Here is a 70,088-nt window from a genome sequence, read left to right on the forward strand (position 1 = left end):
AAAGATTTGGAGAGCATGGATTGATGTCTAGTCCCTCTTAGTCCCAAGAGTGAACAACCCCCAAAACAAAGAGTACAAACAAAAGTCTTTCCCCTCACCCCCAGATTTGTCCCCTTACTGGTCCTTTGGGTCAGGTGTCAGCCAGGTTACCTGAGCTTCTTAACCCTTTACAAGTAAAAGGATTTTGGTGTCTCTGGCCAGGAGGGATTTTATAGTATTGTACACAGGAGGGCTGTTTCCTTCCCTTTATAGTTATGACAGCTTTGCTCAGCGGATGGGGGAGCGTGCCAGTTTGGGGGTGTCTGGAAAGGAGTTTCATTTGGGAGCGAGGTTCCCTATGCGACGGCAGTTTGGCAATCAGTGTGGAAAGAGCTGGAGGACAGGCGCGCTGTCCTGCCAGATGTCGCAGCCAAATCACTTTTGTCTTCAGAGGCTGGAGGAGGTGGTGCGGCTCTGAGTGCTGCTATCATGCACAGACTAAATATGAATGAATTCATCTCCCCACTCTGAAGGGGAACCAGAGCCCAGCTCTGGCCAATTCCTCCCTCCCCCCCAGTCAAAGAGTGCCCTGCCCTGAAGGCAGTTATTGAGCGTGGTGTGAAACCTGCAGAAGCTAGCCTGGAATCCTCTCAGTAAGGCGCAGGGGTAGATCCTCTGCTGGCGTCCATCACCAGAGCTCTGCTGAAATGAATGGAGCCTCCAGCTGAGGAGCTGGCTCCTTCCAGGGCAGGGCTGGAGTGAATCCTTCAGCTCAGACTTGCGTACAAAAGCTTCCAGGTTCACGCCGCATGAGGGTCCTGAGCAAAAGTTGTTTGAGCTGGAAATGCCTTTAACGTGTGAATGGACAGGGCCAGTCCCCAGAAGGCAGAATCTGGGGCCGAGGTTTGATGCTGATTGTTCAGTGTCATTTCGCCCAAGAGAAGATCTGCTCCCAGTTTAAAGCCAGTTCTGCAGCTTAGAATTTGTGTCTGTGTTGGGGTCACCAACGCATTGCCCCGAGAGAGAGGAGGAGGGGCAGGGGAACAGACCACGGGCAGCTCAGCTAGTGGAGACGGGAGGGGAAGGCCTCCTTATTGGGTGCTCAGCTTTCTGAGCTAACGCTGGATGCATCAGGGTGGGCCTCGTGCTGGTGGGTGCTCGTGGCTGCACGTGGTGCCGTCGCCACCAGGGGGAGTTGCTCCCAGGAGTGACATCCACGTGGGTTTCGAGGTTCAGCAGAACCTCAGAGTTCCGGACACCTTGGGAATGGAGGTTGTTCGTAACTCTGAACAAGATGCTGTGGACTTCAGCCATGGGTGCTTTGGGGCTGCAAGGGGGGGTCAGGTCTTCTGACCCTCGGGGTTGGGTGGGAGGCTCAGGGCTCTCCATGGCTCTGGTCCTGGTTTCAGCTGGGGGGGAGGGGGAGCGCAGCTAGTCTCAGGACTTTAGCTGCGGAGGAAGTGTTGGCACTGAAACTGGTGCTCCCCCCCCATAGCTAAAGCCCCGAGCCCCCACGAGGCTGAAGTCCTGAGCACTCCCTCCCTCCACAGCTAAAGCCCTGAGCTCCACGGCCCTGAGGCCAGTGGTTTCCCCAGGAATTGAAATTAGGAAGGGTGTTCGAATTTACAGAGGCAAGTGTCAGGACTAATGAGATATATAAAAGAGATATGCATAAAGTAAATGTTTTGTTAGGATAATACAAATTTAACATAAGGATAATGCAAGTTACAACAAAACACATAACAGGTGTAGATTTCTAAAAAAAAATATAAAGTTTTTAAAAAAATATATTTTAATTAAAATTGACTTTTGAAAAGTAAGCCATCATGGGATAAGAGGGGAGTCCTCTCATGGATCAAGAACTGGTTAAAAGATGGGAAACAAAGGGTAGGAATAAATGGTCAGTTTTCAGAATGGAGAGAGATCAGTAGTGGTATCCCTGAGGGATTGGTATTGGGACCATTACTGTTTAACATACTCATAAATGATCTGGAAAAAATGGGTAAACAGTGAGGTGGCAAAATTTGCAGATGATACAAAACTACTCAAGACAATTAAGTCCCAGGCGGACTGCAAAGTGTTACAAAGGGAGCTCACAAAACTTGGGTGACTGGACAACAGAAATGGCAGATGAAATTCAGTGTTGGTAAATGCAGAGTAATGCACATTGGGCAACAATCTCAACTATATATACAAAATGAAGGAGTCTGAATTAGCTGTTAACACTCAAGAAAGATCTTGGCATCATTGTGGATAGTTCTCTGAAAACATCCACTCAATGTGCAGCGGCAGTCAATGATTCCCAACGTTCTGTTTGCTTTTTTTTAAAGAACAGGAGTACTTGTGGCACCTTAGAGACAAACACATTTATTTGGACCAGTGACTGGTTAAGCTTTTGTGGCCTCCAGCCCACTTCATCGGATGTAGCCCATGAAAGCTTATGCTGAAATAAATTTGTTAATCTCTAAGGTGCTACACGTACTCCTGTTCTTTTTGCAGACTAACATGACTACTACTCTGAAACCTTTGTTTCTTAAAGAAAGGGATAGATAATAAAACAGAAAATATCATATTGCCTCTGTATAAATCCATGGTACTTGTACACCTTGAATACTGTGTGCAGATCTGGTCACCCCATCCCAAAAAAGATATATTGGACATGAAAAAGGTACAGAGATGGGCAACTAAAATGATTAGGGGTATGAAACAGGAGGAGAAATTAAAATGACTGGGAATTTCCAGCTTAGAAAAGAGACGACTAAGGGGGGATATGATAGAGGTCTATAAAATCTTGATTGGTGTGAAGAAAGTGAATAAGGAAATGTTATTTAATCCTTCACATAACACAAGAACTAACAGTCACCCAATGAAATTAATAGGCAGCAGATTTTAAAAAAACAAAAGGAAGTACTTCTTCACACAACATAAAGTCAAGCCGTGGAACTCTTTGCCTGGGGATGCTGTGAAGACCAAAACTATAACAGGATTAAAAAAAGAGGTAGATAAATTCCTGGAGAATAGGTCCATCAGTGGCTATTAGCCAGGATGGGGAGGGATGCAACACCATGCTCTGAGTGTTCCTAGCCTCTGTTTGCCAGAAGCTGGGAATGGGCAAGAGGGGATGGATCACTTGATGATTCCCTGTTCTGTTCATTCCCTCTGAAGCACCTGGCCTTGACCAGGAGTCTGGGCTATATGGACCATTGGTCTGACCCAGTCTGGCCATTCTTATGTACAATTAATTATAATAATAAAAATGTTTAGTACAGAAACTCCCCAACATAATGACCTCTCAAGATAGCAACAATGTGAGATGGCAACCTTGGCAAATAATGCATTTTAAAAATCTTGGCCTACTAGGAAACATATTTATACACGTTTCCATTCCCAGTCACAAATCTAGCATTCTGGAGCAAAGTCACTAAAATATAGTCCAACAAACAAATGTTTATTTAATGTGCCCTTCACTTTTCCCTCCATCGCACCCCACTCATAGACTCACTGGTGTTGTCCTTGGTCAATGGAGACTCAGCGTTCAGAGGTGCTTTCACATTAATACACGTCCCAGGTAGGGGGCAAGAAGGCACCTTGCTCGTTCCTCCAGCTGCTCACTGTTCGCTCTGGCCACGGCTGTTTGTTGGGCCACCGTTCACTCCACCACTCTGTTGCCAATGGCCCTGCACAGTCACCTTCTGCTGCCACCTGCCACTGTGACCTCTGCGAGTTGGTCTTTTGAGGTTCCACCAGCTCTCAGTGATTTCAGCTGAGCTCTCAGTGGAGGAACCTCGCTGCTAGTGCTATCTGGGCTGTCTCTGCCACAGAAACACTGTCCCCACAGGAGCACTGTCCCCACGGCAGGACTAAGCACTTAGACCTGATTATCAGGGATTTCAGCTGCAGTGGTCACTTAACAGAACAAAAGACTCTCTATGGAGCCTAATCAGCTCTGTCTTTAAACAGTGGAGAGGGACAGGTCCCCACCCTCTCTCTTTATGCCCTCAATCAGCACAGGCTAAGTACAGTTCTACTGCTCTTTACTCATACAATAAGAACAACAACATTTAATTCCCCTCTCCCCCGCATTCAAGTGACTTGTAACCCAACCCCAGCCAAAATCTATCACTTGGGCAACACAGCTGTTTGCTGGATACCTAGGTAGATGAGGTGTGAATGTAAATACAGTCTGGTCCTGAAGCCTTCCCCCCCAGCCCCCACCTCATCACTAGCTGTCAGGGAGAGCTCATTTAGACTTTGCTTACAAATCATCCTTTGAAATTATTAGGTTGGTCAACATCACTAAAATGAATGCACTGACATTGTCATAAAAAACAACGGCAGTATAAGGAAGCTAGTCTATGTTCATACTTTTCAAATCTATTATACTTTCAGATACACGTATTTTATCATAGTGTCTATGCTTTTAAAGTGTGTAGTATTGTTTCAATTTCAATTCAGATTTCCAAACTGTCACTATACTGGCATGTTTCAGAGTAGCAGCCGTGTTAGCCTGTATCCGCAAAAAGAACAAGAGTACTTGTGGCACCTTAGAGACTAACAAATGTATTTGAGCGTAAGCTTTCATGGGCCCATTTCATCGGATGCATAGAATGGAACTTATAGTGAGGACATATATACACATACAGAGAACATGAAAAGGTGGGAGTTGCCCAACCAACTGTAAGAGGCTAATTAATTAAGATGCGCTATTGTCAGAAGGAGAAAAAAAACTTTTGTAGTGATACTCAAGATAGCCCATTTAAGACAGTTTGACAGGAAGGTGTGAGGATACTTAACATGGGGAAATAGATTCAATGTGTGTAATGGCTCAGCCATTCCCAGTCTCTATTTAAGCCTAAATTGATTGTATCTAGTTTGCATATCAATTCAAGTTCAGCAGTTTCTAGTTGGAGTCTGTTTTTGAAGCTTTTCTGTTGCAAAATTGCCACCTTTAAGTCTGTTACTGAATGGCCAGAGTGGTTGAAGTGTTCCTCTACTGGTTTTTGAATGTTATGATTCCTGATGTCAAATTTGTGTCCATTTATTCTTTTGCATTGAGACTGTCCAGTTTGGCCAATGTACATGGCAGAGGGGCATTGCTGGCACATGATGGTATAGATCACATTGGTAGATGTGCAAGTGAACGAGCCCCTGATGGTGTGGCTGATGTGATTAGGTCCTATTATGGTGTCATTTGAATAGATATGTGGACAGAGTTGGCATCGGGCATTGTTGCAAGGATTGTTCCTGGGTTAGTGTTTTTCTTCTGTGGTGTGTGATTGCTGGTGAGTATTTGCTTCAGGTTGGGGGGGCTATCTGTAAGCGAGGACTGGCCTGTCTCCCAAGATCTGTGAGAGTGAGGGATCATCTTTCAGGACAGGTTGTAGATCTTTGATGATGCGCTGGAGAGGTTTTAGTTGGGTCTGAAGGTAATAGCTAGTGGCGTTCTGTTATTTTCTGTGTTGGGCTTGTATTGTAGTAGCTGACTTCTGGGTACTCTTCTGGCTCTATCAATCTGTTTTTTCAGTTCAGCAAGTGGGTATTGTAGTTTTAAGAATGCTTGACAGAGATCTTGTAGGTGTTTGTCTCTGTCTGAGGGATTGGCGCAAATGCAGTTGTGTCTTAGAGCTTGGCTGTAGACAATGGGTCATGTAGTGTGTCCTGGATGGAAGCTGGAGGCATGTACGTAAGTACAGTGGTCAGTAGGTTTCCGATATAGGGTGATGTTTATGTGACCATCGCTTACTAACACAGTAGTGTCAAGAAAATGGATCTCTTGTGTGGATTGGTCTAGGCTGAGGTTGATGGTGGGATGGGGAAATTGTTGAAATCATGGTGGAATTCCTCAAGGGCTTCTTTCCTATGGGTCCAGATGATGAAGGTGTCATCAATGTAGTGCAAGTAGAGTAGGGGCATTAGGGGGTGAGAGCTAAGGAAGCATTGTTCCAAGTCAGCCATAAAGATGTTGGCATACTGTGGGGCCATGCGGGTACCCATAGCAGTGCTGCTGACTTGAAGGTATCTATTGTCCCCAAATGTGAAATAGTTGTGGGTGAGGACAAAGTCGCAAAGTTCAGCCACCAGGTTTGGCATGTAACTAGTTCACAAAACTGGGGGGGAGTGTTGGGGAAATTTGGGGAGCGGGGTAGGGAAATCAGTGCCTGAGGCCACCCGCTGGGCCCTGGAGTTTTTATAGTATGTTGGAGGGAGGCCTCAGAAAGAAAAAGATTGAGATCGTGCAGCACAAGATTTGTGTGGAGTTGTTTTGTCGTTTTTGTTTTTCCCATCTCTGCTGCTGCCTGGTTGATTACTCCCAGTTCCACTTGGTGTCTGGTTGACCGATCAGTCCGTAACTCTGGTGTTCGGATCTTTGAGGTTCTACAGTAACGTATTAATGATGCTGACGATCGCGGACGGGTTTATAGCAGGGAGCCCTTGTGCTTTGTGATTCCATGGTCGCGGGTTGTGCTGTGGGTTCCACCCTGTACTCCACCTCCCCAGGCCTGCTCTACCCCCAAGCTTGTACTGAGCTAGCGGAGAGTGTGTTGGAGCCCAGCCGACACTGGGGAGCAGCTCCCTTCCCCTAACTGGAGCGAAGGCTCGGATCACACCCTGGTCAGAGCATCCTCGCAGCGTAAGCACCTTGGCTTCGAAGCTGATTGAGTCAAGCAGGTGCCGTGGTGGTGCGGAGACAAGGCCTGAGTGTCTTTCCTAGAGGAGAGGATCTTGGATGCACAGTTACAGAAACAAGCAGCACCTGCGGCTGCTTCCCCAGTAGCGCCTGCCACGATGGCTGTAACAGCTGCACTGTGGAATCAAGGCACGTTCACAGAGCACTGTCTCATCAGAACTTTAATGGAGGGTCCATCTGCCCCCACATCCCAGCGAGGCCGTCTCCAGTGATGGGACTGGGGTAGATCGGTGCTGGGTGTGAGGGGAGTGGTGAAATCAAGTCCCCTCCCAAAAATGCAGCTTCCTTTGTCCTGGCCCAATGAGAGGAGGGGAGAGCAGAGACGCGCCCCTCCCTCGCCAGGTGGAAAAGCCTCACGTGCCCCTCGTGTGCCAAAACTCATGCAGCCTCCTGTGCCCCCGGGTGCCAAGCCCCACCTGCCTCGAGTCCCAGCTTCCTCCCTGATCATGGCCACAGCACAGTGATGTGGAGCCAGCTCCAACACCTGCAGTGCCTGGAAACCTTGGGGGCAGCTGGGAACAAGCTGAGGTGCAGAGCTAGCATAAGTGCTGCGGGATGGGTTGTCTTCATCTCTTCCTGACCAGCACAGGCTGGCAGTGTGGCCTTGTGACTGCGCTGTGACTCGGGAGACCTGCCTTCTATTCCTGCCTCTATACTGGCCCATTGGGTGACCTCGAGCGAGTCATGTCCCTGTGCCTCAGTTTCCCCACCTGTGCAGTAGGGATAATGACACTGACCTCCTTTCTATAGTGCTTCTGACTCTGTGGATGAGAGGTACTAGATATGAGCTAGGGATTATTATTCATTTCAGTAGAAAGACTGGCCTGATCGAATTCCCCTGGATCTGCGCAGTTTGAAATCAGGTAGCTGGGTCTAACCACAGCAAGCCGTTCCAGACAGTTCTCCCCAAGCCAGATTGCTCAGCCAGCAGTAGCTGTGAGGCTCTTGCTGTGTTTATGAGCTTTGTTAATGGAAATAAAACATAAAGACAATTATAAGAAAGTTATGAGCGGTAAAACGAAGCCAGAGCTGTGTCGAGCACCAGCCTGGCTGCAGTGTGAGAGAGTGTTTAAAGTTTAGCAGACAAAATAACCATTTGATTCATCTAGGGCAGCACCCAGGAGTCCTGGGATTGTCCCCAAGGGGCAGCTTCTCTTTACTGACCTGGGAAGACAATTTGTGTCCAAGCAGGAACTCTTAATCCAGAGCTGTGGCTGGTCAGTCTGGTTGTTTGACTGTCAGGGGGTTAGTGACAGTGCCTCTGTTATTTGTTACAATGCTCTGGGATCAGGCCCCATGGTGGTAGGTGTTGTCTATACACAGAGCAAGGAGATGGTTCCTGCAGCAGGAGAGTGGGGGTGTAGGATTACCTGCCTTGTGAGTGGATTCGGTGCAAGGAGCTCCTGGCCCTCAGAGACCATGTATGGTCTTTGGCTGAGCTGGAGGAGCTGAGGGAGACAGAGGTACACAGATGAGACTTTCTGGGACACAATGGAGCAGTCCAACCCCCAGTCTGGCAGCCTCTGTGCTGTTGAGGAGAATGGAAGTCTCAGGAAAAGAGAACATCCAACTGGAGCAGAGGGAATGAACCCACAGTTGGGACCCTCCCTCCAGATGATGATGTGGTATCCTCTCGCACTTAGGATAACCTCTGTGTGGGAGGGAACTCCAGTTATTATGAGGAGACAGGTAATAGTAATGGGGGATCCTTAGAAACATAGATAGCTGGGTTTGCGGTGACCGGGAGAACCACATGGCAAATTCCCTGCCAGGGTGAAGATTGCAGATCTGTCGAGACATCTGGACAGGCTTAAGTGCAGTGCTGGAGAGGAGCCCATGGTCATGTACATGTCGGTACCAATGACACAGGGAAAGGTAGGAGAGAGGTCCTGGCGGGCAGCTGGGAACAACCTGAGTTTTGGCTGCTAGGTCAGAGATTACAGTCCAGGGTCTCCATGGCAACATTCTCTGAAATGCGTCCAGTTCCATGCTCAGGGCTGGTTAGGCAGGCAGGTTAGTCAGGCAGAACTGCGGGGTCTCAGCGCATGGCTGAGACGATGGTGTGGGAAGGAGGGTTTAGATTTATTAGAAACTGGGGAACCTTTTGGGAAAGGGGGAGCCCACACAGGAAGGATGGAAGACCGCACGGTTCAGACAGAGACATCCCTTATGGGAGGGTCTATTAATGGAGATTCTCTATATCCTAGTAAGGAGGGGATGGAAGATGATAAAGTGCAGGAAGGATCTGATGAGTCCCATTCAAGTATATCACATAATGGCAGCTAAAAAGTGACCAATTTTACAAGTGCTTATATACAAATACTAAAGGTCTAAATACTAAGATGGGTGAAATTGAATGCCTGGTATTAAATGAGGATATTGATATAATAGGCACTACAGGAACTTGGTGGAATGATGATAATCAATGGAGCACTGTAATACCAGAGTACAATAGCTATAGGAAGGACAGAACAGATCACGCTTCTGGGGGAGTGGCACTATGTCACGGACTCACAGATCGTGCCCAATCATGGCCCTGTGTGGTCCATGGGGAGTGCCCCTTTCAGTGAGACAGCCCTTCTCGGAGGTCTACTCTCTCTCGGGGTCAGGCCCCTCCACATCCTGGAGCCGCACCTCTCTGAGCCTTAGCACACCTGTTTCTCGCTGTGGGCCCCCTTAGGGAGTCCACGCGCTCTGGACCCCCTGCGCCTCCTCACTCCCAAAGGGGTTGATGCCCCCTCAGTGGTTTGAGCATTGGCCTGCTAAACCCAGGGTTGCGAGTTCAATCCTTAAGGGGGCTATTTGGGGATTGATCCTGCTTTAAGCAGGGGGTTGGACTAGATGATCTCCTGAGGTCCCTTCCAACCCTAATAATAATAATCTATGATTCTGTAGACCGGAGTGGCTCACAGCCAGCATAAAACAAGAAGGTTTACTGAGAGTTGAACACAGCACAAGAAACTCTCAGGGCCTCAGGCCTGGCCTCCCTCAGCACAGCATATCCCAGTCCCCCTGCATCCAGGTGGGCTCTGCCTGCTTCCCCGAGCCATGCTGCTTCCCAGCTGGGCCTCTGATATCCCTGGCCCCAAGCCCCGCCTCTGTCCATTGTCTTCTCTCCAGGTAAACAGGAAGGCCTGGATCTCCTCTCCTCTCAGCTCTCCTCTGGCTGGAATCAGCTGGTCAGGTCACTCGAGTCCTCTCTCTGCAGCCCATTGTCCTCCCACTGGCCAGAACTGGCTGAGTCTCTGGGTCACCAGGTCACCAGTCACCAGGGTCTCTGTCCTCCAGGCCATTGGCTGGGATCCCGAGTCCCTCTCCTCTGTCCTTACCTCATTAAACCAGTAACACCCAGGGACATTGAGTCCCACCCCCTGTGCATGCAAACCACCGGAAAACACAGAAACCCCCAAGAAACCCCCCCACTTCGTCACGCACTATATGTGAAAGAAAGCGTAGAGTCAAATGTAGTTAAAAATCTTATATGAACCGAACTGTTCCATAGAATCTGTATGGCTAAAAATTCCACACTTGAATACTACGAATATAGCAGTAGGGCTGTGCTGCTGACCACCTGACCAGGATGGTGATGTTGCTAATCTCTGGGGGATTAGAGAGGCTATACAAATAGAAAACTCAATAATAATGCTGGATTTCAGCTATCCCCATTTTGACTGGGTATGTATCAGCTCAGCACGGGATGCAGAGAGAAGGTTTCTTGTCAACATAAATGTCTGTTTCTTGGAGCAGCTAGTCCGGGAACGCACAAGGGGAGAGGCAATTCTTCATTTAGTCCTGAATGGAGCACAGAATCTGGTCCAAGCGATGAAGATTGCTGAACCGCTCAGTAAGAGCGACCAGAGTATAATTAAATTGAACATCCTGGTGGGGGGGACACCAAAAGAAGCCCACCACAGTAGCATTTAATTTCAGAATGGGAAACGCCACAAAAATGAGGACACTAGTTAAACAGAAATTAAAAAGCACAGTCTCAAAAGGGAAATGCCTGCAAGTTGTGTGGAAGCCTTTTAAAAACACCATAATAAAGGCTCAAATTAAATATTTACCCCAAATTAAAAAACAGAGAGAACCAAAAAAGTGCCACTGTGGCTAAACCACAAAGTAAAAGAAGCAATTGGAGGCAAAGAGGCACATTTAAAAATAGGAAGTTAAATCCTACTAAGGAGAACAGAAAGGAGCATAAAATCTGGCAAGCGAAGTATAGAAGTATAATTAGGGCAAAAAAGAATTTGAAGAGCAACTAGTCAAAGACTCAAAAACTGACAGCACAAATGTAAGTACAGTGAAACCCTGCTATAACGCGACCTTTGGGGTCCAAAACATTCCAGCGCGCTAAATGTGGGGTTGCGGTATAGCGGGGTTTCAAACCAGTCAGTTTTTCAGTGGTCCCCAAAGCAGTGCATTGATGTGCGCCACCTAGTGCCCCTGGTGCATAGTGCCCAGCAGGGGAGAGGTGCTGCGGCCCCCCACCTGCCGGGGACAGAGAACTCCTGGGCTGTGGGCGCCGGTGCTCTATGTCCCCGGCAGGTGCGGGGAACCGCGGCTCCTCTTGAAGTGGGAAAGAAGCCACGGCCTCACACCTGCAGGGGACAGAGAGCACTGCCCCCGGTAGCCCCGGAGAAGCCGGAGAGAAGCCGCAGCCCCGCGCCTGCTGGGAACAGAGAGCACAGGCGCCAGCAGCCTTGGAATTCTCTGTCCCCGGTAGGTGCGGGGCTGCAGCTTCTCTCCCCTGCCATGGTGTTGGGGACCATTGGTACAGTACCATACTGTATTATACTGTACCTTAAAGGGAAGCCAACCTGTGATCGCGTTATATGCGATTTCGCGTTATGGCGGGGCGCATTATTGCAAGGTTTGACTGTACTTCAGAAGCAGGAAACCTGCTGAACAACCAGTGGGGCCCCTGGATGATTGATGTGCTAAAGGAGCACTCATGGATGATAAGAGCAGCAAAGAATCCTGTGGCACCTTATAGACTAACAGATGTTTTGGAGCATGAGCTTTTGTGGGTGAATACCCACTTTGTCAGATGCATGTAGTGGAAATTTCCAGGGGCAGGTATATATATGCTAGCAAGCAAGCTAGAGATAACGAGGTCAGTTCAATCAGGGAGGATGAGGCCCTGTTCTAGCAGTTGAGGTGTGAAAACCAAGGGAGGAGAAACTGGTTCTGTAGTTGGCAAGCCATTCACAGTCTTTGTTCAATCCTGAGCTGATGGTGTCAAATTTGCAGATGAACTGAAGCTCAGCAGTTTCTCTTTGAAGTCTGGTCATGGATTTTTTTTGCTGCAGGATGGCCCACCTTAAGGTCTGCTATAGTGTGGTCAGGGAGGTTGAAGTGTTCTCCTATAGGTTTTTGTATATTGCCATTCCTAATATCTGATTTGTGTCCATTTATCCTTTTCCGTAGAGACTGTCCAGTGTTTGGCCAATGTACATAGCAAAGGGGCATTGCTGGCATATGATGGCGTATATTACATTGGTGGACGTGCAGGTGAATGAACCGGTGATGGTGTGGCTGATCTGGTTAGGTACTGTGATGGTGTCGCTGGTGTAGATATGTGGGCAGAGTTGGCATCGAGGTTTGTTGCATGGATTGGTTCCTGAGCTAGAGTTACTACGGTGCAGTGTGCAGTTACTGGTGAGAATGTTTCAGGTTGGCAGGTTGTGTGTGGGAGAGGACTGGCCTGCCACCCAAGGCCTGTGACAGTTTGGGATCATTGTCCAGGATGGGTTGTAGATCCCTGATGATGCGTTGGAGGGGTTTTAGCTAGGGACTGTATGTGATGGCCAGTGGAGTCCTGTTGGTTTCTTTCTTGGGTTTGTCTTGCAGTAGGAGGCTTCTGGGTACACGTCTGGCACTGTTGATCTGTTTCCTTATTTCCTCGTGTGGGTATTGTAGTTTTGAGAATGCTTGGTGGAGATTTTGTAGGTGTTGGTCTCTGTCTGAGGGGTTAGAGCAAATGCAGTTGTACCTCAGTGCTTGGCTGTAGACAATGGATCATGTGATGTGCCCGGGATGGAAGCTGGAGGCATGAAGGTAGGCATAGTCATCGGTAGGTTTTTGGTATAGGGTGGTGTTAATGTGACCATCACTTATTTGCACCGTGGTGTCTAGAAAGTGGACCTCCCGTGTAGATTAGTCCAGGCTGAGGTTGATGGTGGGGTGGAAGCTGTTGAAATCGTGGTGGAATTTTTCCAGAGTCTCCTTCCCATGTGTCCAGATGATGAAGATATCATCAATGTAGCATAGGTAGAGAAGGGGCATGAGTGGACGAGAGCTGAGGAAGCGTTGTTCCAGGTCGGCCATAAAAATATTGGCATATTGTGGGGGCATGCGGATGCCCATAGCGGTGCCGCTGATCTGGAGATATATATTGTCATCAAATTTGAAATAGTTGTGTGTGAGGATAAATGGACACAAATCAGATATTAGGAATGGCAATATACAAAAACCTACAGGAGAACACTTCAACCTCCCTGACCACACTATAGCAGACCTTAAGGTGGGCCATCCTGCAGCAAAAAAAATCCATGACCAGACTTCAAAGAGAAACTGCTGAGCTTCAGTTCATCTGCAAATTTGACACCATCAGCTCAAGATTAAACAAAGACTGTGAGTGGCTTGCCAACTACAGAACTAGTTTCTCCTCCCTTGGTTTTCACACCTCAACTGCTAGAACAGGGCCTCATCCTCCCTGATTGAACTAACCTCATTATATCTAGCTTGCCTGCATATATATATCTGCCCCTGGAAATTTCCACTACATGCATCTGACAAAGTGGGTATTCACCCACGAAAGCTCATGCTTCAAAACGTCTGTTAGTCTATAAGGTGCCACAGGATTCTTTGCTGCTTTTACAGATCCAGACTAACATGGCTACCCCTCTAATGGATGATAAGGTCATTGTAGAGAAACTAAATGAATTCTTTGAATGATGTCTTCCTCACTGCAGAGGATACGAGGGAGATTCCTGTACTTGAGCTGTTCCTTTTAGGTGACAAATCTGAGGAACTGTCCCAGACTGAGGTGTCATTAGAGGAGGTTCTGGAATAAATTAAAGAGTAATAAGTCACCAGGACCAGATGGTATCACCCAAGAGTTCTGAAGGAACTCTCATATGAATTGCAAAACTGCTAACTGTGATATGTAACCTGTCATTTCAAATCAGCTTTTGTACCAGAGGATACAGGATAGCGAATGTGATGCAATTTTTAAAAAAGGCTCCAGAGGTGATCCTGGCAGTTACAGGCCAGTAAGCAGAACGTCAGTACCAGGCAAATTGTTTGAAACTATAGTAAAGAACAGACTTATCAGACATGTAAATGAGCATGATTTGTGGGGGAAGAGTCAACACAGCTTGATTAGGGGTTTGGAGAGGGTCCCATACGAGGAGAGATTAAAGAGGCTAGGACTCTTCAGCTTGGAAAAGAGGAGACTAAGGGAGGATATGATAAAGTTATATAAAATCATGAGTGATGTGGAGAAAGTGGTAAGGAAAAGTTATTTACTTATTCCCATAATACAAGAACTAGGGGTCACCAAATGAAATTAATGGGCAGCAGGTTTAAAACAAATAAAAGGAAGTTCTTCTTCACGCAGCGCAGAGTCAACTTTTGGAAATCCTTGCCTGAGGAGGTTGTGAAGGCTAGGACTATAACAATGTTTAAAAGGGAACTGGATAAATTCATGGTGGTTAAGTCCATAAATGACTATTAGCCAGAATGGGTAAGGAATGGTGTCCCTAGCCTCTGTTTGTCAGAGGATGGAGGTGGATGGCAGGAGAGAGATCACTTTATCATTGCCTGTTAGGCTCGCTCCCTCTGGGGCACCTGGCTTTGGCCACTGTCGGTAGACAGGATACTGGGCTAGATGGACCTTTGGTCTGACCCAGTACGGCCGTTCTTATTTTCTTAACTGCGTAGGGGAAACTGAGGCACCTACACAGTGTTCAGAGAAACATTATGAACATTCCCACTTTGTCACGGCCAATCAGGCTCCCGAGCTATCTGTCTGTCCAGATCAGGGGTCGGCAACCTTTCAGAAGTGGTGTGCCGAGTCTTCATTTATTCACTCAAATTTAAGGTTTTGTGTGCCCATAATACATTTTAACGTTTTTAGAAGGTCTGTTTCTATAAGTCTATAATATATAACTGGACTATTGTGGTATGTAAAGTAAATAAGGTTTTTTAAATGTTTAAGAAGCTTCATTTAAAATTAAATTAAAATGCAGAGCCCCCCGGACCGGTGGCCAGGACCCAGGCAGTGTGAGTGCCACTGAAAATCAGCTTGCGTGCTGCCTTCGGCACGTGTGCCATAGGTTGCCTACCCCTGGTCCAGATATTCTGTGGCTTAGGAGAAGAAGCAAGTCACAGTGTATCCAGTGTTGCAGGGTGCATCCTGCTTGTTCGATCTCCTCCCAGATACGGTCCTTGGTGCAGTATCATAGATTCCACCTAGCGTATTGCCTTTTTTGGGGATTTCTTTCTGGATACTCTCTCACCAGTCAAAAGGCCCCATCCCAAGTTCCCTGGAACTCACTCCAGTAGTTCTGGGTCAGGGCCAGATCACACAGCATTAGCTAATCTAGGTCATCAGAATCGGTTGTGTATTTGTACATTTTTGCTCCTACTCTGCCTTGGTGCTGCCTGGAAGACGTGCCCAGCTGCACTTGGCCACATAACGCATTAAAACCAGGTTTGTGCCTGGACCCACCGAGGGCAGGGTTCTCCTGGCTCTAAGCAGCCGCACAGATCTCTGCTGTATGATCGGTGCCTGTTCCGCCCGTGGTGCAGGACTGAACCAGATGGTGCCAGTGCAGATGTTGCACTGGAAATCTGTGGGGCATGGTCCCCTAGAGGGGCACGGAGCAATATCCTTGGGGGCCCAGCGTTGGCCTGGGCTAGCCCCCACAGGAGCGGGGAGAGAGCGCTACCCAGCCCCTCCCTGCACCCAGCTCTGCTCCAGTCCTTCCCCCAGCCGTGTCCCTGGCCCCCAACCCCACACCTGGCCCTGGCCCTGGCCGCGGCGCTGCTACGCTCCTGGCCCGATCTCTGCCCCCAGCCTTGGCTGCTGGCTGCAGCTCCATTCCTGGCCTCAGACCCACCCCACCTGCAGCCCCGGCCATGGCCCCTTACCCTTGTCCATGCCCTCCCCCCCGGCTCTGATGGGGCACAGACAGGGATAAGGAGGGGCATGACCCTCAAACATTTGGGGATCTCTGTGTGGGGCATCAAAGGGGGTATTTCACCCTTGGCACAGGCATTAGGAGAGCTGGTAAAGCACCAGGTACGAGTTCTGGGGTGATGAGGCACATGCAGAGCGTCCTGGCGGGAGCTGGCGTCCAGCCGTCAAAGACAGTGTTTGTGTTTCGTGCCCTTCTCCTTGGTCTTAGTGCTGAGATCCGTCTAAGCCACCACCCGAGGAACCAGCTAAAATGCTTTGATCGGTAGAATTGGTCAAACAAACTGGTCCCGTCGATGTGCAGTGCCCCTGAAATGCAGCCAGCTGGGGGTGGAGGTGAGCACCGGGGTCAGCCAGCCCGCAGCAGAGCTCACTGGGGCGCTGTGTGTTAATGAAGGGCCGAGTTCAGAGCTCCGAGGTGCTCTACCCCGCTCCGTGCGCCGGCCTCTCGGCTAACGCTGGATCCATTTGGTTTACCATGCGCCTCCCGTTACAGAGTCCAGCTTCTGAGACAGACGGAGGATAACGCTAGCACTGCCCACCCCCAGCAGCCTCGGGGATCTGCAGCCTGCAGCCGTTCACCTGGGTCTGGGTTGTTCCTTCCTCCTGGCACCTTGCGATGGGAGCACATTGGCAGCAGCTTTTCGCCCAATTGCAGCCAACACGTGCGGCACCCTAGAGAGCAGGGAGCCTGCAGGGCTTTCCTCAGCAGCAGCGTCCTGGGGCACCCACTGGTCTCTCTCCCGTGAATTGCTGCTCCTGGCACGTGGGAGGCCGTTTCCGCTGACGCAGCCATTGTCACGTAGGCCGGATTGTCCGTCTGCTCGGTGCCCGGACACGCCGTCAGCATGCAGCGGGGCTACGTGCCCTTCCTCTGTGAGTACAATGGGGTGTCACATGCAGGGCAGGGACGCGCCTGTGGCCCTGTTCTGGTTCGGAGGGTGCCAAGACCAATACCCTCATAACAGCACTGGGCCAAGCCCCTTTCCCCAGGCAATCCCTGGCTGTGCCAGCCCATTCCTGTGCCTCCCACTGGCTGGCGCGCCCAAACCTGCTGTGGGCCGTGGGCTGCCCCAGAGAGGCCGGGATGGCCAAAGGGCCCACGCAGGGATGCAAGGGAGGCAGCAGAGCTGCTGCCAAGCCCAGCTCACAAGCTGGATAACAGCCGCCCAGGGACGAAGTCCCAGCACTGGTCCATGTGCTCAGTGGGTGGGACCCAACGCGCTGTTCAGGGACGCAGCCAGGTGGGGGAATGTTCTCCGCTCTCCCCTTCCTTCAAATGATGCTGAGCCGTGGGAGCCAGTTCTCTTGCCCTCCCCTCCCCAGGCTGCTGCCTCGAAACCCTGACAGATTTCCCAATCCTCTTCCGAGCCCTGCTCTGCTTCCTGGCCCCCAGCTGGTGCATGGCCTTACCCCTCTCCTTCGCCCTCGGGTGGGGGGGCGGTGATTTGCAGATTTTGTGACTGTCCTGGGGCTGGAGGCTGCAATGCAGAAGGAATGCAGGATTATCGAGGCTCTCCAGAACAAGCTGACGTATCGGCAGCGGCTCCAGTACATGGTAATTCTTTCCCCCTAGGCTCAGGCCACGTTACCGGTTGATTTATCTCCCCCTTTCCAAAGGCCCAGACTTGCGTCCCCGGCAGTAGTATGGCCTCTGCCTTTCTGTCCATGGCGCGTTAAGTGCTTGGTGGGGGCCATGGAATCGGAACCGTCTCCTGTTTCATCCCCCGTAGGCTTCTCCGGGGCCAAGATTTTCCAAACGAGCAGCCCGACGCTGACCTGCTAACTGCCCTGGACGCCAGCTAGACGCCCTGGTTTTCTAATGGGCTGAGCCCCCGGCAGTTCCTGCTGATGCTTGCCCTGCCTTGCAGGGTCCCTCCTGGGGCTGCTGGTGGGTCAATTTCCAAGCCCTGATTTAGTGCACAACCAGGTACCCAAGTGCAAACTATTTGGCGCTCGTTTTCAAACATCCAAGAGGGTGCTGCAGCCCCCGGGGAGGCAAACTGGTGCTGAGCTGACTTGTGCAACACTGCCTTCTAGTGGGCAGAGTCAGAACTGCCCAGCTGTGTGTGTCAGGCCCTAGGCTGCAGGCAGCTCCTGACGATTCTCCTTTAGCTCAGGTGGTTGGGACTTTTGGAGCAGGAACGTCCCCGTGGCATACAGTGACAGTGTCACGGCATTAGGCGGCTGCACACCTGTTTCAGGTGTTACAACCCAAATTAGTTTTCAGTATTTGTTTACTCACAAGGAAACATGCCCCAGGTACCTAGCAGGGGACACGCTTCCCTGTCAAGGCAGGGGGAGGGGACAGGAGCAGTTGCTGATGGGGGCACAGCCCAGCAGGATCCAGGGAAGAGAGAAGCTTTTAGTTCACTGCTAGGATTTTATTTTTCTTGCCTTTGCAGAAACACTATTTCCCCATCAACTACACCGTGAATGTCCAGTTCGAAGAGGTTCTCAGGGCATCCAACATTACCAGGCTGGTAAGGTGTCCGGTGCTCACTTTCCATCCTCTGGGAACAGCTCTGCTGTCAGCTCCATGATCTTTCTACGGGTGCTCCGAACAGCTGCTCCCTTAGCTCAGCTGGAGTCTCGGCCTCAAGGCCCATGTGCTCTAGATGAGCTGTACCAGCCCGTGGCTTGTTAGAAATCCCTCCCTGCCTCTGGGCTGGCGGAGGTACCGCAAGAGTCAGGAAAATCTGTGCCAGAAGTGGATGGAACCTGACACCTGGCCTAGGCATTAGAGCTTTTCATCCAGGACACACACTTCAGCCATCATCCCTTACTGTGCACTAAAGCCGCGGCTATACCTGGTTCTCACTGGGCCCCAAGCAGGAATTGAACAGTCCTACAGCAGCGTAAACTTCTAGCTAGGGTGGTGCGATCTAGGGCTCGGTTCTCCCCAGTTTCCAGGTAGGGAGCAGCTGTGAAGGTTAAATGCTGGGTTGAGAGGGAAGGATAGTTTGAGGAGGAATCAAACTTTGCAGAGGCAGGGGTGCTGGGTTCTAAATTTTGCTCATACCCGGGGGGTCGGGATCTGGGGGCAGCTGCCAAGTCTGGATCTGGCTTTCCCCAGGGCTTAGGGATGATCTAATCACAGAAGCGAGCTGGCAAGCAGGGCCACTGAATCCGGCTAGTGCAGAGGACAAGGCATGTGCCAGCTGGGGGCACTTGCTGAGCAGAAGCTCTTTGGAGGCTGCAGTGGAAAAGACAAAGCAGCTGGGGGCAGGGGCTGGGTGTGGGCTCAGGTGCTCCTCTGTGGACCCGCTGGGACCCAGGGCAGCAGTCCCTTAGGAGGCTCTCCCAGAGGGCGGCCGTGCGTGACCTTGTCCCCTCGTCCTCCCCAGCGGGATCAGAATGTCAGCGAGCTGTCCCTGCGCTGCCTGTGGCTCAGTGTGAACTCCCAGGTGCTGCTGAAGATCGGGGCTGTGCTGCTGGAGAAGCACCTGTCCTGGGAGTACATCCAAGATCTCTGCCTCCTCTTTGAGCATCTGGCTGAGGAGTACGAGGACTGCAACCAGGTGGGGAACCTCTTGGGGCCCCAGGACCCCCCCCCTTTTGGGTTCGATTCCTGTGTCTCATACAGTGCTCAGCGAATACCTGCCATGGGGCCAAAGGGCAGGGCAGGGTGAAGCAGGGAGCCAGGGCAGACCCCGGCGCTAGCCCCAGTGTGGAGGAGCTGCCCTGGGGTGACTCTTGCTGTGACAGGGCAGCCTGGAAAGGGGCAGGCCTGCCCCAGCCCGCCTGTGGCTGTGTCCTCCTCCTGGGTTGGCTGGAGGAGGGGGGCCGGGCTTTCCGACACCCCAGACACCAGATCCTGTTAGGCTGCAGGTGGGTTTTGATCGCTGCACTGGGCTCCAGACACAGAGCAGCCCCCGGCAAAGGGAGCTCAGCCCCTCCCGTCCTTCCTCCACGGGGCCCCAACACCAGGCTGTGCCCGGGCAGAGCCGGAGATGCCATGGGTGATGGGGGAGCTGAGATGCTGTTTATGGGCCACATGCACCCTGCGCGCTTGGCACCCACATGGGCTGCATGAGCACGCAGTGCTGTGGATATGGCAGCTGAGCCATATGAGCACCCCCCCCCACACACACACACACAGCTGTGTGTCTGGCTGCTCTCAGGGCAGGGGTTTTCTATTGCTCTCTTTGTACAGCACCTAGCACGACGGGGCCCCGATCTCAGCTCGGTCCCCAGGTGCTACTGCAGCCAACACACCCATGGCAGGAACATCTCAGGAGGCTGGTGGCCTCACCAGAAAATGGGTGCTGGGCGGCTGGTGGGGAGGGGGCAGCGCTGCTGGAGTCAGGCCGTGGGGGGGGGCACCCTTGGAATCAGTGATAAAGCAAGAGCCGCATGGGAGAGAGCCCGGCCTGAGGGACAGCAGAGGGAGGAGGGAGCCTGCAGCCACACGCTGCTCATTGCTGGGCTTTACCCTTCCCTTGGGCCCTAACCCTGGTGGTAGCTTTACAGCCCAGCCTGCTCTCTTCCAGCTTGCAGCTGGTGGGGGGAGGGGGGGTGCGGTGAACTGCAGCGCCCTCTAGTGGCTGTATGGTCTGGAAGGAGCCTGACCCCCCACCCCGCCCAAGTTCTCTGCCAGTGAGAGGCGCTCAGGGGAGCAGCGAGTTGGTTCCCAGTACTGCAGGTGGATTCCCCTCGGCTTCTGGTGGGGCGGCTCAGAGTGGAGCCAGCAGGCAGCCCAAGGGGCAGGGTGGGTGGCTGCATAGCCTGAGGGGCAGATTGCAGCCTCTCCGGTGCTGTCCTGGGCTGTGAGCTGCTGCTGCTCTCTCTGGGCCAGTTGCTGGTGCCCTGAAGGTGGCTCACTGCGGCCTTGTGGCACAGCCAGCCCTTCGTTGCCCGTGCGGCAGTGCACTGACTGTACGGGGAACTGCAGGAAGGTTCCAACACGGCTTCCTTGAGGGTTCAGCCAGCTGGGAGGAGGCTCTGGGCAGGCTGAGCATTGGTGGTTCAGTGGTAGAATTCTCGCCTGCCACGCGGGAGGCCCGGGTTCGATTCCCGGCCAATGCAGCTGTGTCTTTTTCTTTTTGCCTTCTCTTTTGAAGCCTCGTTGAGCTGCAGTCAGGGGAAGGGAGCTGCAATCTTTTAAAATAAAGGTCCCTCTTTAGGGATATTTCTCACCCCCTGTTCCCTTGTAGAAATCTTACAGGAGTTTTAAGGGCTGTTGACATCACATACTGTTATCCTGTAACTTGGATCTGTTCCATCCTGGGCCGTGAGCCTGGGCTTGCTCAGAGCTTTGGATTATTTTAGCTCCTAAGAAACCCAGGTTCTGTGGTCACCGGCATGGCTGACTGAGCAGGCTGCTCTGGCTCTGTGGCCTTCAGCTAAATGAAAACCCAGAGCATTTGTCATTAAAAATCCCAGAGACTTTCCCAGGCAATTATTCCTGGCCAAATTCCCTAGCAAAAATTACCACTGTTGCTGTCCCTGTTCTAGATCCAAACATGGGGCTGTTGCTATGATTTATAGGAGAAGAAAGCCCAGACCAGGACTGGGGCCCCTGGGCACTGGAAAAACTGAAAATGTAAAACAGTCCCTGCCGCAGAGAGCTTCCAAGCTGTACAGGAACCCATGTTCTCTGCATTGGCAGGGACCTGCCTTGGTTGTCACTGATAGAGTCCAGAAGTGCTGACTTGCAAAGAGAAACGGTGCCGCACCCATTTGTTCTCTTAGCACCTCAGTGTCACCACCTGGCAGTTGTGATCCTCTCGGATTGACAGTGTGGGGAGGGCTGAAGCTGGTCAGTACCAAGGACCAGCCAGGGTGAGGCAGGACCATCTGGCAGACTCCCTTTGAGTCAGCCTTGAGCCAATGCCATAGCCCAATGCTCAGGGGCAGGGGTTGGGAGCGGGGAAATGAGGGTGCCGACCAATTGTGTTTATTAAGGATCACAGCCTGTTTCACAAGCATAGCTGTGGGAACCTCAGTGTCGTGGTGAAATTCCAGTGCAGGTGAGTGCCTCCGGCAGCCCAGGAATTTCCTCCTGCACATTCACTGGGTTTAGGTAATGTTTTCCTTGTGGCATTGCTGCTGCTGCTGTTAGCTAGCACCAGCATTCCACTCCAGGGGTGGCTGCATATTAGTTCTTATGTCCCTCCTGTGCCCCCAACCCCTGCATCCCCCTCCTGCACCCACGTGGGGAAACTGACCTGGATGCACAAAGCAGCCGCCACTGCTGCTCGCATCCCCACTGGCCTGCTGCTCCTCCGCCCCCTGCAGCCCTAGGGGGCTGGGAGGGGGGAGCAAGGAGCTGTCAGGGCTCCCTGCATCCAGGGCACTTCCCCTGCGGGCTGCGCAAGGGGAGGGCAGGAGAGCCGCAGCTCCTGATGCTTCAGCAGCACAGCCCAGGTGGGGAAGAGACCTGGATGCAGGGAGCCCTGCGGGGTGTGTGTGTGTGTGTGTTGTGTTGAGGGGAGTGTTTGTGTGCCTGAGTGAGTGACTGCGCTGTCTCTTTACGAAATCATTCAGCATCAGGAGCCTGAACTAGGCTTGTTCAGACACAAGCAGCCGCCCAGGGGCCCCAGAGAGGCAGCAGCACACACAGATCCCCCCATCCCGTCACCCCAGCTTAGGGGAAATCGGGTACACGGGTGGGGGGAGCGGGACACCCTGCCATCAGCCCCTAGCCACCCCCCGCAAAGCAGACAGGAGGCGCTCCCAATGCAGAGTGGCCAGGGGTGCCTCTAGGGACGAACGGGGGGCAGGTGAGACAGGAATCAAACACATGTCTTGGGTACGGGAGGTACAAATTTGGCCACTGAACCACCAACGCCCCTGTGTGTTGCGTCTCTGCTGACTTCCCTGCAAACACACCTGGCCTGATTCTGTCACCCAGTGATGGGTGCACAGCTCCTCACCGAGATGGAGAAGGGGACCTGCAAACACTCCACTAGCACCTGCTGCCAGTGCCACTGGTGAGCAGAAAAGCAGGCCTGGGCCATCCCCTTAGTGGTGACCTGTAAGTGTAGACAGAGGGGCTCATGCTCTCCCTCTCCAGGAATGCCGGGGGTGGGTTGGTCATGGGGGTTTGTTCATTTCTTGTGTTCTTACCATGGGAGTGCCAGGAATGTCAGCTGGGGTGGCCTGTGAGAACGGGCAGCTCTTCCAGCCCTATGCTGACGGAGTTGGGTGCTGAATGGTTCATGGGGCTGGCTGTTCGCCCCACTACTTGAGTGAACTAGTGTAAACTCCTCGGGCATTCTCACACCCTACCCCTAGAGTCCCAGACAGTCCCCTTGGCTACGCTGGTCTGTCTTGCCCCCCAGTGAGCCCACCTTTGTGAGAGATGGGCCCTCGCACCAAAGATCACAGCCAGATTCAGCTTACTTCGCCAGGCCAGTTGCACTTTAGATCTCACACCACAGACAACGCTTGTAGCCAAGCCTATAACAAACCAGTTAGAGATTTATTATACAGGAAAAGGAAATACATTGTTTACAGGTTAAAGCAGGTAAACCTGTGTGCACACAAATGAGTTCCAAACCGTTTTCAAAAAGTACTAAAAGGTCTGTGCTAAGCTGTATCCGTCCTTTAGGGCTGACCCCGGCCACACACTGGGAGTCTCTTGCTTCTGCTTAGTAACCCTTGTCCCTTTGGGTCCATGCAGCACAGGCACAGTTCCCCCTTGTTAGCCTCCCCCCCTCTTCCAGCCCTCTTGAAATTGCAAACTCCAAGGTTGGGAGGAATTAACTTGCAAGTCTCCTCTTCATGGGTGGGGAGGGGCGAGGGGAAGGACGGGAAGAGAAATCAATAAAGTCTTTCTGTCCCCTTCGGTGTTCCATGATAGTTTGGGATGGACCTTCCATGTGGTGCAGGACATGTGCAGCCTCCAACAGGACATGTTTTCATGCTAATTAACATCTGTCTGGTGATTGACGCAGTCACAGAGGCTCACAATGCAACTGCTCAGATCTTAACTTATCATATGGGCTACAGATGTTGTAAGGGAGACAAGTGCAGACAGCAATTCACAAGCATTCAATGAAGTCTAAACACTAAGCACATTCTTTATAACTCTTAATACCGGTTTTACCGCTACAGGGAACCGGGCGGGTCCCAGCTAGCTCTCTGTCAGCATGCATGTGAAGGGGGGGGGCCTTTGCCAGCGTCACACGCAACTGGTCAAAACGATTTAAAATACACAATAGCGATGACATTTTTCATCGACATTTCAAACATTGTCATGTAATGGTGACCTTCCTGATGGAAGTTCTAGTGAATATTTTGCCCCGTTTGACCAGCTCAGGAGATGATAAAATTCTGACACACATTCATTGAAATTTTGATTCAATTAAAAAACAAACAAAAACTCATGTTTAAACTCAGGGCTCTACAACCCATCCTGGACAATGATCCCAAACTTTCACAGGCCTTGGGTGGCAGGCCAGTCCTCACCCACAGACAACCTGCCAACCTGAAACATATTCTCACCAGTAACTGCAAACTGCGCCATAGTAACTCTAACTCAGGAACCAATCCATGCAACAAACCTCGATGCCAACTCTGCCCACATATCTACACCAGTGACACCATCACAGGACCTAACCAGATCAGCCACACCATCACCGGTTCATTCACCTGCACGTCTACCAATGTAATATACGCCGTCATGTGCCAGCAATGCCCCTCTGCTATGTACATTGGCCAAACTGGACAGTCTCTACGGAAAAGGTTAAATGGACACAAATCAGATATTAGAAATGGCAGTATACAAAAACCTGTAGAAGAACACTTCAATCTCCCTGGACACACAATAGCAGATTTAGAGGTGGCCATCGTGCAGTTGAAACTTCAGGACCAGACTTCAAAGAGAAACTGCTGAGCTTCAGTTCATCTGCAAATTTGACACCATCAGCTCAGGATTAAACAAAGACTGTGAATGGCTTGCCAACTACAAAACCAGTTTCTCCTCCCTTGATTTTCACACCTCAGCTGCTAGAAGAGGGCCTCATTCTCCCTGATTAAACTAACCTCATTATCTCTAGCCTGCTTCTTGCTTGCATATATATACCTACCCCTGGAAATTTCCACTACATGCATCCGACGAAGTGGGTATTCACCCACAAAAGCTCTTGCTCCAATAGGTGTGTTAGTCTATAAGGTGCCACAGGCTCTCTGCTGCTTTTACAGATCCAGACTGACACGGCTACCCTCTGATACTAAAAACTCATGTAATTATCATGAAAATTTCTGCCCAAATTGTGCTCTGGTTTTCAGTGAGTGCCACTGAATTTTTAAGGTAAAGAAGAAGGGAAAACAAAACCTTTAAAAGGAAATTGTTCATTGCCTGCCCTGCTTTATCCACCAGCCAGAAGCAAAGAAAGGCAGAAAGCCCGTCTTGTCTGGAGTTTTTGGCAGGTCATCTTTGACATTATAGATAATGGCGACTCGTGAGCGAAACATCAAATCGCAAGTGAAAGAAACTCTTCACAGCTGCAGCATTGGCTCTTCTGTGGCAATACTGTCCCCTGCTACATAGGAGGCCTCAGTTTGATTCTCAGCTGATGCAAATGACTTTTGTTTAGTGTCCTTTTGCTCTACAATCCTGCTGCAGGACCATGGGGGACCTGACTGACGAAGATACAAGCATTGTCTTTGCATTCAGGAAATGCCTGTTGTTCAGGGAGCTGCCTTTGCTGTCACTGACCCTCCAGCAGGACCGACTTTCAAAGAGAAACGGTGCTTCACCTGCAAGTCCTATTAGCACCAGTAATGGGTGTCACCACCAATGTAGCCCCTTGAGCTGTCATCCTGTCAGATCCCCCTTCTGGGGTGGGCTGGGACCAGCCAGGATCAGCTGGCAGCCTACCCTTTGAGTCAGTCCTGAGCCAGTGCCACAGCCTAGTGTTCAGGGGTCAGGTGCTGGCCACTGGGAGAGGGGACATGGAGGTGCTGATTAAAGATCCCACCGCCCATTTCACAAGCGTGGAACCTCAGTGTCCTAGCTAAATTGCACAGTGGGTTAGTGCCTCCTGCTGCCCGGGCTTTCCTCTTGCATTGCCTGTGTGGTGGGGGAGAATTCTCCCACCCTCCCTCCTGCTGGGCACCCTTAAGCTGCTCTTTTCCTGCAACACATACCTAGTCTGTTTCGGACTGTACCATTCAGTGCTGGATTCATGGTTCCCCCTCGCCAGGATCGTCTAGTTTAGGAACAAAGACCAAGGTTAGGCCAGGGTGAACTGGAACGTGAGCTCACTCAAATACCTAAACTAGAAAACTCCAATGGGCCCGGGGGCTGCACGGGTTAGCAACATTTTCAAGATGACTTCTAAGGCGAGATCTGTCAGCTGACATGTTCCCTTTACTGTGTGTCTGTAGAGAAAGGCCAAGAGGGGACTTGGGTTCCTTAGAGGGTTTTCGTGTCTTAGTATTGTGAATCTCATACCTGGTGGCTTCTGGTTCTGTAGGAAGCCTTGGATGAAAGCTGGCGTGGCAGCTGTCTTTGCCCTAAACTGAAGGGGTATTATTGTTCTTACAGTGTGTGTGGGAAGTGAGGGGACACTCAGAATTGTAATTCAGGGACCATGTATCCAGTCACTTCTGAAGCGGTAGAAAACTGCCCTGCATCTGAGCAAAGCTAGCACCACGTAAATGTGAACAGAAAGAAGCTGAAAACAAGGAGTTTGAAACAAGCCCATTAAGAATCACTTTCCCCTCCCTTCAACTTCAAATATGGTGGAAAAATTTGGTCAGCCTGACCTGAAGTCCTGCTGTTCTGGCCAGTCTGTCTGTGTGGGGGATTGTTTTAGCGGCTGAGGATTGTGATGAAAGCTCCAGGCCTCTCTCTGCCAATGTCTGAGCGTGAGGTGACTTTGGAACGACCAGGAGCCTGGGCGGAGGGTTGAAGCAATGCTGCTGGCTGGTGTGGCCAAGCCGCCGAAGTGTGACTGAAAGCATCGGCTCACAGCTGGAGCGCTGGTGGTTCTATGTTGCTCTTTCAGGCTGGGATTAGATATGGGCTTGGGCTACACAGAGTTTGTCTCGGTATAACTGTGTCAGTGGTGTGTGTGTGGGGGAGTGATGTTTGACTGGTGCAGATATACTCGTATAACCCATGGGGTAGGTGCCTTGTCCCAGTCTGGCTCCGCTCTCCATACAGGACTAAGCTATACGTTGTAGACACCGGTGTACCTACAGCTGGATTGGACTGTGTTGCCTAGGCCGGTATGGGTAATGTGGTACAACTTGTGTATAGACAGCTGCTGGCTAGGATGGTCTTACCTCTTCAGTGACACACGTAGTTGGGCGACGCCTCCGTAGGCAACATACAGAAACGAAATGGCGTCTCCCCCCCGGCGTGACTGCGCTCATACAGTGCATGTGAGGTCGCAGCGTGTGGGAGATGCCGTTCGATAGAGCAGAATGGCCTGGGGCCAGATGCCTTCCCGGGGGAGAGGGTGGACGGATCGTCCCAAGAGTGAGATCTAGCCCCCCAGTGCTGTTCTCAGTTGCATTAGCTCATCAAGCCAACCGAAGGGCCTGCCCAGACGTGAAGTCACTCCGCAGGAGCGCTCCCTCACCTCATTCCAGAAAAACTTTCACATGGAGCTGTGTCCGGCGTTGTCTGGAAACCCCACTTAGCCCCAGCGCGACTTGTGTTAACACTGTACGCTCCCTCCTAGGCTTCAGCTCCGTTTACCGTGTACCAAAGGCCCATTGCCCTGCCTTGATGAGAGCTGGGGAAGGTGCTAACAAGATGGAGCTGGTGACTCCATCCAACAGCCCACCTTTAAATCCCGTTCGGGGGCGGGAGCTGTGCAGTTCAGGCCCCTGAAGGAGGGGGCGTATGGAGAGCCAGGCAGCAGGGGAAGGGCAGAAGGTGTCCGGGGAGCAGGCCATTTACCACCTCGCTTGTGTGTTTCTGCAGGGGAACGTGGACACCAACGTTTGGGACGTGGTAGAGCAGGTTCTCACCGGTGACACAGGGAGCGGCCAGAAGGCCGTGCGCCCCAAAGCCCTGCTGGATAACTGCGTCAAGGTCATGTGGATGCTATACAGCGAATCGTGTGAGTAGAGATCCCTTCCAGGGCAGCCTGCAGAGAGGAATAAGATTAGCCAGAGTGGAGACAGCTCCCAGCTCATGGGGGTGCTATCGGGGGAGGTGAGGAGTCCGTGTTCTGGAGGGGAAATCCAGCCTGCACATTGCTCTGGTGTTGCTCTCAGGCCATGGGCAAGGGCAGCGGAAATGCCCTAAAAGTGGGGGGCCACAGGTGCCCAAACCGTGGCCCCACCCCCAGTGCCATGCTGCCCCCAAGGCCCCACCGTCACACCACGCCTTCTGCTGGAGGCCCCAACCCCAGCTGGCTCATCTCTGTCCCCTCCCCCCATTGCTTGCCCTTACGGCCAATAAAAGTGGGAGGGCCATGGCCCCTGGCCCCCCTGTTCTGGGGCTGTGAACAAGAGCAAATCTGCACGGTACAGAGGGCCCTTTGCATGCTGAGACAGATGCCCACCCTTCATGTTCCCTGTCCCGTGAGCTGGGCACAGACATGTGGGAAATGGGTCTAGCTCAGGCATTCTGAGCGGCTGCATAGGGGGGCCACCCAGCTGATCTATTTATCGTGTTAGTGACGGACGCCTCGTCTCTCTCCTGCCTCAGGTAAATAGTATTCTGCCCATGATCGGGAAGGGAGTTTGGCCGTTTTCTCCCTCTCTCCATGCCCTCTGCACTGCCTTGGCATGTGGTCTCTGTTGTCACGCTGCCTGTCTGCTTGTGCTCCACAATCCCAGCTTCCATGTTGCGTTGTGCCTGCCACCTCCCCGGGGTCCAGAGGAAGCCAGTGCCCTACAAAGCATCTTCCAAGGTGCCCAGCAGTGGGAGCTTTGCCTTGCTCTCCCAGGGAAGAATGAGAGCAAAGGCGGAGGATGGAGAGCGCAGAGGAGTGGATTTTCTCCACCGGTGCCATAGGACAAACTCAGGAAATCTTTCTGGCACGGGGAATCCAGGGAAGGTGGTGGCATCTCCTGCCATGAACAGGCTGCATTTCTGTCCCTCTGAGGGTGAGGCAATGTGTTGCTCCACACCAGATAGACACCCGAGGGCCCGCTCTGCGGCAGAAATGGAGACTTGCCTCACATTCGAGCCTGCTTCAGCAAGGGATTTTCTCACCAGGGTTGTCGGAGAGAAAGCATGATGTGACCTGGCCTGGGGCGTGTTGGCCTCGGCGCATGCCTGAGTCAGAAATGCCGCTGCTGTCTCCCACCCCAGGATGCACAGCTGGTGCACAGCAGCCCCCGCAGAGAAGAGCCGCTGGAGGAATTCTGCCCATCCGGTGGGTGCTCCCCAGAGACTGCTGTGACTGGGCTGGCAGCTTCACGGCAGGGACGTTCCAACCCCTGAATGTTTAACCCAAAGCCGCTGTAGCTGGAACATTCCCACTCGGCCTGGCCTCACCTGGGGCCCAAAGAGGAAAGGAGCATCAGGCCACGGAGTGAGTGGGACAAGGGGCTTTGGACCCCGTGTACGAGGGAGCCTCCTACAGGGACACTTTCCATCCTGCCCCAGCGCTGGTGCATGTGAGAGCAGGACCAGGCCTGTGGAGCCAGAGGATCTGAGAGTGCCAACAGCAATCTGCCCTCGGACTCTTCCTAGAGCTCGTGTTGCGGTTCCCCTCCTGAGTGAGCTGATGGACGATGGAGCCGTGCACCTGCAATGTGTGTTAATGAGCCATTGCCCATTGAGCTGACCCTCTTTCTAAAACGCCTGTCGCCATTCTCACCCAGCACCATAGAGCTCACGACCAGGCCCTTGGGCTGCCTCGTCTGTTCATTCACTGGCTAGCGCACCCGGAGATACGTGCTAGAAGACGTTCTCTGCTCCTGTTTTCAGTGCTGCCAACTCATGTGGTTTAATCGCGAATCTTGTGACATTTGGTGTTTTCTTTAAAGCCCCGAGCCCTGGAATCACCGTATAAATGCACCTTGTCAGCTTGCCTTAACGAAAAAAAGCTGGTCTGTCGCTCTCCTGGGCGCTTGTAAATGTGTCCCCTAGAGACTCCAGTGCCAATAAATGCAATAAATAGCAAGTGAACTCAACTCTAAATTTAAAGTCTCATGATTCTGTGGGGGCTGGGAACCTCTTCCATGTCATGTGTCCTCCCTCCGGCCTGCTGGGAGTCTCGTTGGCCTTGTCTCTCATGCTGCACAGGCCAGGTGCTGGGGCTGAACGGTTTCTGTGCAGGCTAAGTGACAAAGGATGCCCTGATCTCCCTCCCCCGCCCCCCCGTCACACAGAGCTGTTTTGTATCCAGAATCTGAAGTGCTTTTCAAAGGGAAATCTGTAGATGCGGGAGGACTGGGCTGTGTCTGCTCCAGCCAACTTTGTAGCTGGAATTCTCCACCAACTGGAGCAACAGTGGAAGCTGCCGTGTAGACGGCGCAGGGGCACTTTGCACTCTGTGCTGTCTAACTCCACCTTGAGCGTGGCTAGAGGACGCCATGATAGAAATGCCCAAGTCCTCTCTCTACTGCAGCTTTCACCGTAGGTACCACTGGTGGAGAATGATGTCAAAGTTTGCTGCTAAGTCAAGGCCAGAGAGGAAAGAGAGAGGGTTTGCACAACAAGAGGGAGCAGCATGTGAGGAGTTGGCCATAAAAGTTTTGCATCTGATGGAAACGTTGTTCCCTAGGGTTAGCCTGGCCCCGTGAAGGTGGCAAATGGCAGATCACCACTGCTGAATCATGACTACCGTTCTGTGCTGTCGACTGCCCTGTAACTGGTTCCCTGGAAAGTGCTGAATCCTCAGATGGCCCGAGGGCTGAGCATGTCTCACAGACCTGGAGGGAAAATTTGACACCCACAAGCAGGAATTGGGTTCGAACCAGATGTTGCAGCTGCCTCCCTCCATGCATCTCTGGGTCAAAGCCCCTTTTTTCCAATTATGGGGACCACCCCAGATTCCACCTGCAACTACCTGCATTGTCTCCCAACCCAGCTACCTCAGACCTAGTGCAGTAGATTTGTTGGGCCCAGGAAGAAGTGAAGCAGACTCTGGAAAAGGCAAGAGCAGACTATAAGCAGTATGCAGACTGTATCGACAGCAACATCCCGCCTATGCAGTGGGGCAAAAGTGTGGTTCTCCACAGATCATCTCCACCCAGACAGACCCTCTCACAAGCTGGACTTCTGGTTCCTTGGTCCTTTTAAGATCCAGTAACAGGTTGATCCAGATGCTTTTAAATTCCGTCTACTCCACCCTCTGAAGTTTCACATATCGCTTTTAAAACTCTACCCAGAAAACCCTTTCCTGCACAGGACCCAGCCACTGCTTTCACTGGGACAGGTACAGGGCATCAGAAATAGGTGGTTCATGAGATCCTGGACTCTAAATTTAAATGTGGCTGGCTCTGGTGGTCTCTGTTTGGCATCCCCCATAGGTGTCCCCAGGCTGCCTCAGACCATGCAAGTCTTTGAACCACTACCTCACTGGGCCATCAGGCTCATGGACAGCAAGAGGGATCTGTGTGAAGGAAACAGTTTCCATCCCTCTGGGGTGTCCCCCACACCATCCATCATGGGCCGCCTGCAGTGAGGTGAGTCATGATGGATGGAATATGGAGTGGTTAGCAGCACCTGCCGGCTGGCTAAGTGTGCCTCAGGGGGTATCCTCCCAGAAGGGGCTCTGATGAACCGCTGCCATAGCCTCGCCATCTCCCAGGGATCCCCTTTTTCCCAGCTTGCCTAGGAGGCTGACATGGGACAGGGCCATCTCACAACCAGCTCCTATGCACTATCATGGCTGCTACCTGCATTGAGTGTTTTTGACCCATGGGTAGATGCCTACCAACCCCCTCCCATCCTGGCCCAAGGAATCACACTCGCCGAAGCATTTTGCAGTTGGGGAGGATGGTCCCGGTGGCAGAAATGCAGTGGCAGTTCAGATATGTGCATGGAGGAAGGCATTAAGGTGACCCTGTGGTGGACCAGCACTGAAGGAAGAAACCCCCTCGAATAGCCTCACTCTTTCCCCCTAGCCATGAGGTGGGGGAACAGGACAAGCATGGAGGAGGCTGCCTCAAAATCTGCCTGCCTGGTCCCCCCACCACACACAGGGTAGCTCTACCATTGCTGTGCCGGGGGGGGGCTGAGCTAGCACATGCAGCCCTATGAATGATCTTTCTCCAGCTTCACCTGTGGAAACATTTTAATGACTTTTACATCCTCCAGATAGTCAAGTCTGACCGTCTTCTCGGCACTCTGCCAGGGCCCTTGACCAACCCCAGCAGGGCTGATCCAGGGACCTCACTAAACCATTCAATCAGTGGTAGTGGCGTGTAGAGCGAGCAGGGACTTAACGCTAACTTGTCAATCACAGAACGTCAGGGTTGGAAGGGACCTCAGGCGGTATCTAGTCCAACCCCCTGCTCAAAGGGGGAACCAATCCCCAGACAGATTTTTACTCCAGATACCTGGATGGCCCCCTCAAGGATTGAACTTACAACCCTGGGTTTAGCAGGCCAACGCTCAAACCACCGAGCTATCCCACTTACTGGGAATTCCTCATTCATGGGGAATATTTGCAATCCCCAATCCCCGTCACGAATGGAGCTCAATAGGTACCCACCCCTGTCAGCCTAGGATAGAGACACACTGCACTAGCCTCTAGTGCACATGCAACTGGACAGCTCAGGTATCCCAGACCTGATATTGCTCAGCCTCGATGGCTGAAGGCCACTTGTCCCACTCAGAAGTTGGAAGCTGACTGCTCAGAGATCACATAACCAGTTAGCATGCCAGAGTCTTGTTCATTATCCGAATTAACCAGGCATGTCACTCCACCAGCTAAGAATGACCATCCACCAACACCCGCTGGAACAAGAAAGAGCTATTAATCTAACAATCCTTTCCACCTCTGGATTGGGTGAGATTTCCTGTGATGAATCAAATTAAGATGGTGGTGCCCTTCGGTCAGTTACTGTAAGTTTAACTTTGCAACCATCCTTTCCCTGGAACCGAAAGACTCTGGCTTCCCATAAGCTGCCCAGTAGGTCACTGGAATAATGCCATTGGAGTGCCGGTCAGAATCATTTGTAGGTGGAATCACAATGGTATTTTAACATCTTTGTCCTCTGACTTTTGTTCTTGATTAATTAAAACATTCTTGGCAAATGTTTTCTCTTTGATTTGTGTTGTGCTGGTCCAAGCATTTCACCTCCATTGACACAAGATGGTTGCCCCAGGCCATCTCCCTTAATCGTGGCCTTAGTCCGAAACCTAGCACAGCAGAACTGAAGTCCTAGTCTGTTACTCCTAGCTGGAGGATTCTGGCTACTGGCTTGCTCTGAACACTGTAATTTTTTCAGAGTAAATGCTTCAGAGCCCCAGGACACTCAGGTAAGAGAATTGAGGGAGCACTGAGAGGCAGGGTCTGGCACAAGCAGTAGTTCACCTCACTGCAGACTGCAAGGTCGATCCCAAGGTCCAACTCTGTGGGTGCTTCAAGGCTGGAGCGCCCACGAAAAAAATTAGTGGGTGCTTAGCATGCTTGGCACCCACCAGCAGCCAAGCTTCCTCCCTTCCCCCAATGCCACCTGATTGCCGGTGCCCCTGCTATTGACTCCCCCCCATCCCTCCCAGCTCCTCCACGCTGCAGAACAGCCATTCAGCGGCATGCAGGAGGCTCTGGGAGGGAAGAGGAGGAGTGGGGATGGGGCACGCTTGGGAGGGAAGAGGCAGGGAGGGGACAGAGCAGGGGTGGGAATAGGTGAGGCAGAGATAGGGCCATGGGGGAAGGGGTGGAGAGGGGTGAGGTCTGGGGCAGAGGGTGGGAGCTTGGAAGAAGGAATGAAGTGGGGGCAGGCATGGAGAGTGGGGTAGAGAGGAAGTTGATGTCTATGCCAATATCCAACTACAAGCTTTTTAATTGCAGCAATATTAATATACACTATTTGAGCTGGAATTACCACAGCTGCTGGCACCAGTTTTGCCCTCCAGTGGAGTCTTGTTAAAGGATCTAAAGTGTACTTACTCCAATCACAGGGCCTCGAAAGAGTCCCGTATTGCTATATGGATGTCTGCTGCCTTCCTCAGATGTGGTAGCCGTTTCCTAGGCTCCATTTCTGGAATCAAACCCTGATTCTATGTTCCCCAGGGTCACTGTGGTAGGTACATGAAATACCATCAAACGTTGATAGGACAGACATTCAGCTGCACCATATCAGCACAGGGGCGAGTGCTTGGCCCAAAGTTTGCTAGAGTCACGAGAGCAGATGAGTGGTTGGTTTTGGTCTGATAAATGCACACATCGCCTGAGGTCAGAGCTCATTGGCATGTCTGGAATTACCTCAGTTATCCAGGTAATGGTTACGGTGACCGAAGGAACCATAACTGATTTAATGAGCCATTTGCAGTTTCAGGGTACCGGCCATAGGCATCAACACCGTGGGTGCTCTGGGGCTGGAGCACCCGCAGAAAAAAATTGCCCTGTAGCCCCGGCTCCCTTCTCCTGCTTACCTCCGCCGTGATCACGCCACTGCATCCTGCTTCTCCCCCCGCCCCCAACACTTGCACCGCGAAACAGCTGATTCACGGGGCAGGGAGGGAGGGGGAACATGGCACATTGGGGGAAGAGGCGGGGCTGGGGTGGGGATATTGGGGAGGGATCCAATAGGGGCAGGGAGGGGCAGAGTTAGGGTGGGGACTTTGGGGATGGGGTGGAGTCGGGGCAGGGAAACAGGTTGGGGGGCATGGGCATCCACCAGTGCCAGAGAAAGTTGGCGCCTCTGGTACGGGCCATGTGTACTTAGCCAGGCATGGCTTAATCTTTGAGACAAGCATATGCTATTGGCAGGAGCAACCAGTTAGCACCGCTTAGGAAGGCGAGCACAGGCTGCATCTTAAGGACAGGAGACACCCCTGGCAGGCCCCGCCAGGCTTCCCCAGGAAGAAGGAAAAGAGTCTGCAGAGCAACACGTGGACTGACAGGGATGGCGATCCCCCAAGATTGATCTGGGTCACAGCAGGGTAGGATGGCAGAAGAGAGGGATGGCCAACAAGACCCCCTTCTCCCCACTTTCCCCAGTTCCCTGAGTCACACCAGCAAAGGACAGTGGAATATAGGGTGAGCTATAGAGACCCCCTTTTCCCTGCTTTTCCAGTGGCCTTTTGAGACATGGCTACGTGGCATGGGGCCCATGCATGCCTTCAAGACAACTACTAGAGAACACAGCAGCAACACAGACAGGGCTGGAGCTCCTGCAAGAGGGGACTATGAGGGTCCCACCAAGAGGGGAGTGGCCACCCCAGCATGTACAAGGGTGAGCCATCATGTGTGATCGGCTCTACAGCGTGCCCCTACTCACTTTTGCAACTGCTTTGCCCTGGCAACACTCACATCTCCAGGTCATAGCCGATCCCCAGATGGGCTAACACAGCAGCTCATCCTCGCTTGGCTGGTGGAGTGACTTGTGGTGAAGGCAGCAGCAGAACCCCACAGAGAGGTGGGGCTGTCAGACTTGGACCATGTAAGGTGCCCCTTAACACCGCTGCACACACACGCAGTCATTTCCTTCCAGGCTGGGAGGTAAAACTCTGCAGATAAACTTTTGAATTCTGGGGCTGCACTAACCAGGGACAAAGACTTTTGGGTTATTGGACTTCTGGGTGATTTTTTTTGGTTGCTGGACTTAAGACCCTGAGGGGAAAAGGACACTGCCAAACTTACTTGGGGGTGGGTCTTTTTTTTCATGGTTTGTGTTTATGAACCCTGTTTGTGGTGTTTCCCCAACATAATGCCGCATTGTTTCCCTCCTTTATTAAAAGGATTTGTTACACTCAGACTCTGTGCTTGTGAGAGGGGAAGTATTGCCTCTTAGAGGCGCCCGGGGTGGTGGTGGTATGTAATTGTCCCAGGTCACAGGGTGGGAGCGTGAGCCGGTTTTGCACTGCGTTATTGAAATGGAAACTCCTAGATACTGAACCCGGCCCTTGTTGCTGCCAACTCAGATGGGCAGAAGGCTTACAATAGGAATAGCACATGACCTGTCAGTGGGGCTGTGCCAGGGGATGAATCTGCCTGTGTGGTTTGAACAAGTGACAAGCAGTATTTGAGTGGCCTCCAGTGGGCAGCTGTGATATTACCAGCCGTTACATCAACCAGTTGACTAGAATGGAGTTGACCTCTTGGCCAATCGGACACAGAAAATTTTTTCAATGTTTTCTGCGGTTGACCTATTGGCTGGCGGGACTTGGCCTGACAATGAGGGAAAGAGACAGTCCAAACTGCAGAACCAGCCAAGGGAGCCCCAGAACTCAAAGGGGAAAAAGGGTCAGTCCCACTGGGACAGGCTGCCTGCCACCCAACAAGTTGTCTAGGGCTCTCCCTCCCTAGCAGCAATGGGGAGCCTCCCTCTCAGCCAGGATCGGGCCTCTGGCAGGGCCGATGTGGCCACTAGGCGAACTAGGCAGCCACCTAGGATGCCAAGATTTGGAGGCGCCAAAAAGCAATGCCCCAAAATTTGTTTTTACACTATTGCTCCCAGTGGGAAGAAGATGCATTAGCACCTACCTCTGCAGGTGTCCTCTGCAACTGCGGGCCCCACCATCTCTCTCCACCGCGCCCCACATCACTGCCCACCAGTGTCCCCCCTGCTAGCCGCTTCCCTGAACCCCCGGGCTGCTGCATCGCTCCTAGCCCACGCCCTCCGGCTCTCCAGAACTTCCTACCCCCACTGCAGCTGCTGCCCACGGGCTGCCAGCTGCAGATTGGAAAGGGTGACATCAGCCCAGCTGCAGCTGGCCCTATTGACAGCAATGCAGCGGCAGGAAGGGGAGGAAGGAAGAGGAGACCGTGGCCACCAGCCCACCTGCAGGGGTTGATCGTGGCCCTGCCAGAGGATACAGGGTTAAAGAGCTGCAAAAGTGTAACCATCCTCAGCGTGTGCCACCTTCCAAGGCTTCATCTCCATCCATCCCTGCAGCCCTGTGGAGCAGGTAAATAGAGCCCCATTTGGGGGGAAACTGAGGCAGAGAACAGGGACGTGACTTGCCCAAGGTCACCCGGGGAGTCATTGTCAGAGTCCTGCTTTGAACATAGGCGATCGAGGCTCCTAGTTCTGCGCTGGTTCAGACCATTAAAGCAGAAGCCTTCAAGCTCTGAGCTCTACACCTGCGCACACAAGGTATTAATCTGGGATTCAGGGGCAGCACACTGCAAGTTTTCAGTGAAGAAACATGGCTGTCTCGAGCCCTTATGGCTACAAGGAAAATCTTCCAAAGGTGATGGGCGTCTAGCCGACACAGTTCTGTCTGCCTGAGTCTGCAGCCAGCCTGGGACAACAGCTCTAGGAAATGCAGCCATAACAGTTAAGTTTAATTACAACACCATCAGAGCCAGCTTTTCATGTAACGTGGATGACCAGTTGCATGGTGCACAACCACTGCAAATGTGCGAGCAACTCAGGTTAAGTGCAGCTGAACCCTGGGCAGGCTGCAGCAGCCAAGAGATTTTTGTTCTCCCACTGAATGACAGCAGATGCACCAGTAACTTTACTAGGTAGAAGTTTTGTGACCACATTAAGGCCATATCCTCCCCACTCCCAGCATTGGGCCAAGTGTCCCTCATCATTCTCCTGATTGCCTGTATTGTTATTGATGGGAGATCTGCTGTGGATTGAGGGGTGTATAGGGACCTGCCTTTGCCGGCTCAGTCCTGGCCCAGCATTCAAAATAAATTGCCCTGAGTTTCAGAAGTACTGAGAATCCTGGAGTTCCCACAGATATCGGGGGAACTGCAGGTGCTCAGCAGCTCTGAAAATCAGGCGCTGAATGACACTGACGCCTCTGTCCTGCGCCAGAGCTTTCTGAGTAAGGGGCTTTAGCAGCGATTGGCATGGGGCAGATTAAACCAACCAGGACGGTCATGACGGAGGCTGGAACTCTGTCCTCGCCTCCCACCTGTGGGAAAGACAGGCCTTCAGCCACCCTCTACCGCCTGCATTACACTTTCCAGCCTAGGAGCAAGGAACCATTTCACACCTTAGCGCTGGAGGGAGCTGAAGCCCAGAACAGGGAAGTAACTTACCTGAGGTCATCTAGTGAGTTGGTGCCGGGGCGGAGAATAGAAGCCAGATCCCGACTCCCAGCTCTGGGCACTGATCCCCAATACAGCCCTTTCCAGCTCCATTGGGGATGGGGAGCAGGAAGGACTTTAGCCAGGTGCAGCAGACACAGGGCCATTTATTTTAATTAAATATGTAGACTAAATAATGAAATGAATAAATTGTCAAGCCGAATGTGTATTAATTCTAATGAACAATGCCACATTATGCAGTATTCATTTTTTAAAGTTTATAATAAGCGATTCTCCGGGGGGAGGAGAGAGCACAAGGTGGAAGTTTCTCCTAGGGCAAAAAATATCCTTGCACAGGCGCTGGCCCCTGGAAGTCTGTATTTTCTCCCCCAGCCTGCACACCTGGCTCCCCAGGGAAAATGAGATTTGGCCAGCCAAAGGGGGCACCAATCCACTCTTCCAGCCTGGCAGGGTGTGGGGGATGGGGTTTGGGTTGGGTTGGGTTTTTACAGGCTTGTGTGTCAGTACAGGGAAGCTGGCAAGGAGGCAGGTAGGCAGGTGCCTACAGCTACACCAGGCTGAATGCACTTGGTCTTGTCTGATGTCAGAAGCTGAACTCTCGTGGGCCTGGCTAGTACTTGGTTGGGAGGACATCTGGGAATCCCAGGAGGTATAGGCAGATTTTCTTCTTCATTTTTTCTTCCTGTTGCAATTGTTCTTTTTGCCTTTTCCTTCCCCCCGTCCTCCCCTGGCCCACCACAGCTAACCCCTGTGTCTCACCAATATGACCAGGAGCACAGGGATCCACCTGGGGAAGCAGGCCTGGGCCCCTGGATAACTCAGCTTCCACAGGCTGGGTGCAGTCAGAGGTCACAGCCAGGCTGGCCAGAATGAAGAAGCATCTGCATAAAGGACCATTTGCCCTTTGTACCACCTGAAACACACCCATAGAATCTACTTGAGGTATCCGTGACACTTGGGGGGAAAACGTCCCAGACCCCATCTTCCCCACCACAGGTACAGAGAACCACTTCAAAGCTACTAGTAGTCACCCATATCTAGCCAGGCCTGAGAGGGAGCCAGAGCAGGGGAGCTGGTGTTGACTCCTCCCCCCAATTTCCTACAAAGGAGACCCTGACTTCCAAATCACCTGAGGCATCTCTGGCACTGGGGAGCAATTGCCTAGGTCTTTGGGCTCCCCACGTCCCACCACCCATGTGGGACGCTCCTCCAGGCCAAGCAGGGTGCACCCAGGTCGAACAGAGAGGAGGTGGAGAGGTTGGTGGATCAATTCCCACGGTCCATCTGTGTCCCCTTGTAAGGAGCACGGAGGCTGGATGTATGTGAGAGATTAGAAGGGTTTATTTACAGAGAATGGTGAATAGATGTTTGGTAACGTTGAAAGCAAGCACCCAAGCAAAGGCCTGTCTTTCCTGTGTATTTGGGCAGTGCAGTGAAAATATTTGTAACCAAAAATATACAGTTTGATTTCAGTTACAACACAGAATACAAGATACATATGAAAATGTAGAAGAACATCCAAAATATTTAATATATTTCAATTGGTATTTTAGTGGTTAACAGTGTGATTAAAATTGTGAATAATTTTTTTGTGTTAATCACGTGAGTTAACTGTGATTAATCGACAGCCCTACTGAGAATGCATTTCCCCTTAGAGCCCAATCACCACCCCCACTGGTACAGGGTCAAGAGGAATATATCATACATGAAGTCCTTAACTCTAAGATCAAAGGGGGCAAATTATGGTACCTGATCCCTTGGGAATGTTGTGGCCCAAAGGAATGTACTTGGGAGCCAAGGAAAATGTTTATGCTTCCATGCTGGTTCAGAGCTTCCATAGGAGCATCTCAGAAACCAGAATCTATGTCACTGAGGGTGCACCCGTAGGGGAGGGAATGATGTCATATCTGTGACCCACTGTATCTTGAAATAGCAGCCCCACGTTCAGCACTGTTGTATGATTAGGATATGTTTTGTACAGAGTATGCCCTGTGAGGTATCACTGGGAAAGTCATAGTCCGTTGAGCATCACTGTCCTGCTAAAATGTGTGTGTGATCATTGTACATGAAGTTATGGAATTTTGCTCTCTGTTTGTTACCGAAACATGTTGTGGGTCTGAGAAACACCCACGGACTAGTTCTATAATGGCAACAAAGGGGGACCCACATCCAGCCAGGGGTTACGCCACCATCACCAGCCACTCCCCAGCAGTGACATCACTGCTGAGCAGGTCGAGGTACCAAGACTTGGGTCTTGGGTGGTGTGACGAACTGGGACAGTTCTTAATGTTCCCTCTGAATACTGGGGAGGGAGCTCAGTTCCTGGCCCACCCTCTATCGCCTAGCAACTAATGGCCAAGCCCTTCCCCCCCACCCCTTGCAAGGGGATACTAAAGGTGTTGGAGACAAAGAGATCAGGCGACATCCTGGCCCGGGAAAGGAACTGAGCAGAGGAGGAGGGGCTGGAGGGGGTTTGGGAGTCTGGAGCTGGCTGGGGATGAGGAGTGTAGTGCAGACTCTGGGGTCTGGCTCACTGCCCCCCAAAATGGACCCGGCCAAGGGGTCTGGTTCACGGTACCTACAAGCTCTGTTTTAGCCCATGTTCCTGTCATTGAATAAACCTCTGTTTTACTGGCTGGCTAAGAGTCACGTCTGACTGTGAAGTGGGGGTCCAGGACCCTGTGGCTTCCCCAGGACCCTGCTCGGGAAGGCTCACTGTGGGAAGTGCACGGAGGGGCAGAGGATGCTGAATGCTCCAAGGAGAGACCCAGGAGGTGAAGACGTGTGAGCTTCTTGCCCTGAAGACAGTCTGCTCCAAGGGAGAGGAGGTTTCCCAAAGTCCTGCCTGGCTTGGTGGGGAGCAGTTCCAGAGCATCGCCTGGGGACTCCGTGACAGGTGTGGACAGTGAAAGACAACACAGAGGCTGCATTGGCTGTGAGGTTCCCCAATAGGCGCCGGGTTAAGCGGCAGAGCCTCAGAACATGATGTTGTGGGAGCACCGAGCAGGGGCACAGCAGCCAGCCCTGGCAGAGAACTAGCAGTGGCAGAGGAGCAGAGGACCAGCAGCAGTGACGGCAGAGTCTGTGAGCCAGTGGCAGCGGTGGCAGCAGCAGTGGAGGCATTGCGGGACGCCTTCCCCCCTGCCATGCCCTAGGGTGGGAGGTGAACTCCCATGAAGGCACTTCTGAGCACGGCCAGCACCCATGTGTGAGGTGCAGCGGAGGCAGAGGGGAGTGGGATGCTAAAGGATCTTTGCTTCGCTGGGTTTTCACCGTGGAAGGTGAGAAACGGAGGAAGAGGACACGTCGAGTTCCTTTTCATTCAAAATTTTCTGTGCTGTACACAGACTTGAGGCTTGCGAGTGGGGACATGTTGTCTCTTATAGGCACCAAGGGGGGTGTTTACTTTTCCCAGATTACTGGGTGGGGGCTCCAGCCCATCCTGTTTTGTATTAAGAGGGGCCCCTGGCTATTGAACCGGGCCCTTGCTGCTGGCAGAAGGTTACATTTGGTATCCCTGAATCCAAGATCTTTTGTTAATAAACATGTTTTGCTTTCATTACAGATGATCAGTGCTGGGTGAGTTCAGTGCAGTGTGTGCTCCTAGAAAGCTGACAGGTTGGAGTGTTCGGTGGTGTCCTCTCCTGTGCCCTGATCCCTACACTCCTACCCCCTGCCCCTCCCTCCTGTGCCCCTAACCCCTGCCCTGTGCCCCCTTCTCCTCAACCCCTTCCCCTCCCTCCTGCACCCCAACCTCTGCACTGTGCCCCCTTCACTCCTACCCCCTCCCTCCTGTGCCCCAACCCCTGCACTGTGCCCCCTTCACCCCAACCCCTTCCCCTCCCTCCTGCACCCCAACCTCTGCACTGTTCCCCCTTCACTCCTACCTCCTCCCTCCTGTACCCCTAAACTCTGCACTGTGCCTCTTCACTCCTACCTCCTGCCCCTCCCTGCTGCACCCCAACTCCTGCACTGTGCTCCCTTCACCCCAACCCCTTCCGCTCCCTCCTGCACCCCAACCTCTGCACTGTGCCTTCACCTCAACCCCTGCCCCTCCCTCCTGCACCTCAACCCCTGCACTGTGCCCCCTTCACTCCTACCCCCTCCCTCCTGTGCCCCTAAACTCTGCACTGTGCCTTCACCCCAACTCCTGCCCCTCCCTCCTGCACCTCAACCCCTGCACTGTGCCTCTTCACTCCTACCTACTGCCCCTCCCTGCTGCACCCCAACTCCTGCACTGTGCCCCCTTCACTCCAACCCCTGCCCCTCCCTCCTGTACCACAGCCCCTGCACTGTGCCTTCACCCCAACCCCTTCCCCTCCCTCCTGCACCTCAACCCCTGCACTGTGCCTCTTCACTCCTACCTCCTGCCCCTCCCTGCTGCACCCCAACTCCTGCACTGTGCCCCCTTCACTCCAACCCCTGCCCCTCCCTCCTTTACCACAGCCCCTGCACTGTGCCTTCACCCCAACCCCTTCCCCTCCCTCCTGCACCCCAACCCCTGCACTGTGCCTCTTCACTCCTACCTCCTGCCCCTCCCTGCTGCACCCCAACCCCTGCACTGTGCCTCTTCACTCCTACCTCCTGCCCCTCCCTGCTGCACCCCAACTCCTGCACTGTGCCCCCTTCACCCCAACCCCTGCCCCTCCCTCCTGCACCTCAACCCCTGCACTGTGCCTCTTCACTCCTACCTCCTGCCCCTCCCTGCTGCACCCCAACTCCTGCACTGTGCCCCCTTCACTCCAACCCCTGCCCCTCCCTCCTTTACCACAGCCCCTGCACTGTGCCTTCACCCCAACCCCTTCCCCTCCCTCCTGCACCCCAACCCCTGCACTGTGCCTCTTCACTCCTACCTCCTGCCCCTCCCTGCTGCACCCCAACCCCTGCACTGTGCCTCTTCACTCCTACCTCCTGCCCCTCCCTGCTGCACCCCAACTCCTGCACTGTGCCCCCTTCACCCCAACCCCTGCCCCTCCCTCCTGTACCACAGCCCCTGAACTGTGCCTTCACCCCAACCCCTTCCCCTCCCTCCTGCACCCCAACCCCTGCACTGTGCCCCCTTCACTCCTAACACCTGCCCCTCCCTCCTGCACCCCAACCCCTGCACTGTGCCCCCTTCACCTCAACCCCAGTCCCGATTTTTCACCTTTGATGTCTGGTCACCCTGGTGTCGACCTGTATTTTACCAGTGTAAGCAGAGTCCGAATGAGCTCTCCCCTGACATCTAGTGGTGAGCTGTGGAAAAAGACTTCAGAAGCTGATCTCTTAGATGGACATACCCACCCTGCCTAGGTGCCCAGCATGATGAGATTGCTTCACCAAATGATCACTTGCGGCTGGTGCTGGATCCCCAGTCTCCTTGTTATTGGGGCAGGAGTAACAAAGCATTGTTATCCCTGTTGTGTGACCTGAGGGCAGCAGAACTGTACCTGGTATACCCCAGTGGAGGGACTCACCATTAACAAAAGAGCACTCAGTAGGCAGGGGACATGGGTTCCTAAGACTCAAAGGAATTGAGGGTGTATACATCTATGTATGTACAAGCTGGTAGGTCTGTCTGTAATGACAGCAGACTTTTTTTGTTTTGTTATTTCTGTATAACAAAAGCTGTTTTAGACTTAATGACAGAGCTAAAATCACTGGTACACGGGTCTAAGTTTTAGCTCTCTTTTGGGTTGCTTACACTAGCTTGTAACATTATGTGGGAGATTGTTGGGACCCTTCATGGATCTGGCTACCCTGTCTGTGTCAACTGGTATTTTATCTGCATCCCTTCATTTGTATCTCTTTCCCCAGGAGGAAGCAAGCCTGTGGTAGAATCAGGAAAAACAGGAGAGGTTTCCCAGAGATACTCGTCAGGTAAACCTTAAGCGCTGGTGTGACTAGAACCCTATGAAGCCAGGCCCTTCTGGCTGTTAACTACCCTTGCAGAAAGTCCTACTTCTTGCCTGCCGTGCACGTGTAAGAACCATTAAAGGCTCAGTGCCAGGAGAAAGGAGACTCAGAAGAAGCCTCTGTGCCTCCTGCACTTCAACCGATGCATGGGAGGGGTCAATAATCAGATCAAATATTACACTCCATGATCGGGTCTGCATACCCAGCACTAGGCGAGAAAGGGTTAATTCTACACTATGGCTGGAGGAAGTCCTGCCCCTCAGACCCTGCTGAGCATGCCCCAACTGCTGTGTAAGTATAAAGGAGAACAGCTCAGCTCACTCTGAGCTAGCTACTGAGAAAGAAGCACCCTTGGTTGAGGCTCTAGGCCAGGAGCCACTACAGCCCCTGATTGTGGAACCCAGAGATCCCAGGGACCAGACTGGAGACCTGCTACCTACAGTCAATTGGCAGGAGTCAAAGTTCCACAGAGCTGCCAGTGCCAGGGAACTCGGAGACCCTGATGATATATGGATGACAGATTCAGGAAACAAGGTAGGAAGCGGCCCAGGGAGGCAGAGAGAGGGGTATCTCATACATGTGTAAGGTCAGCATGTTGTGGTAGGATCCCGGCTAGCTGGGTGGCGAACGCACTCAACGTGAGAGGGCCTTGAGCTGGGACCCAGTGGAGTCAGGTGGGCCCAGGTTCCCTTACTCCGGCCACTACCCCCTTTGGAGGCGACCACTGGATCTGGCCACGAGGTCTTGCAGCCCAAAGGGTGGCCATAATGACTCAGGCCATTAGGCAACGCTGTCCTGAACCCAAGGACGGCCATGTTGACTCTGGATTTAGTGCGCCTAAATCTTGAGTTCAAGGACAATCTGGTAGACTGCATCCGCAGTGCCCTCACAATCCTGGTCCACCCCCAAAAGAGGTGGAGTGAGCATACACTGCAACACAGCCATATAAGGGTGACCGAAACACCCCTACACACTATTGTAATAATCTTGGTACACAATATGCCTCATGAAGTATCATTTAAAAACCAATAGCTTTCTGGTCAATAATATCATGTGGACTTGTATGTAGCAACATTATATATAGTTACAAAAGCTCCCTCTATGGTGTTATTAGCACATGTTCAAAATCACACAACCCTGCCTAGGCCCAAATGATTAAACAGGCCTGTCCTGAATAAAGGAGCATGCGTTTACCAGACAAGTATGGAGAGGGGGAAAATGGCTTTCCCAAAAACAAAGCTCAAGCTGATGCCTTCAGCCAGGTGTCATCAAAGTTGACTGGCAATGACCTGTCAAGTGACCATTTTTGGCCAAGAAGAGGAGCAGGTGTAGATCGATTTACATTTTAGCAAGCACTGCATGGAACCTCCTTCACCACAAGGCTCCCTGTCACCTTCTTTACTCTTTGAATAAACGTCGCTTGAGGGGTGATCATTAGATGAACCCACTTGAAGGGTGACTGGACTATAAAAGAGAGGGGCAAAACCACCTCAGGCCATCTCTCTCTCTAGTTCTCTCTTGCACCTCAGAAGACAAAAGAACCAGTCCTTGGACTTTAGGGGCAGGTCACAACTTGTCAACATGGTCAACTTTGTTGTGGGGAACATGTGGCAGGGATTTCACCTCAAACCAAGTGCTGCTTGTTAAGTTAACTTTACAAGGGCAACAGACCTATAATATCTGAACTGTCCAGGAACAGGGCCTGTGATGCAGTTAAAAGCAGCAAAGGGAGGCTGCATAGGGAGCAGCCAATTAGAGCCCAGCAGCTTCACATAAAAGGAAGCCGCAGGGCAGAAAAGGTCTGTTGCTGCAGGGACAGGACTGAGTTCCTAGAGAGCTGCAGGGAGGTAGCACCTGTGACAGGTTACTCCCTGCTCTGGGATGCCACCTCATGTATTGGGGTCCCACTGAGCCTGCCTGCTCCAGCATCCTGGGGGCCCTCACCCTGTCCTGCTGTGCCAGGTTCTCAAGCCTCCTCCAGTGCACACACACGCACAGGTAGAGACACACCCAACGGCAGAAAGACACAGACACTGATATCAGCTCTGCACGAGAAGAATCAGATTGGGGATTGCCCTGCACTCAGGTACACACTGTCTCTTGGGAGCAAACCCAAAACTGTATTGTCTTGTGATGCACAGAAATCTGTACAGCGCAAGCTCGTGAAAATCGCCTCCTCCCTCACTATGGAGGAACATATGCAGAGCTTTTTGCTCTCCCCCATGGATTATGAATTCCACAAACTGGATTTTAATGAACAAAACAAGTTTAGTAACTACAAAGGACAGGTTTTAAGTGATTATAAGGGTTAGCAAACTGATCAAAGCAGATTACTGAGCAAATAAAACAATGTAAGCTCAATACGTTAAAGAATCTGGTTACCAGTGGTAGTTTCTCACCCTAAGTGTCATGTTAGGCATTTCTTTCACAGGCCAGACACCTGTTCCGGCCCACACTCAACTCTTCTCTTCCCTTCAGTCCTTGTTTCTTCTCAGCTGTCTTCCTGCGCAGGGATTCGGTGAAGAAGGAGAGGCTTGATTAACTCACCTCGCTGCTGTAAATAGGATTTACATACAGCAGGAATCCTTTCTTTCCCAGTTTGGTCTCCACCCTTTTTGTGGAAAACTACTAGCAGGCCAAGATGGGGTCCAGTACCAGGTGACATGATCACATGACCCTGCAGTGTCAAAGCAGCATCCCAGGAAGCTTCTCAGGCAGGTGAAAGATTAGCATCCATTGTTCTCCCTAATGGTTTATTGACTAACCAGCCAGACTGATTGCATTTTGTCTGGTGGGCATTCCCCAGGGGAAAAAGACTTTTGCAATTCATATATAGTCAATATTCCTAACTTTGGATACAGAAATGATACATGCATACAAATAGGATAATCACATTCAGTAAATCGTAACCTTTCCAATGATATCTCACATGACCCATCTTGCGTAGAACACATACCAGTTATGCCATATTCATTTCATAACAATATGTCTATGAAGAATATGGGGCATAGGGTCACAGCACTTCTGTCAGGGCAGCTGCTAGCAGGGACTAGGGGGAGCTAGCAAGAGCTCCTGGCTAGTTACTGGGACTTGCAGGCTTGAGACCCTGAGAAGAGGGTGAAGAATGTGCTGGGGCTGTGGGGAAGCGGCCCTGGGAATTGAAGTGGCACTGGTGTAGGAACTTAAGGACACAAAGCAGAAGCTGTTATCTACAGGATCCCTGGGCTGGGACCCAGAGTAGCATGGGCCCAGTTCCCTGCCACTCACCATTGGGGAAAAGGCTGGATTGGGAGATACTCCCCCCCCCCCGGCCTTTCCGTTGCCCTGGAACGAAGGAGCATAGATCATGGCACTGCTGGATGGCCAAGTCATAAAGAGGATACTGCAGTACTTGAACTAAGACAGGTCTGCAAGCAGTGATCGCAATGGAAAAGGCACCACCAGGAGAGGGCACACCGGCTGAGCCACCTAATCCCTGAGACAAACAGCAGGAGGACCACCCTGGTGAGTGAACCCCATTACAGGGCCTGAGTGCATGCCCTCCCTTTCCTGGGGATCTTTGCCAAGTGAGCTGAGCTGCTCTATGAGCCCATGCAGGGCTCTGATATTACCCAGACATATGAGTGACCACAGGATGACACAGTTGCAAAAGTGAGTAGGGGCATGCTGCAGCACACAACATACTTGATGGCTCAGCCTTGTGCATGCTGGGGTGGCCACCTCCCCGTTGGCGAGCTCCAGTCTGCCCTGCTGCCATCCTTGCCTGTGTTGCTGTTGTATGCTCCAGTAGTTGACTGGAAGGTGCACATAGACCCTGTCAGGGCTGATTCCCCACTCTGGCACTCCAAGTGCAAAAGGTGGGGAGGGGGGGTGCCGCAAGGATTCTAAAAATTAATACTGGCCACTCCAGGCTGGTATTAAACTCCCAAGGTTACAAGTTCTCTCTGACGTTGGATGGGTAGATGCTGCCACCACCCAAGTGCAAAAAACCGCTTTGGGCCCAGAGGCGTGCACTTGGGAATTCCTTCCTGTGGGGAACACTCAAGCCCTCCTCCCCTCCCCCGGGAAGAGCTGAGAAAGAAAATAAAGGAAATCAGCTATTGCCACCAGCTAATTAATGAACATATGCACAAACCTCTTAGAACACAAAAATCCAACCCTGTTCTTAAAAACAACATGAAAGAAAATACAATTGGACCTTAGGCTTTTTGCTAGATTTGGAAAAAAAACATGATAAGAATTAAGCATCAAGCTAGCTCTCTTGAGGTCCAGCATAAAGGTTACAAGCAAAACAAACACACCTGGGGTTAGTACAGAGGAGTCCACCAGCCATAAAGAAATGAGATAAACCTAATCACGTCTGCCTGGGCATTCCTGATCTACTTACATATCTGGGGTTCAATGAGTACTTCTAGGGATGATCTGATGAGTTTTCATACCTGGTTTAAAGCTTTTTACAGCATCGCTCCAGCCCTGTCTCTGCTCTGTCCCCTCTTGCCGGAGAACAACAACAGACAGACAAAGGGAAAGTGTTTTGTCCCGATTTTAAAAAGTTCTAGCCTTCCCAATGGCTCTTTTGGTCAGGTGCTCATTCCCTTCCTTTTATCAATGGGCTTTTTTAACCCTTTATAGGTAAAGCAAGTAGAGAACAGCTACTAACGAATTTTGTAGCTAACAGGCTGGCTGGATGTCCATAAAAGGGAGCTCCCCTCCCCCCAATTCATTTATCACAGGCCCCATGCCATGTAGCCATAATGTCTCGAAGCAGGAAAGCAGGAAGAATGGTGTCTTCAGAGCCCACCCTATATTCTGTAACGTAATTAAGGAAAATATTTCTCAATGAACTCCCAATAGAAGGTCAGAAACAGCCACTATCTGCACCTTGCCAAGGGCATTGGTATTTTCTTTAAATTTGCCAGACCAACCTAACACATATTTGAACCTCTTCTTTTCACACCCTTGCTTATTCTCAGGGGCTGCTTTGTCTCCAGACAGATCCATTCTCTCTCTGAAAGGCCTTGCTCTTTCTGTCTGATTTGCCCATTGATGTTTCCAAGTAAACACTCCCCTTCACTCTATTCTCAGGCAAACACTAGTATTAACTGTTATGGGTCTAGAAAGCTCTCGTGTGGAAGAAGACATTTCTGGGTGCTTGTTCCCAAGATCCAGTACTTTGTGTTCAACCATCCCTCAGCTTTCTTGGTGAAAATAAGGCCGAGGGTTCTTTGCAATATACAGGAAGAAAGTAGCCCTTTACCCCAGGTGGGACTTGAACCCACAATCCTTGGCTTAAGAGGCCAATGCCTTATCCATTAGGCCACTGGGGCTCCATAGAGTAACAAAAGGAGGGAGTGAAATTTTCTCTCACAAATGCACATTCCTCACATTAGCTTGGAAGCCAAATACCCTCTTTATGCACCTTACAGAAATGTCTGCATCCTCTGGCAGCAAGGCAACTGGGCAGGTCTCTGACAGAGCTGAGCACCCCCTTTCTGCCAGCCATCTTTAGAGAAGCCCCAGGGCCAGTGCAAGGATATTTTGCGCCCTAGGCGAAACTTCCATCTTGCACCCCCCCCCCCCAAAATCACATACATTATACACAATACACGGTCACAGAGTAACATGTTATAATTTAGAATTTATGTTTCCGCGCTTTGTTTAGCAAATTTAGAAACAAGTTCCTCCAAGTCAATGCTGTGAGCAATGTCATGTTCTATTGACAAAGTAGATAGCCCAACAAGTCTTTGTTGCAACATTGATGTTCGCATGTATGTTTTTATCAACTTGAGCTTCGAGAAGCTTCGCTCACCATTGGCCACAGAAACTGGGAGAGTCAAGAGGATGCGAAGAGCAATAACTGTATTAGGGACACTATCTGTCAGCTTATTTTCCCATATGAAGTTCAATACATCTTGCGGTGATGAATTCCTTTGGACTCGTCTTGCAATAGCTTGCAATTCACTGCGCAAGTCAAAGGCATCAATATCTTTGGATTCACCATGTTGCAAAGCTTTCTCCAGATTCAAGCAATGTTCCATAATTTGCTTTGGTGTTTTATTTTGCAAACTGTAAACATCATATAGGAAGCCAAATACTGAACTAATTTGCTGCATCAATGTGAATCTTTCTTCAACCGAATGTATTGCTGTGTCAATGACTGCAAAGTAAAAGTTCACTTTGAATTTTTCTTTCGGATCATAAATAGGTTCGTCATCTGCTTCATATGTGAACTGCTTCCTCTTCTTTCTAATATGGATTGGATCTAGTTCAAAAAGTGCCGGTACATCCAACTCCTCCGCAAGTTCACCTGCATCTACCAATGTTTTCTCAAAGGCTGCGTCACTTCTGCAGCCCACAAGAAACTTCTTAGTTTCTCCAAGTTGATTAATGGCATCACATATATCAAATTCTTTTGCCTGAAGTTGTTTGCTAGTTATGTTGATCTCAAATAATGTCATACCACAAAACAAGAGAAACAAGAAACTTGAAACTAGAAATGGCTTTTGTAAGAACCTTTGCATCAACTCGTGATGTATTGCCAGATGATCCTGTCAGAGTATTTATTGTCTTCATAGATGTCTACCAGAGCATCACAGATGTCACCAATGAAAGCAGGATGGAAAAGCTCCCCTCAAAGAAGACCTAAGACATGATGGCTGGATACATAAACAGACACCTGTCCCTCACAGGCACTACCTCATAACATGCCAATTGTGCTCAGGACAGAACATCATAGAGGAATACTATGCATTCAGTGGTCTCTACACTGGCCAAGCAACAGCATGACAACTAACCTAACAAGTCCATCCAACTTTTTTGACTGCTTCTTGGGCACTGGTGAGGGGTAGCGGTGCCAGACTGACCCTGGTGATGGGTGCAGTACAAGTCTACAAACTGAGTCAAGGTGCTGGGCCTAGAGTCCTGCTGAGACTGCTGTCCTGCACCAAGTGGAGCACAGCCTCCATGAGGAGAGAACTCAAACAAATATCACACTCCTTCTGCATGATTCCCCCAAGCACTTCTTCAGGCAACTGCTATGGGGGTCACTCACAGGCTTAGGCCTGCCTGTTACAGGCAAAACACAGCAGCAGGGCTTAAAACTCAGACAGGGCCGCCCAGAGGACTCACGGGGCCTTGGGCAAAGCAAAATCGTGGGCCCCTTCCATAAAACATTTGCAATACTATAGTAATATGTATTAGGAAATGTAAAAAATAACTAGTGAAATACATTCAAAAATTAATTTGTAATAATTTGAAAATAAACTAAATACATTATTTAAAAACATTAAAAGCTGTAATGGTCTGTATACATTTGCAATTACATAATGGGCAGTTGCTGGGTGATTGTGATGGTTGGTACCAATGGGCTGTCGTTGCCTGGGGGTGGTGCTGTTGTTGCCCACGGCTGGATGGGGAGCTGGGCTCTGGGGTGCCCAGCTCACAGGGGCTGGGTTCAGGAATGTGGGGAGATAGAGTCAGGGGGGTGTCCAGCTCAGAGTGGCTGGGCTCACAGCTGGGGGTCAGGGCTGTTGGGGTGATGGGGTCAGGGGGTTTCCAGCCCAGAGGGACTGGGCTCGGAGCTGGGGGGTCAGGGCTGTGGGGGGGATGGGGTGAGGGGGTGTCCAGCTCAGAGGGACTGGGCTCAGAGCTGGGAGTAAGGGCTGTGGGGGGATGAGGTCGAGGGGTATTCCAGCTCAGAAGGACTAGGCTAGGAGCTGGGGTTCAGGGCTGTGGGGGGGATGGGGTCAGGGGGGTGTCTGGGGGCACTGGGGCAGCTCAGCTCTGCAGGCTGCTGTTCTCTCCAGCCGTCCAGGCACAAGGGGAGCGGGAGCAGGAGCAGGGACCAGCCAAGGACCAAGGGGACAGGAGCACAGGCACCTGAGGCCAAGCTGTGGGGAAGCACTTGCTTACCTTGCCCAATGCATGAGCGCTAGGGTCCTCTTTCTTCCTCCGCTCCACCAGACCACGGCTGAGGCTCTTTTCTTCTCCGTGCCCCTCGCTGGGGCTGATGTGGAGGCTGAGCCAGGGGGCAGCCGCGGCTTTCCCCCAGAAGCGAAGCCCTGGTGTTGCGCCGCTGTCGAAGGGCCCCTGCCATGTGCCCTAAGCAGAGCTGCGCAGCTCTGCCCAGCAACCGGTGCCCCCGCCGGCAACGAGAAAAATTACAGAGGCAGGAGCCCCTGCCCTGGGAGGGAGAGGGATTCTGAGCCTCTGCCTGCAGCCCAGGGATTCCCCTGGGTCAGCGCAGCTGCCGTCAGCCCGAACCTCTGGGCTGCCGCGGCGGCGCGCTGACCCTGGGGGCACCCTGGGCTGCCGGGCTGCCGCGGCGGCTCCCTGACCCCGGGGGCACCCTGGGCTGCCGGGCTGCCGCGCCGGCGCCCTGACACCGGGGGCGCCCTGGGTGCCGCAGCGGCTCCCTGACCCAAGGGGCGCCGTGGGCTGCCAGGCAGCCACACCGGCGTCCTGATCCCGGGGGCGCCCCGGGCTGCCGGGCTGCCGTGGCGCGCTGACCCCGGGGCCACCCTGGGCTGCCGGGCAGGCAGCTCAGACTACCTCTCCAGCAGCAGCTGCTGCAACCATTTAAAAAATTGGGGGGGGGGCGCTGCTTTTTGGCGCCCTCAAATCTTGGTGCCCTAGGCAACCGCCTAGTTCGCCTAAATGGTTGCACCGGCCCTGAGAAGCCCCCATCCTACACTCACATCTCCCTTCAGCACCTCCAAGTCTGTGCCTCTGGGTGGCAGTAGAACAATTAGGGGGTGAATACGGGGCTGGAAGGGGGGTAAGCTCAGCCTGTAAGGAGTAACTAGGTGGGGCATAACCAGGGTGAGGCTGTGGGCTGCTGAGATCAGAGCTGCACAGTGACCTGACACCCAGGATTATAGGACAGACAGAGTGAACCCCTTACTGGTTTGGTGAACCCCAAACCCTTGTTATTAAGGACATTAAGGAGTCTCTGTCCCTTAACAACTTCCGGGAGCTCCCCAGCAGGCTGCTGGCATCAGCTGCCTCCTGCCTTAGAATCGTGGCTCTGCACTAGCCGCCCCCTCCCTTGAAGGCCCAGTGTAAGGAGCCCAGAGCTAGCAGAACAGGGCTTTGATCCATTGGATTACGGGCCCAGCATGCTTCCACTGTGCCACACTGCTGTCTCATTTTAAGCAGCAGCTAGTGGCCCTGGCTCCAGGCTAGTGCCTTGCAAGCTCAGGCACTGGCAGGAAGTAGTGCAGGCTGCTGGGCAGCGGCCCTGGCAAACCAGCTCTGGTAGGTGTCAATGTGGCATCATGGGTCAGTGTGTTCAGCTGTTAATTGAAAGGAGGGTGGTTTATGCTCCCCCAGGGATGCTGTTGAAGGCATGCTCCTCATGGGCACCTCAAAGTCCACTGGGAGCTGTGAAATCCCCTTTTGCCGCCTTGAAGGCGTCCTTAGACACAGTGGGTTGACCTGCTGCCTGTCAGACTGTGGGGGCCATGCCACAAAAGCCCATCTCCGAGCAGCCATGCCAGGGGCTTGGGCTTAATTCTCAAGCCCAAGTGCAAAACCTTCACCCGGGCATGAGTCACTACCCGAACACCTATGCCCCAGCGGGAATAGAGAAACGCCGGCTCTAAGCCTGCCTCCCTCCCACATTCCCTTTGCCTGCGCAAACTTCTAGGCCTGCCTCGTGCCTCATCAGGGAAGCGGGGCCATGCTGCCCAAGCCTGCGTCACGTCCGCAGCCTGGCTCGCCCCGGCTGACGGAGGGCAGAGCCACGCGAGCCAATGGCACAGAGTGACCTAGTGTCCCGAGAGCCTCCCTCATGCACTCCCGCAGCAGCTGGCTGCTGCTGTGGGCGGGAAAAGGGGACGAGGAAGCACTGCTGCCTCAGGCCAGGACAGGAGGCCCTCACCTCGCCCAGGCCTGCCTCTTGCCTTCAGCCCAGGAAGCCAGAGGTGCTGGGGAGCTCCCTGGCAGGCCATCGCCTCTTGCCTCAGGGCCTAGGCTCTTGGCGCTCTGCTGGTTGCTGCCTCACTTGAAGGCCCAGAGTCAAAAAAACAGGCCCAGCTTTTACAAAGGAGAGTTTTGATCCACCCACCCCTGAGTTATGGGGCCAGCACGCGTGTGTGGCACCACTTTGGTAGCTCAACTCAGAGAACACCCAGTGTCCCCCTAGTGCAGTGGTCCCCAATGTGGTGCCTGTGGGTGCCATGGCGCCCGCAGGGGCATCTTAATGCGCCTGCGTCCTGGCCCCCGGGAGAGCACCCGCCGAAATGCTGCCGAATTTCAGTGGCATTTTGGCGGGGACACCTCTCGATGACGATGCTTGTCACCAACAAGTGACGTCATCGAGAGGCGTCGCTCTTGAATTTTGGCGGGGACGCCTCTCGATGACATCGCTTGTCAACGGCAAGCGGCGTCATCAAGAGGCGTCGCCGCTGAAATGCTGCTGAAATTTGACAGCATTTCTGCGGGTGCTCCACCGCCACAGTGGTCCTTCGTCTAGCACCTGCCAGACGAAAAGGTTGGGGACCACTGCCCTAGTGCCTTGCGAGCTCTGGCACGCAGACACACTCTGGGGTATGGGTCGGGCATGCGTCCGCTGGGCCACTCTGCTGGATGTGTGGGGTTAGGCACCAGGCTGCATCCTAGCGCCTTGCGAGCTCTGGGGCTAGCAGGAAGCCACGCAGGCTGCTAGTCAGCAGCCCTGGTAGGACAGTGTAGGGTGTTTCTGTCACATAATTGGTCAGCAATTTCAGCTGTTAACCAATGACTTTTCCCCTTTCTGCTGTTTAGAGAGAGAGAGCTGATTAGACTCAAACGATATTTTCTTTTGAGTGGCGGCTAGAGCTGAAATGAGCAAGTACGATCTCTAAGAGCTAAGCATTACATGAGCTGTTGTGGGACCGTGTTGCACATGGGCAGCGGGTATCATAGGCTGGGGGAGGCAGGGCCTCCCCAAACAGCCAGGCAGGGCCCCGCCCATGCTCTGCCCCCAGACTCCCCTCTCCCCCTTCCACTCTGTGCGGCTCCAGTCTCCTAGGGTGGCCCAGGCTTGGGCCGCACAGCCCACCCTCTGGGGCTGCGGAGGCTGAGGCCACGCCGCATGTCCTCCCCATGCTCTGGGGCTGCCAGGGCCGCAGCCCTCCCTCCCGGCGCTCCGGGGCTGGGGAATCTGGGGCCACGCTGCATGTCCTCCTGGTGCTCCAGGGCTGGGGAATCTGGGGCCATGCAACCTGCCTTCTCAGTGCTCTCGGGCTGAGGAGGCTGGGGCTGCTCCTCCCACTCTGGGGTTGGGGGCACATCGGAGCTGGGGGCGGGGGCCGGTTGCTGCGGTGCAGGGGGGGGTTCTGGGCTCCAGCGGGGTTTGCAGAAGGGGTGAGGCCTTGGGCGGAAGGGGTGGGGGGCTGCGGTCTAGCCTCCCCCAGCTGGCTGTTCACACGCCGTCATCATGTTGCAATGAAAGAGGCTGCCCAGTCTCCTCTTCATCTTCCCTGCGATGCAGAGGATAGCAATACCTCTGTAATTCCTGCACAAAGATTTGTCCCCTTTCTTGAATATTGTAATAATGTTAACACTCTTAAAATCAGGTGGAACTTCTTCACAGGTCCAGGTTTTGTCGAGGAGTTGGCAACGTTTGTGCTGGAGCATTGTTCCACCAGCTTTAAAAATCTCAGCTGGGATGCCGTCTGGGCCTAGAGCCTTGTGATTTTTTGTCTGGGAGATGCCATGCTGGACTTCCTCAGAAGATGAGAGGCTCAGCAAGGTGTTCCATTGCTGAGCATTGTGGAATAAACTTGGTGGTGTCTTCAGAGACCATGAGTTCACGGTTAAGTAGGCTCTCAAAGTGCTCCTTCCAGCATTGTTTAATGGCTGCATTGTTCTTGAGGAGGGTGGAGCCATTCTGAGAATGTAAGGGGATTGGGCCTTTGGAGCTTGGTCCATAGATAGCTTTGGTTGCTTGAAAGAAGCTTCTCGTGTCATCCTGGTCTATGAAGCCCTGGATCTCAGAGGCCTTCTCTTGCCACCACTCGTTTTTGATGTCACATAGCCTCCTTTGAACTTTGGCTTTAAGCAGGTGAAAGGCCTCATGTTTTCGTTTGTTAGAGGAATCATTTTGCCAGTTACAAAATGCATTTCTTTTCTGTTGAATTAATGCTAGGATTTCCTTGTTGTTTTCGTCAAACCAATGGTGCCAATGAGTGGAATACCCTATGGTTTCAGCACATGTATTGCGAATGGTGTTTTTAAGATGATCCCAGTGCTCTTGAATGTCAATGAAGTTGTCAGGCAGGTTAGAGAGTTTCTCGGACAGATGTAGCGGGAACGTCTTGCAGCTGGCTTGGTCTTGAAGCCCTTTCACATTGTACCACTTTTGCTTAGTCTTTGGGTGTTTGTGATGTGGTGGACAGAGCTGCAGGTACATGACTGATCTTACTAATCAAGTGATCGGTACCTCTCATAGCTCGTGTTATATGGACATTGGTGTAGTCTCAGGCTCTGACTATAACATAGTCAAGGAGGTGCCAGTGCTTGGACTGAGGATGTTTCCAGGTGGTCTTAAATTGTGACTCTGCCTAAAGATGGAATTTGTGATGAGCAGGTCATGCTCCACATGTTTGCTGAGGAGAAGAATACAATTGGGGTTCACATTCCCCATCCCTTCTTGGCCTATTGTGCCCCTCCAGAGTTGGAAATCCCGTCCGACTCTGGCATTCAAATCTCCCAGGGGGATGAGTTTCTGCTTTAGGTGTGACTGTGAGGACTGCATCAAGGGTTCCATAAAACTGCTCCTTATTGTCTTCCTCATCATGGAGTGTTGGGGCGTATGCACTGATGACCGTGGCATATTGGGTGTTGCTAAGCTTGAGCTGAGGAGTTATGAGATGCTCGTTGATCCCCACAGGAAGTTCCAAAAGCTGACTGTGATCTTATTTTTCATGGCAAAGCCAATCCCATGACTGTCTCTCTCTTCGATGGCTTTCCTTTCCAAAAGAAGGTGTAGTCGCCTCCATCCTTTTACTTGGCCCTCATCGGCCCAACGGGTCTCACTAAGAGCTGCAATGTCAGTGTTGAGTCTTGTCAGTTCTCTGGCAATTATGGCAGTTCTTCTTTCTGGGCATTCGCTGTGCTGAAAGTCCATATGGGTGCGGACATTTCAGGTGGCAAAATTCATTGTCTTCTGTCACTTGTTTCGGTGGTGGAGTTGAGCGATCCCACTGGATGCGGCCATTCAGTTGGAAGAATGTGAGACAGCCTATGTTTGGGGAACCTGTTCTAGCTCCAATTTGGGGTGAGCAGAGGGGATCCTGAAAAGGCCCTGATCAGTCACAGCCACTGCTGCTGAAATGCACTTCTGTTTCAACCAAGTATAAAATGACCATCACACGGCTACCGCCTGCATGCAGATTTGTGACTAAAGACTCCCAGAGATCACTGCTTCTGTCTTCCCCATCACTCATCCGTCGTTGCAGGACTTTGTGTGGGTGTGAACCCTTTGGCAGAGGCCTGTGTGTGAATCTTTGTGGGAAATCGGTGTGCAGGCGGTAACCACACCAAACTTGACAAGAGGAAAACCCTGACCCAGTGGCAAGGAGATTCAAGACAACCAGGGGCCTCCTTCCTGCTGCAGCCCTCATCTGCCTTCACTGCCACAGAGTACTAGAAGGTCCTCTGTATGCGCCCGATCCACCATTGGGGTCTTTTGAAGTTTGTACCACAGTTAGTCAGGAGCCTTGCCTCAGGCCTGCGCACCAAGGGGGACTCTACCAGGAGAATAAAAGCTCCAGATGATATAGCTCTGAGGGTCTTTAGCCCACACAAGCCTCTTCACCACAACAAGGTTGGGTCCATCAGAGATGTACCAATAAGGATAACAAAATTTTATTACCCCTGCACTCAATACTACAATGAACTGTGACCCAGAACCAGTCAAAACTGATCACTTTGGCAAAGCAGCTGCATTTGCTGAGCACTCAGGCAGCGTATGCAATTTAAATACAGTCTGCTCCTGAAGTCCTTGTCCCCCAGTTTGGCACTAGATGTCAGGTCTCCTCTCGATAATACTAATCAATATTAAACTGCCCTTTACCATAATTATATTTCCGTCATCTTATTGGCTCTTAACTTCACCTGTTATTTAAATTAACATCTGGGCCAGTGTCCTTCCCAGACTATCAATGGAGAAGCATTTGAATAAAATATTTGCAGGTCTCTAATACACTCCTTATAAACCCCACTCCAACCAGTTATAACCACAGCTGAATGGGACATAACCCTGGGCCATGTCTTTGCTAGCTCTGACTTTCTCACAACACTTTGTCTCCAACGTCTCTCAGTAGCAACTTCAATTTCTCATACTCCTCAACACATAGACCCCAAACTTAACTGCTTGGGGGTAACTCAGCAGTTTGAGCATTGGCCTGCTAAACCCACGGTTGTGAGTTCAATCCTTGAGGGGGCCATTTAGGGATCTGGGGCAAAATCAGTACCTGGTCCTGCTAGTGAAGGCAGGGGGCTAGACTTACTGACCTTTCAGGGTCCCTTCCAGCTCAATGAGATAGGTATAGCTCCATTTATTTCTTAACCTGAACTAGCCTATAGGCCACAATCCATTAGTTCCCCCCCTCACTGCATCACTTCTTTTCTGGGACCAGTTGCTACCTTGCTCACTGCTAGCCTCTCTCCCACCCCCGGCAGCCTCCCTCTAGGATTTCCCGGTGGAGGCTGGAGCCAGTTCTGTTTTGAATTGCACAAACTACCCATTAGCGGGGAGCTGCAATAACCATTTATTTGCCACGGGGGCCATAGGTGCCGACTTCTGCTCCTGCCAGTGGGTGCTCAACCCCCCTCTGACCCTGGCCCTACCTCAACCCCATCCCTGCTCTGACCTCATTCCAACCCCTTCCCCCAAAGTCCCCACCCCAACTCTGCCTCTTCCCCACCTCCTCCCCTGAGCGCACTACATTCCCACTCCTCCTCCTCCCCCCAAGCACAAAGCGGAAAGCACTGGGAGGTAAGCAGAGGAGGGGAGTGGGGGAGCTTGGCTGCCGGAGGGTGTGGAGCACCCACTAATTTTTCAGAGTTGGTGCCTATGCGTGGGGTAGGTGAATGTCCAGATGGTTTGAAGGCGGCACCCTCTGTTACCATGCTGGGGCTGGCGATGCTGACACTTGCCTGGTCCCTGATGCAGCGCACACGGGGTGCCATGCTCTGCCAAGTCACTATCACTGTGCCGCCCCGGCTGGGATGAACCGAGCTCATTAGTCTGCTGGGGCTTAGCCACACAGCCCACATTGACTTTAATGGATAAAACCCTCCCCTCAGCAAACTGCGGGAAGGGATGTGAGGAGACCCCTATCAACTGACTTTATTCCCTTGCATTTCAACGGTGGCCCCCTCAGGAACAAGACATGCTTTATACATTTACTGTGTGCACTCAGATCTCCTTTCTCCTGCCACAGAAAAGCAGCCACCTCTGGGGCACAGCATGGCCACTGTTAACTCCCATGCAGTGACTTCACGCAAGACCCTAGGCCAGGCAATGAAGGAGAACCCTGTCTCCAGGCACAGCTGCGTGGGGATGGGGATCTAAGTCCCCAAGATGGGATTTTGCCAAGGTGCTGGGGCTAGCACCCGGCATAGTATAAATGCCATGAGGCAGCAGAGCCTCTCTAAAAGACCCTCCAGCAGCACAGGGCATTGGGCTCGGCACCAGCTTGGAAGGGACAGTGCCCACTGTGGAAGACAGGGCGAGCTGGCTTCCAAGGATTTCCCTGGTGCCAGAAGGAGGCTGCCAGCCTTGGGCTTGTCAGTGGCCAGTCTGGGAAAGGGGGCGCTTTCTCTGACTTGTGTATTCACAGAAGAGTAACAGAGTCCCCAAGCAATGGGACTGAGGCGTTCAGCCCCCCCGTCACGCACCGCAGCAGACACCCTCAACCTGCAGCAGCTGCCCATGCTGGGGGGAGATCCCCCCAGGGCTTTCTAGTCAGAGCCAGGCTGCAGCTGGCGGCTGGATAGATGTGATAAGGTTCTCTGGAGTCTGCTAAGGTGGAGTCGCTTTGTAGCCAGGGCCTAGCACTGAGCTATCTCTTCCTGGGGTCTGGGCCACACTGGGTTGAGCCCCCGGCTGTTGGTAATGGGCTCTGTGCACTGCAGCATGTCCCTGCCTTTCTGGGCCAGTTCCCTGAAGTGCATGGAGGTGCCAACCTGCCCTGGGAGACCCCAGCCTGGGCTCCCCCTCCGGCCCCAGCCCTGTTCTCCCCTCTCTGCATGGTGGGGGTGGTCCTATGGTGCTGCCTGGCCTGACTCACTCCTCCCATGCCTGAGATTATCACTGCAGCAGCTGGGCCCCACCCCAGACACAAGCGCTGGAGGGCAGAACTGGCAAGGGGGGAGGAGAGGCCACAAGACAGACATGTCCCCCCAGCCACATGTGGGGAAAGTGTGGGGCAGAGAGACAGCAAAGGCTTGAACATTCCCAGAGCCCCCGGCCTCATGCTCAAGGGCAGCAACACCCCCCATCCCACCAGCCAGAAAGGGGCCCATCTGGCCCCAGGAGCGGGGGAGTGCCGGGAGAACGGACCCACCCCAGCGCAGGAGCAGATGGAGCCAGTGGCAGCATAGGGTACTGAGGCTGAGCAGGTGGAACCAAGCTGGGCAGTGTCCCAGAATCCTTTGCACTAGGATTCAGGGCCCCAGCCATGCCTGTCTCCAGGGCCCGGGTGAGCGTACACGTGGACCTGGCTTTGGGGGGTGTGTGTCAGGTTGGATGCTGAAGTTCCCCGTTTCCTCGGGCCAGTGTAGCCCCATTTCCTTGGGCCAATGCAGCCCCAGCTCCCTGTGTCTGCCATTCCTGGCCTTGAAGGCCATTGAAGCCAGGAGATGCATGAAGGTCCAAGGAGACTGGGGCCTTCTCCAGCCAAAAGCATCATTCCCTGTGGCACTGGCCAACTGCTGGCTCCAGCCCTGTCCATTCGCAGGGGCCAGAGCCCTGGCTAGCCCCAGGAGCAGTGCTTTGAGTTAGCTAGTCTCGCTAGGGGGCCGCATTCCTGCAAGCCCGGCTGGAGCGTCAGGGCGCTCTTCCCGCCCATGTTGCGCTGCGTGCAGTTTCCCAGCCTGCCACTAGGGGTGCTGTCTCTTTGAAGAGAAGGGGCTTCTGGGCCACTTGTGCTCATGGGCAGGGTCTTTCCATAACAGCGGGAGCATTAGCCACTGGGTCCTGGCCATGGGGCTAGCTCAGCCAATTACATTCAGCCTCCATAACCACCCCCGGCAGCTTCATGGGGTTCCCCTTCCTCCTCTGTTCTAACTTGCTGTGCTGTGTTGCCATGCGCTGGGAAGCAGCCGCTGTCTCCTACCCCAGAGGTGGCTGCACTGCGGGAGTGGGTGAAATGATTTCTTTGTACCGGGTATTCTAGGGAGCACTTCATACCACCTGGCAGATACCCTGCAATTACCCAGCACTGCTGTCCCCAAACCCTCGTCCTCTCCCCCACTGTTTGACAGTAGATTTGATTTCTTTTGCGCTGTCCCCAGGTGGCCTGTAGCTGGGTGGGGCGGGCACCCTTGTTATGGGGATGGCAGTAGCACAACCGGGCCCCACACAGGGATCAGGGCCCTGTTGGGCCAGGCACTGGCTGCACGACACAACTGAGGGGCAGCTGCCTTGTAGAAGCTATTGGGGGTAGGGGCTGGGAGATGGGAGGTGGGCACTGGGGGAGGGGCAGCTGGGGCTTGCAGCACCAGGGACGGCTCTTTCAGCAGCCAGAGGCAGTGGAGGCTCTGGGGAGGAGATTAACCTCCCCTTCAGCTCCTCCTGGGGCAGAGAGTCTGGCCCGACTCTTTGGTATTTGCCCCAATTAGCCCCATACCAAAGGGGCACCACAGATCCTTGGATTATCCAGATCTATCGAACCTAAACCAGCCCGCAGGATCCATGGTCTCCCAAAGCATCCCTGGCTCCCAACACAGGATTTGACTCCGATCACAGCTGAATAGTCCAGAACGAATGACTGTCTGAAGACAGAAAGCAGCTTAATAGATGAGGTCTTTGTTATCATGGAGGGAGGAGCTGCATGTCAGGATTGGGGGCATCGGCAGGGCTGGCATAACAAGGGGGATATGGGTCGGGATCAAGGGGTGTTGGCAGGGCTGGCATAACAAGGGGGCTGCGGGTGAGGATCGAGGAGCATCAGCAGGGCTGGCATAACAAGAGGACTGCGGGTCGGGATTGAGGGGCGTCGGCAGGGCTGGTATAACAAGGGGGCTGCGGGTCGGGATTGAGGGGCGTCGGCAGGTCTAGGTGCGTTCAGTTCACTCAGGCCCTGCCTGCCCTGTGCCTGGCCCAGCCAGCTCTGTGTGTCACTGGCTCCCTGCCACGTGAAGCCTGCTCTGCCAAGGGCAGGACGAGGATTGGCTGTCCATCATCCTGTGCCCTGGAGATTGAGAGGGCCCCGTGCCCATTTGCATGAAGCCAGCAGGCAGCAGCACAGACCAGTGCCCTACAGAAATGGGGCTGAGGGTGGCAGCCTGCCCAGATGGGACTGTGGAAGCCCCACAGGAGGGCAGGGGCTGAGCCCGAGCCCAGGGACCCGACCATCCATAACCCACAAGCTCTAACTCTGGGACAAATGCATCCCTGAGCACAGGGACCCGACCCTCCGTAACCCTGGTCCAATGAGTTGCTCTGTGTCACTGGAAACAAAGCAGCAAGGAGTTCCCAGCATACTCCAGCCAACACCTGAGGTTCCATCTCCTGCCTTCTGGGATTTTGCATTGGCGTACCATCCCCTCCCCAGTGTGAGTACAGGGGAGTGGGGTCCTGTCCCTCCCCTGGTGTCAGTACAGGGGGGTCCCCCCCAGTGGTAGTACAGGGGGCAGGGTCTGCGTGGGGGATCCCCACCAGGGTCAGTAGCAGGGAGACACTCACAATGGCTGTGTTGTCCCACGCTGTATGCATTTCTGAGCCATGTGCTGTGGTGGGAGCGCCGTGCAATTCCCCTTTCCGTTCCCCCAAGGGCTGCAGTGCCAGGGGCAGGAGACAGCAGCTGCCTCAGAGCTGGAGAAATGGCCTCACCCAGGGATCGGCAGGCACCCGCCCTGGCCTGCCTGCACTGGCAGCACCATGGGTCGCAGACTGTCACTCAGTGCAGGAGAACTCTCCCCTCCCAACCAGGCAGCAGACAGCCCCCCATGATCCTTGGCCAGGGACAGACTCACCCTGCTCTTAGCCGGCCCCTCCAAAGGGAGCTCATGGGGGCATGATAAGGAGCAGGTGCATGGGGAAAATCTGCCCCCACCCTCATGCGCAGGGAGCTCAGGGGCAGGGCCCTGCCCCACTGGTTCTCACAGGTCCAGGCCCAGGCAAACAGTGACTTGGCCTTTCCTTGGCGAAGGTGCTGCATAGCCCAGACACTGGGGACCTGCTGCCAAGTCCAGCCTGGAAATGGGCTGCAGAGCCCAGAGCAGGGCAGGGACTTAGCTAAGCCCCTAGCAACTCCCTGCCCCTCGGGCCTGTGCTCGGATCCCAACACACTCAGCCCCTTGTGCTGCTCAGGCCAGAGATGCTGGACAGGGCCTGGGAGAAGCTTGTTCTCAGCTCCAGGAGGACTCAGCAGCAGCCTTGTGTTCAGATCAGATCTCAGAGAGCTCCAGTTCACCCACAGAATATCCAGGTTGGAAGGGACCTCAGGAGGTCATCTAGTCCAACCCCCTGCTCAAAGCAGGACTAATCCCCAGACAGATTTTTGCCCCAGATCTCTAAACGGCCCCCTCAAGGACTGAACTCACAACCCTGGGTTTAGCAGGCCAATGCTCAAACCACTGAGCTATCCCTCCCCCCCAGTGAGTCACTGGGCCAGATTCCTGCTGGTGTCAATGGGCCGTGGCTCCAATGGAGTCAATGGGCCAGATCTCCCCTAGTGTCAATGGGCTGTGGCTCCAATGGAGTCAATGGGCTGTGGCTCCAATGGAGTAGATGGGGCCAGATTCCCACTGGTGTCAATGAGCCGTGGCTCCAATGGAGTCGATGGATCCAGATCCCAACTGGTGTCAATGGGCCATGTCTCCAATGGAGTCAATGGGGCCCGATTCCCGCTGGTGTCAATGGGCCGGGGCTCCAATGGAGTCAATAGGCCAGATTCCCACTGGTGTCAATGGGCCGTGGCTCCAATGGAGTCGATGGATCCAGATCCCAACTGGTGTCAATGGGCCATGTCTCCAATGGAGTCAATGGAACCCGATTCCCGCTGGTGTCAATGGGCCATGTCTCCAATGGAGTTGATGGGGCCAGATCCCAACTGGTGTCAATGGGCTGTGGCTCCACTGGAGTCAATGGGGCCAGATCCCAGCTGCTGTCAATGGACCGTGGCTTCAATGGAGTCGATGGAGCCAGATCCCCACTGGGGTCAATGGGCCGTGGCTCCACTGGAGTCTATGGGGCCAGATCTCCGCTGGTGTTAATGGGCCGTGGCTCCATTAGAGTCAATGGGGCCAGATCCCCGCTGGGGTCAATGGGCCGTGGCTCCACTGGAGTCTATGGGGCCAGATCTCCGCTGGTGTTAATGGGCCGTGGCTCCATTGGAGTCTATGAGACCAGATCCCCTGCAGTCAGAAGGGCTGCTGTACCCATCTGCCAAGGGGCTAAATTACTCAGGAGGTAGAGAAAAGCACGTTGTGAGCAAATTGTAAGCGGGGGGTTGATCAAACATAGTTTAAAGGTAGGAGGGAGCATTTAAACACACCCACCCACCCTGTCCAGCCTGACACACAGAGCTTCTGTGCATATGTTTATTGGCTTACAAACACCAGCTGTTTCATTCACACCCACACCCACACACCTAGCAATAGACTCAGCATCCAGCTCCCGTTTCCAAATACGTTGCCAAATGCACATGCCTACAGGGAGAGCTACCGGCACTCTTGGGACACAAGCCACAAAGTGTTTGTCTGGTCTAGGCTTCATTCAGGCTCAGGTGAGCGGAGCTAGTTAAGCCCCACCTAAACCTTCTCCCTGATGGAGATGTCAGAGTAACGTCTTAGCTTGATTTTAGCTGGCCGTGTCTTAGCCCAGGCAGGCGCCCAGCTGCAGTTCGACCAGCGAAATCAGGTGACAAGGCATTACTCTGCGTCTCGACTTGGAATCAGGTGGAGTGGAGGCCAGGCTTGGCTAGGACAGGGAAGCTGAGCTTGCCCTAAGCTCCACCACTTCCCCATGTCAGGACAAAGCCGCTGGGAACAGAACGGTGCTCGCTGCAAGTGTGCCACGAAGGGGCTCTCCGGTGCAGCGCCAGCTGGACACCAGACACCTAGACAACCCTTGAGGGCAGCGTGGGCCTCCCCGTTCCAGGGCCGTGGCACACGTTCCCGTATGCACCACAGTTACAGACTGGGGCAGGGCACCAAACTGCACGACGGTTGAGTCCTGGTTTCCCATTCTCTTGTGGGCTCCCAAATGCTGCCAATGCCTCGCACATGTCTTGCGATCCCAGCTGTATGTGATCGCTGGCAGAGAGCAGGCGGGTGAACAAAGCGTGTCTGGTAACACAGACTGCAAGGCCCTGAGGGACGCCATGACAGCCGAACCCTGCCATGCAGCCACAGTCTGGCAGGCCCAGCCACCCAGCAGCAACACCCTGTCAGACCTTGGGTACAACTAACAATCACACTGCAGCCCAGCTGATGGGCAAAGACAAAACCCGGTGCCCTCACTTAGTTAGGGACCACAGTGTGTCTGCCAGGCTGTGCGCTGGCTACCACTCCTCTGTTCCCCGGTGTTAACATGTGACGGCAACCACCTTACAAATGGGGTGTGGACAACATCCTCTGCCCTGCACACAGTGCATCATCTTGCCATGCAAAGCAGTGTGCCCCACAACGCCAGATACAGATTTAAGCATCACGTTGCCCTCAGAATGTGTGCCAGGAAATCTCTACGCTCATGTTAGAGGAGCCACGGCACAGAGAGGTCATTCAAAGCACCTCCCTGGAGAAGCACTCATTCCCAGCCTCCTAGACCCCAGGCTCCAGGGTATCAGGTGCCCCACAATTCCTCAGCCATGGAACCTACGCAGAATCCCGCAAAACTCTGCTCCTGAATCTTTGCTTCCTTTTTTTTTTTTTAATTATGTTTCTAGCCTTTATGGTTGTTTTTAAAAAAACCACCTCTGAAAATGTGACCAAGTATAGTGGAAGCTTCCTGAGTGTGCAGACAGCCTGGAACAATAGCTCCGAGGAGCCTGAACTGCCCCAATCACCAAAAGGGAGTGTTGACTCTGAAGCCTAATGATGACAATATCAATGTCAGCACTGACATCTGTTTCACTATTGATAATTTCAGCAGAACTATCAAGCTAATTTTCTTACCCCAAATTGCCTCCCCCAATTTCTCTGATGCCATAAGCCCTGACAGTTCCTTCCCCTGCTGCCCACACCTCCAGCTTTCCCCTAGCACAGAGGTTCTCAAATCATTTTAATGGGGTCACCAGGGCTGGGATAGACTTGCTGGGGCCCGAGGTCAAAGCCCAAGTCTGAGGGCTTCAGCCCTGGGTGGCAGGGCTCAGGTTACAGGCCCTCTGCCTGGGGCTGAAGCCTGTGGGCTTCAGTTCCCCTCCCTTCCACCCCGTGCGGGGGGACTTGGGCTTTGCCCCCCCACACACACACACCCTGGGTCACAGGGCTCAGGCAGGCTCAGGCTTCATTCCCCTCGACTGGGGTTGTGCAGTAATTTTTGTTGTCAGAAGGGAGTCATGGAGCAATGCAGTTTGAGAATCCCTGCCCCAGCTGATATGAAGTGAGGCACTTAAGTGTTGTCAACAAAAAACTCAATGACATATTGAAACCTGACCATGTGGGGCCTTGTGAAACGAACAGAGATGAACCTCACCATAACTAACCGGAGTGGCTGCGATGTCTGCACTGTTCATGCTCCCAACTACTTCACCAAATATCTCCATGCCCTCAAGCTGCTGAAGAATGCTCACCCTCCTGCACTGGCCAACTTGGTCAATGCCCATGCCCAAATCTCCATGCATCTGCAGAGTACTAGTACCTGTTCCAGCCAGCAGACTCCTTATGCAGAGACCCTTCCAGAGAGCCATCCTCATCACACTGAGGCTCATTCACCCCCAAATGGACCAGCTTCATCCCCCACCCTCCCAACACCCCTCCAAGCCACCCTCATCCTCCTCACCTCCCCTGGGCAGGTCCCTCATCCATGGCCTGGCCCCAACTCCTGCAATCCTGCAGCATGGCCTCTTCCATCTAATGCCCCCACACCCCCAGGGCATGGTCTGGCCCTAACTCCATCTCCTGGCCCTGGGGCATGGCCTGGCTCTAACCCCTGAAATCCTGGGGCATGGCCCCTTCCATCGGGGCATCAGGTTTGTATAATTTTTGGTGATGTGCAGAACAGGTCCAAGTTCCGCCCCCCACTCCCCGCCTTGTAAGCAAATATATATTTTTTAAAATAATGTAAAAATGTGAGGGCTGTGGGGTGGAGCTGGGGATGAGGGGTTTGGGTGTGGGAGGGCTTAGGAAGAGGGTTGGGGTGCAGGGGTGAGGGCTGTGGGGTGGGGCTGGGGATGAGGGGTTTGGGTGTGGGAGGGCTCAGGAAGAGGGTTGGGGTGCAGGGGTGAGGGCTGTGGGGTGGGGCTGGGGATGAGGGGTTTGGGTGTGGGAGGGCTCAGGAAGAGGGTTGGGATGCAGGGGTGAGGGCTGTGGGGTGGAGCTGGGGATGAGGGGTTTGGGTGTGGGAGGGCTCAGGAAGAGGGTTGGGATGCAGGGGTGAGGGCTGTGGGGTGGGGCTGGGGATGAGGGGTTTGGGTGTGAGAGGGCTCAGGAAGAGGGTTGGGGTGCAGGGGTGAGGGGTGTGGGGTGGGGCTGGGGATGAGGGGTTTGAGTGTGGGAGGGCTCAGGAAGAGGGTTGGGGTGCAGGGGTGAGGGCTGTGGGGTGGGGCTGGGGATGAGGGGTTTGGGTGTGAGAGGGCTCAGGAAGAGGGTTGGGGTGCGGGGGTGAGGGCTGTGGGGTGGGGCTGGGGATGAGGGGTTTGGGTGTGGGAGGGCTCAGGAAGAGGGTTGGGGTGCAGGGGTGAGGGCTGTGGGGTGGGGCTGGGATGAGGGGTTTGGGTGTGGGAGGGCTCAGGAAGAGGGTTGGGGTGCAGGGGTGAGGGGTGTGGCTGGGGATGAGGGGTTTGAGTGTGGGAGGGCTCAGGAAGAGGGTTGGGGTGCAGGGGTGAGGGCTGTGGGGTGGAGCTGGGATGAGGAGTTTGGGCGTGGGAGGGCTCAGGAAGAGGGTTGGGTGCAGGGGTGAGGGCTGGAGGGTGGGGCTGGGGATGAGGGGTTTGGGTGTGGGAGGGCTCAGGAAGAGGGTTGGGGTGCAGGGGTGAGGGCTGTGGGGTGGGGCTGGGGATGAGGGGTTTGGGTGTGGGAGGGCTCAGGAAGAGGGTTGGGGTGCGGGGGTGAGGGCTGTGGGGTGGGGCTGGGGATGAGGGGTTTGGGTGTGGGAGGGCTCAGGAAGAGGGTTGAGGTGCAGGGGTGAGGGCTGTGGGGTGGGGCTGGGGATGAGGGGTTTGGGTGTGGGAGGGCTCAGGAAGAGGGTTGGGGTGCGGGGGTGAGGGCTGTGGGGTGGGGCTGGGGATGAGGGGTTTGGGTGTGGGAGGGCTCAGGAAGAGGGTTGGGGTGCAGGGGTGAGGGCTGTGGGGTGGGGCTGGGATGAGGGGTTTGGGCGTGAGCGGGGTTCGGGGTTAAGGCAGAGGGTTAGGATGCGGGGTGGGGCAGGAGCAGTGACTGCGGGCGGGGGTTGTGTGCTGCGGGAGGGTCTCGCCGGAAAAGGGAAGGGTCCGAGGCGACAGGGCAGGGTAAGGGCAGCCTGCCCTGGCACTAGTGGCGGGGGGCACTAGCACCCTGCGGCGGCAGTTACTGCCCCGAGCAACCCGAGCGGAGGCAGCGGGGAGCTGCAGGGTTGAGACAGGGACGCTCCGGGGGAAGCGCGCGGGGGCAGCAAGTGGGGCCGGGGGAGAGACCCGGCCCAGACATTGCTGGAGCCGGACCCCCGGGACACGCTTCTGCCCTGCGCCCCCTGGGGCATGGCCCCCCCGGGACACGTTCCTCCCCGGGGGCACGGCCCCGCCCCGGGGCACGCTCCTCCCCTGCCCCTGATACTACACCTTGGCGCGCGCCCACCCCCGTTACCTAGGCGACGTTGTCAGCAATCTTCCATCCAGACGCAGGGGACGTTCTGAGCCCGCCCCCGGGCCCGGCCTCCGCCAATCCCGTGGCGACCCCTAACCTGCTCGGGATGACGTCATGGTCGGTGAAAACCCCCCGTGGCCGCAGGAGCCGCAGCCAGTGCGGGGCGGGCAGGCGGCGGGAGCAGCAGCCGGGCCCGGCCCGGCCCAGCTCGGCCCAGCATGGCCAAGCACCATCGCACCCCGGCGCGGAGCCCGGAGCCCGTCATCGAGGTGAAGAGCAAGGTGAGCACCGCCCGCACGTCCCGCCTCAGCCCGGAGCCCCGCGGGGCGCCGCGTGCAGCCTCCGGCCCCGGGGGAGGCCCCGGGTCCCTGTTGCAGGGGGTCCCGCACGGCCAGGGGCTGCAGCCGGGGCCGGACGGGCGCGCTCCGGCTGCCGCCAACTCAGCCCGCGTCCCCACCGCTCTGGAGGATGCGGGGTCGAGCGGGTTATTCCGTGCACGGGGCTGCAGCCAGGCGGGCTCAAATCGCCCTTCAGTGCTGGATCGCCCCGAGTCCCGGAGGCGGCGGGGGATAGCTCGGTTGCCCTGTGCGGCGCGAAGCCCTCGCAGGGGCCGGCAGGTTATGCAACGCTGCAACAGAGCCGCGCTGCCGTCCTGCAGCCTGACAGCTCTAGCATCGTCCCCGGGACGCCCGTGGGCTGCCCGAGGAAGGGCCCTCGCCTGCGGAGCTGGCGGAGGGACGGGCAGATCTGTGCCCGGCTTATGCCAGCCGGAAACTTTGCCTCTCTGACCTGGGGGAGAGAAAAGCATATTCCTGGCTGTGCCCCCACATGACCTCCTCTCTGGCATCTGTGCCGCTGGAGGCTGGCTAGCGGCGGCAGGACAGTGCCTTGCGCCTGCTGCTTTGATCGGCTTCCCTTTGTCTCTCTGTTGGGTGGGTGATTGATTTTCCGAGGGGAGCAGTAATGAGGGAGGTTGCGGGAGGAAGCGCCTGGGCTGTCTGAGGAGAGATGAGGGGCTGTATATGCAGCCTCCCGTGCCCGGCGCAGGGCAGAGAAGTTCCCTTGCACCAGCACCCCCCCCGCATTAACCCTTCATGCTGCCAGCCGGGACTTAGTG

At 53.5% G+C, this 70,088-nt stretch overlaps 2 protein-coding genes and 2 non-coding genes across 5 annotated transcripts in view; 3 read left to right on the forward strand and 1 right to left on the reverse strand.

Annotated features, from left to right (window-relative positions):
- The first annotated feature begins 16,628 nt into the window (after window positions 1-16,628).
- On the forward strand, window positions 16,629-29,887 carry IL34 (interleukin 34). Its single transcript, XM_030582209.1, has 6 exons — window positions 16,629-16,745; window positions 17,324-17,427; window positions 18,275-18,352; window positions 19,217-19,390; window positions 27,757-27,895; window positions 28,489-29,887. The coding sequence occupies exons 1-6, from the start codon at window positions 16,718-16,720 to the stop codon at window positions 28,494-28,496; spliced, it is 531 nt and encodes a 176-aa protein (XP_030438069.1). The 5' UTR covers window positions 16,629-16,717; the 3' UTR covers window positions 28,497-29,887.
- TRNAG-GCC lies at window positions 20,827-20,897 on the forward strand. Its single transcript has one exon. It is a non-coding gene; the product is annotated as a tRNA-Gly (tRNA).
- A 19,180-nt stretch (window positions 29,888-49,067) lies between the features above and the next one.
- TRNAK-CUU lies at window positions 49,068-49,140 on the reverse strand. Its single transcript has one exon. It is a non-coding gene; the product is annotated as a tRNA-Lys (tRNA).
- A 19,993-nt stretch (window positions 49,141-69,133) lies between these two features.
- PARD6A (par-6 family cell polarity regulator alpha) overlaps window positions 69,134-70,088 on the forward strand; it is a 17,851-nt gene continuing 16,896 nt past the window's right edge. For both annotated transcript variants that reach the window (XM_030581780.1, XM_030581781.1), the window contains exon 1: window positions 69,134-69,252. In XM_030581780.1, coding sequence (XP_030437640.1) covers window positions 69,190-69,252 — 63 coding nt within the window. In that variant the 5' untranslated portion in view covers window positions 69,134-69,189. The remainder of the gene's footprint in view (window positions 69,253-70,088) is intronic.

The sequence above is a fragment of the Gopherus evgoodei genome, chromosome 12, assembly GCF_007399415.2.
Source record: "Gopherus evgoodei ecotype Sinaloan lineage chromosome 12, rGopEvg1_v1.p, whole genome shotgun sequence".
In the NCBI taxonomy this organism is placed as follows: Eukaryota; Metazoa; Chordata; order Testudines; family Testudinidae; genus Gopherus; species Gopherus evgoodei.

Bases quoted from the DNA above. Each gene is read 5' to 3' on its own strand.
- IL34 (XM_030582209.1), top strand. From the start codon at position 16,718: ATGCAGCGGGGCTACGTGCCCTTCCTCT. The intron at 16,746-17,323 runs GTGAGTACAATG...GGTGATTTGCAG, and splicing joins GGGCTACGTGCCCTTCCTCT to ATTTTGTGACTGTCCTGGGG. The intron at 17,428-18,274 runs GTAATTCTTTCC...TTGCCTTTGCAG, and splicing joins GGCAGCGGCTCCAGTACATG to AAACACTATTTCCCCATCAA.